We start from the raw sequence: 72,089 nt of genomic DNA on the forward strand, positions 1-72,089 counted from the left end.
ATAGCTTTTTAGTTTTAATTTCAATGCCTTTTAACATGATCCAGTGTGTGAGTGAGATGGGAATAGGGGAGAAAAGAAAAAAGAAGGAGCTTTCTCTAGAGTGACTGTGGAAAATTCAATTAATACTAGGTCTATTCCAAATTCCCTTCCAGTTCCAACATTCTGTACATCTTAGAGATGCCAAAACATGGGTTTGGGGAGAGTAAGGTAAGGAAAAACAGACGTCCTTCTGCTGTATCATATAATACCAAAATAAAAATCAAGGGCCATGATAAACTAGGTATTAAACCAAACTAGCAGAAAATGAGGATGTGAGACACAAAAGTGTCCTTAAGGAATCAAAGAACACAAAGTTAGTCACATATGGCAGATTTCCAGTTTGGGGAACAATGGGGGGGGTTGGGTGGAAATTCCAGTTCTCATTCCAATCTGAGTCCAGTGCACTTTGTACCTGAACCTCATCTATAAACCTATTTCAACTTAAAAAACAATTGTGGGGGGCGGCTAGGTGGCGCAGTGGATAAAGCACCAGCCCTGGATTCAGGAGTACCTGAGTTCAAATCTGGCCTCAGACACTTGATACTTACTAGCTGTGTGACCCTGGGCAAGTCACTTAACCCCCATTGCCCCGCAAAAAACCAAAACAAAACAAAAAACAATTGTGCCGGGGCCCTGTGCCATAATAAATCTTTCCCCCCACCAAACCCCACCCTGAGTTTATATGCAAGGGCAAATAGAGCAAACAGATTGTATATTTGCCCATCTGTTCAATTTCTGATGAAAAGACCTTTAAACCACTTTTTTCCTTCAGCTAAAAAAAGAAGTTATTGTTTTATTTTTTAATTGGAGCTCTTATACTATTTTTCTTTAAACTCTATCCTTGCCCCCCACACCCTTTTTTTTATGCCAAAGTAGAAATGACATCTGTTATACTTAAAACTTCTGTTGTCCCTGTAAACTGACTTGAAGTATAGAAAAAAGAAAAACTGAGGTTCAATTAAAGGCAAGAGAGACTGAGTGGTACAGTGGACAGAGCATGGTAGTGGTCATTCATTTGTAGTTTCAAGTCTGCCATTCTCCAAGTGATCTGGGAAGTTCCCTTTATCTCTTTAGTTCTTGGTTTATTCATCTGTGAAATGAGAAAACTGAGCACTCAAATAGTTGGCTTATACAGTCCCTCCCAATTCTAGGATTTTGTTACAGGTTTGATAATTTCTTGAAAATTTCCAAAAATCAAAAAGGCGTGTTTGGCCAAGTCATGTAGACCACCACCAAAAATTCTCTGCAACTTTTAGTTATTTAAGGATGATCCTATTTTTGGTTGAAGCATACCCAATGGCATTTCTGTCTCTTTATAACTCAAGAAATAATATTTTCATCAGTGTGGATCATTAAGTAGTTCTGCTCCTTAACAAATTTATTATGCAGGTCTTCTATAGGTTTACAGCCTACCTGTAACTTGCCTGACAGTTGCACCAAGGGACTAGTTCTTGTCCTCAGACATTTATCTCTAATCTCTATGTGCAGCTTCAAACCCTGCTTCTACTCAATAAGTTCTAGTTGCTCCCTATAAACTCTTTTTTTTTAGAGGGGGGGGACATGAGGGTTAAGTGACTTGCCCAAGGTCACACAACTAGTAAGTGTCAAGTGTCTGAGGCCAGAATTGAACTCAGGTCCTCCTGAATCTAGGGCCAGTACTTTGTCCACTGTACCACCTAGCTGCCCAACTATAAACTCTCAAAATCAAAAACGATTTCATTGTTTCTCACCTTTTTTTCAATTTCTATTTCTGCATAAATTTTATATTATACACAATGGTTCATATAGGAATACATACATGTATATATACATTTGCAAATGTAATTTATTAAATAATTAATTGGTTGTGTTCTCAGAAGAAGAAAAATTACTAATGAAACATGATAAAAAATTTGGAAATTACTGATTTAGGAGACCCTATCCAGATTTACCAGTTGGTTTGTTTCCAAGGGTTATTAATGTTGGCCCACAGAAATGAAAGGGATAAAAGAGGCAATATGGCATAATGGAAAAAAAAAACTGCACTTAGAATAAAATGAGGTGATTTCAGTGCAACTCTAAATCTATGATCATAGGATTTTATGCTTTGTCATTTAACCAACTTTCTTGAATTTTGGTAAATCTTTTTTCCTTGTAACTTCTGTTTTAGTGGTTTCAGTCACATGGCCATTATAATTTGTTTTTGCTTATTGTTTATGGAAATTCAGTTTACAATTAGCATCTACATGGATGGCAATGAATGGATCTTCAGCAGTGTTGCTAATACTGAAGGAAGCACGACCATCACTAGAAACATAAATTTGATTTCCTGTACAACAGTTATCGATTTTATCTTCAGAAATGACATCACAATAGGTTCCAGCAGGAAGACCAGTTTGCAGAGTTATTGACAATGCCCTGTAAAAGAAAAGGCAAATCATCACTATAAAGCAAGAATATGAAATGTGTTTTGAAAAACATACAAACCTGGTTGTCCTAGATGTTTAGATTATGAGTATGCCTGTGCCATAAGTAAAAACTCTATAAATATAGAGGCTGTAGATTGAGAAATGTCTCTAATGAGTCTAGGAAATCTCTAAGTGAGCTAAAGAAACCGTATGGATAGGACAGAACTCCATAGAATGTTAGAAGATGAAGATTTGAATGACCAGGGTGGACACTTCAGACAATTAGTATTGACAAAAGCCTTTCATTATGATCTTTTCAATAAAAGGAAAGATTTCAAATCTAAGCACAAATTACTTCCATTCAGGAAAGACTGTTGTTTACTTTCAGTAATTTAAATTTAAGTTTTAATCTGTTCCTTGAGGAAGCAAAAATTGTTTTGGACTGTAGGCTAAAAAAGTCAGATGGTGTTACAGTGATCAGGATGTTAAGCCATCCAATGTTGATATACTTTTATGTCACTGATCATGGAAATACAAATTAAAAAGACAAACAGCTATAATTTTTTACAAGACAGTATACTTGGTTGACATTTTTCTATTGTTATTTCAGTAAGTAGAATGGGAGACTAAGTTTTGGAAGTATCAGATTCATTTCCAGGTATGGCAGATTCATGAATACAGGTTTGTGAAAGGTTCTAAAATGCTAAGGTATAACTACATGGCCACAAGATCATAAAATCTTGACATGACCTTTGTAAATTACTGATGTCAAGCTACTCACTCTTAACAAGAGATGTGAGAAGTTAAGTTCGAAGACTTTTTTACTCAGACAATATTTCCCAAAGTTTAAATCAGAAACATGGAACTTTCCAACCCTAACTGGTCTTATCACAACTCCCATGGTAACCATTACAATTTCCCTTTTTTAACCCCTTCCTCCTTATTTTTTACAGTTTGTAAAACTGTTCCCTGTTTTGGTCATTAAGGCTGCTAGTTATTCTTTACTGTGTATTGTGGCTATTGTGGTTGTGGTTGTTATTGATACAAAGGATGGTTCTATGGAATGGCCATATTAGGAAAAGACATGTAAAAATAAGAACCATCAACAAAACTTTTATATAAAAAATAGTGAGTTTAAAGTTTTAAGAAAAAATATGAAGTTCAAAACCTGCTAAAAGTGTATGGGAGTTGTTTTGATAGGGGGAATAGAAGATGGATAGTAACATCTTTATTATCAGTAGTAACATCTTTATTATTCTTTGTTGTTTTCAAATATAATGTGAAGTATTGAGAAAGGCTAAATGAGGGAATTCCTTCAAGGTAGAAATGATCTGAGAATGTATAGGGAATGCCAAAATTTAAGAAGAGGTCTGATGTTTAAAAAACTTTTTGGAAATTATTTTTTCTTTATTTTTTTACTGTTTGCAAGACTTGTTTTTTCCATGTAATGTAAAAGGTAATTTATATTCTATATATGCTGTATATGATGCTATGGTATTATAAATTAAAGACAAAAAATTTAGGAGTTATTAAATAGTCATGACTTTTAACCCAGCCTGTACATCATGTAGTACTGAGTGTAGACATATTTTTTTTTCTCTAGATCTTTTCTTCTTTCCTTTTTTCCTCTTTGTTTTTACTTGGCATAACCTATTTTAATGCCTATCTCTCTATCTTTCTGTCTCTCTATCTCTCTATCATCTCTCTATCATCTATCTATCTCTATCTCTATATCTACATGTATACATACACACACACATATATACATCCTTTTGAATATCAATAAAAGAAATACGCAATAAAAGAAATAAAAGAAAAAAATGAACAATCAAGAATATATTTAAATGAAATGATCGGTCAAGAATATATTGAAAAGAAACAAAAAAATCCCTGCTACTTATCAGTCATTATTGTTAAATATGATGAATCCTTTATTCTCTCTATCAAAAGCCAGTTAGTTATTTCCATTATCCCAACAATTTGTAAAAAAACTGTCCATCAACTATATTACCTTACCTCTTGCCTTAGGGTATGTTCCACTTTCACTGCTCATCTCCTTTCTTCTAACTCCAAGCCCCTTTCACTTTGTTGATCCCCCTGCATCTAATTTTCCTCTCTGTACTTCCACCTCTGAATCCCTGTGTTTCTCTCTCACTGACCTCTCCTTCCATTCTCCTAGTGCTCCAACGTCTTTTTGTTCTCTTAATCTTTACTTTCTCCAACCTGTACCCTGTGCTGACCACTTCTGTGTTCTCTGCTGCCTCCTGTTCTGTCTGTCTGCTCTGTCAGTCTGCCCTTTGCCACCTTTGCCACCCCTCTAATCTTGTCAGCCCCCTTCTCCATCCCTCTAATCTTGTCAGCATCCCTTGCTGTCTAACTCCCAGGTCTATATATATCTTCCTTTTCTCCACTCAAATCTCGGGGCTTCCTGAGACCCCCCCCCCACACCCCAAGCTAATCCGCCAGCCAGGGCTGCGGCTGGGGGGATGGGATGCTCGAGTATCTTGTGTGTACCATACCCAGGGCTCCAGGGGCCCATGCCCCCTGCTGTGTGCCCAGGAACCTCTGCACGGGGTACACCAGAGGCCGGCCTGGATGAGCCTGGGGTCTCTCAGATAGATCCTCTCAGGGTGTAGGGAGCTTGGGCTCCCTTACCCCAGCTGTCTGACCTGGTGTCTCAGCCTATGGGGCTTTTTGGCTCAGCTGAAGCTGGGGGGGGGCACTAGCCCCTCCCACACAGAGAAAACCTTGAGTGTCCAAGGCTTTCTAATCTCAGCCCAAAGGTAGGGTCCCCAAATCAAAATAAATTTCCACACAATCTGAGTCCATTATAACTTTCCTGTCTTATCTCCTAGTACTCCCTACCACATATTTTATGTTTAGCCAAGCTGCAGTAATTGCTATCCCCTGAATACTTCCCAGGTTCTTCCAGTTGGCTACAATCTTTATTCTGCCTCAGACCTCACAAAGAACTCTATTTGGTGCTTGCTATACCTCCCTCCCTTCCTCCCCTTTCCACCCCATCCCCTCACTTGTTGAGTATAATTTAATTTTGTAGTAACCATGGATATACCATTTCTTCCAAATGACTGAGTGCTCAGCAAGGAGAAAGAAGTATGCCTTATTTATATTTTTATATTGCTTCATGTCCCTGGATCCTAGCATAATAGGCATGTAGTAAACAAATACTTGTAGATCAGTTGGTTTTGGATTAATCATATCTTTCCCTGGTGCCTCCCCACAGGACTCTTTATATAGTATATACTCTTTCAATGTTACAATTAAATATACCTTTCCATCTTCAAAGTATCTTGGCCACCTGAAGCTTGACATCACTCTTGTTACTCCACAAGGATGAGCAAGCATCAATCCAACTGCCATTTTGTAGAGTCTGGAAGGTAGAAAGCATGGCCATCACAGAAAAGAAGAACATTTTGGAGAGTATTAGGAGGATTACAAACAAAGGTAGAGGACTCTACCACATACCTGGCATCCCAGAAGGTAAGAATGGAAGCTCCTCCAGCTCCATGGCCCCTTTGGTTGTCATGATTATCCACAAAGACAAGTGCTCTGTTAGAAGGCATGAAGGCCCAACCTTCTCCCCAGTTCCTGTACCAAGAAATAGAGAGTGTTTTGCTTACGGCTTACAGTCTTTTCTTGGGTTTCTCATGCTCTGGGTATTCCCTGTTATAAATAAATAGGAACCTTTCTCCAGAATGCCAGTAGTATACTGGAAAAAGAACTGGATTGAGAGTCAGAACTAAGATAAAATTCTAATTAACTACTTACTAATAGTGTAATATAGAATGAATCACCTAATTATTCTGGATCTTAATTTCCATATCAGTTAAAAGGATTTTGGCTCCCTAAGGATTCTTTCAGCTCTAACATTCCAGGATAAAGATAAAACCCTAGAAGGTCACATATATGGTAGGTACTTATTTCAAGTTTATACTCTGTGTGAGAATCTATAGAGATAAAAACAGAGTATTGTAGAATCTGCATTAAAGCAAGGGGTGTCATAGTGAGGCTCCAACATGTTATTTTTATGTTGTAGTGATTTTTAAACTCTTGTATTCATGTGGTTTAATACATCATAGGAATAAGCATTTGCCAAATATATTTACATTCTATTGTTTGAGTTAAAGCCTAGTGATTCTGCCTTAGATTTCTGAAAATGCATGTTTTCAAATGGACATTTATTTGTAATACAAATGATTAAATGACATCAATGAAGAACTATCCAAGTTAACTTTGGGAACAAAGACTAAAAATTGTTTCACAGTCAGGGGAAAGTTTCATTGAGTACTGGTCTAAAGATGAACACCACTTTTTTATTTACTTCAAATAAGCCATATTTAATCCATTCCACTTGCATATAACTGTGCCCAGTTTTGCACCATATTTGAATTCTGTAACCTGACCATTTCCAAAATATTCACTACTTTGAATTGCCTCACCACCTAGATCAATTACCTAGTAGAAATCAGAAAAGAAGATGATTTTGCATGGAAATTCTAAAAATACTTTAATCATCATATTAGCAGGGAGTATTTGGAAAGAGAATATCATGTATATAGTGAGCAGGTGAAACATCAGTGGGTAAGCATAAGGAATATGTAATAAATTTGGAATGCTAGAATGGAGCCAAATGGGAAAGGGCTTTACATGACAAAAAAAAATGTATTAGATCCAAGATGTAATAGGGAACAACTCAGGCTTCTTAAGCAAAAGAGTGACATGGTCAGACCTGTGATAGAGAAATTTTAATTTGGCAGCTGTATGGAATATGAATAAAATAGTGGAGAGGCTGGAAACAGGGGGACTAATTGAGAGAGATTATTGTAATAGTCCAGAAGAGGAGAGCATTGACATTTATGTATACAAATCATCTAGGCAATAGAGTTTAGGAATATGTGATAATGCAAGTCAGTTAGGGAATGTAGGCTGGGGATAAAAATTGGGTTCAGATAAACCATATGTGGTAAGTTATTAACCATTGAAAATTTACCTGATAGATATCATTGTAGCTTTCAATTTCCCCACTTCTGGTTTTACATTTACCATCATTAAAATCCCAGGCAGAGTATGGAATAGCAGAAAATTCTCTTGATCCAGGATTAAAGTAACTCCCACAAGTGCTATTTGTCCCAGCACTCACACCATTCATATGATTCACTACATCATCCACATAAATGTGCACCTGAAAAAGGAAGGATTGTGTTTGAACTTGGCAGATGGAGAATCAATGAAAGGATTTGAACTCTCATCTTCTGACTCCAAATTCTGCCCTCTTTCTACCTCAGGATGCTACTTCTCATTACCATTCAATGAATTATAGTGAATGTTAATGCAGTTAGACAACCTCTTTCAATTAGTTTCTAAATCTGTCTTCCTAGTGTCATATAATTAAGGCATGAAACATTGTCTTTGTCTTTGGTTTCTGGATCTTAAATAAAGCTGGATTGGCCTGAAAAATCAATGATCACTAAGTACACATAAATGGGATGTGAACAATTCAAGAGTAAAGTAAACAGAAATAAGAGGAGAATGTATATAATAATAACTACAGTGATACCAACAAAAAGAACACTGCAGCAGAGCTAAACACTTATTAGTTGTAATGACCAATCAGCCTGGGTCAGGTACTATGGGTACAAGATGTAGCATGTGCTATCCCACAGGGCCTTTTTGTCAGATGGTTTGGCATAGCTATTTTAAAATTTTATTTTATTAAAACAATGGGAAGGAAGATTCACTGAAAGGGAAAAATGTTTCTCTCTCCCCACATTCTTAGTCATCAACAAGAATTACAATTACATTCACAAGTACTAAGCATTATGGTTTACAATGTCCATTTATTCCTATCATCTCATTTGATCTTTTCAAATACTATGTGAAGCAGGCAGGGTAAACATTATTATCCTAATTTGGAAGACAAAGAAAGTAAAGCCTAAGGAGAATAAGTGATCTGCCTAAGGTCATCTGGTTAGAAGATAGCAGAGCCAGGGCTCAAAAACAAATCTTCTGATTGCAAGTCTAGCATTCTTCCCTTCATACCATATTGTCTCTCATAACAGACCCACCTTTGAACACCAGAAGGATATGACAAAAAGGATGTATACAATGAAATAAAACTAATAGGCTGATAAGAAGTATAAAAATAGAAGTTAACATATTCTGTCAAGCAGCAGTCATCAAAACTATTTGGTACTGGCTAAGAAATAGAGTGGTGGATCAATGGAATAGGTTAGGCACAGGAAACACAGTAATAAATGACTATAGTAATCTACTGTTTGATAAACCCAAAGACTCCAGCTTCTGGCATAGGAATTCAGTATTTGACAAAAACTGCTGGGAAAAATGGAAGATAGTATGGCAGAAACTAGGCATAGACCAACATCTTGTTGTTGTATATGTCACCAACATATACCAAAATAAGGTCAAAATGGGTACAAGATTAAGACATAAAGGGCGATACCATAGATAAATTACGAGAGGAAGGAATAATTCACTTCTCAGATCTATGACGAAGAAAACAATTTATGTCCAAACAATAGACAGAATATTATGAAATGCAAGATGGATGACTTTAATTACGTTAAATTTTTTAAAAAAAGTTTTTTACAAACAGAAACAATGCAGCCAAAATTAGAAGGGAGGCAGAAAGCTGGGAAACAATCTTTATAACCAGTATTTATGATAAAGGTCTCATTTCTAAAATATATAGGGAACTAAATCAAATTTATAAGAATCCAAGTCATTCCCCAATTGAGAAATGGTCAAAGGATATGAACAGGCAGTTTTCTGATGAAGATATCAAAGCTATCTATTGCCATGTGAAAAAAAATGCTCTAAATCACTATTGATTAGAGAAATGCACATTAAAACAACTCTGAGGTACCCCCTGACACCTATCAGATTGGCTAATATGACAAAAAGGAAAATAATAAATTTTGGAGAAACTGGAAAAATTGGAACACTAATGCATTGTTGGTGGAGCTGTGAACTGATCCAACTAATCTGGAGAGCAATTTGGAACTATGCCCAAAGGGTTATGGGACTGTTCATACCCTTTGACCCAGTGGCACCACTGCTAGGTCTGCATCCCAAAGGGATCATAGAAGAGGAAAAGGACCCACATATACAAAAATATTTATAGCAGCTTTCTTTGTGATGGCAAAGAATTGGAAATCAAGGGAATGCCCATCAATTGGGGAATGGCTAAACAAGTTGTGGTATATGAATGCAATGGAATACTATTGTGCTGTAAGAAACGATGAGCAGGAGTATTTCAGAAAAACCTGGAAACACTTACATGAACTGATGCTGATTAAGAGAAGAAGAACTGAGGGCAGCTAGGTGGCACAGTGGATAAAGCACCAGCCCTGGATTCAGGAGGACCTGAGTTCAAATCCAGTCTCAGACACTTGACACTTACTAGCTGTATGACCCTGGGCAAGTCACTTAAACCTCATTGCCCTGAAAAAACAAAAGAGGAGCAGAACCAGGAGAACATTATACACAGTAACAGCAACATTGTATGATGAACAACTGAGACAGACTTGGCTCTTCTTACCAGTGCAATGATCCAAAACAATTTCAAAGAATTCATGATAGAAAACATTCTCCACATCCAGAAAAAAGAACTGTGGATTGTGAATACAGATTGAACCATACTATTTCTACTTTGGGGCTGTTTTTTTTTTCTATTCTTTTTTGAGGTTTTTTCCCTTGTGCTCTGATTCTTCTTTTACAATATGACTAATGCAGAAATATGTTTAATGTGATTGTATATATATATAAAACCTATATCAGATTGCTTTGTCTTGGGGAGGAGGGAGGAAAGGGAGAGAGGGAGAGAAATTTGGAACTAAAAATCCTATGAAAACAATTGTTGAAAACTAGCCTTACATGTAACTGGAAAATAATAAAATACCTTTATTTAAAAAATAAAAATAATTGAAGCTAACAATTATATAGCACTTATTATGCCCTAAGTGCTTTACAATTATCATCTCATCTGATCCTCACAACCCTGGAAGGTTGGGGATATTATTAATACAATTTTACAGATGAGGAAACTGAGGCAGACAGAAGTTAAGTGACCTGCCCAGGGTCACACAATCAGTGAGTATCTGAAACTACAATATTAAATGAGGCAGTGAACCTAATTGAATATATTCTTCCTCCTTCCACTTATGATATAAGAAATATCCCCACAGGCACATTTCAAAGCAAGGCACTGGACATGAAAAGACAAAACCAATCTAATAATTTTGACTTCAAGGTGCTAATCTCCTTTTTTCACTCAATACTTTTTTCCCAGTAGTATTTCCCAAGAGAACAGTTTAGACATATTTTCTTTGTCTTTCAGAAGAATATATTTATACCCCCATAAAACTGATCCATATGTATTAACTGAACTCACAGGTCAATTGAAATAAACTAGTTACTCCATGAAATCAGTTTATCTGAACTGACTAAATTGATTATGTTTGCTATGCACATAGCTTAAGTGGGTTTGCTGCCCATTAGAGAGTACCACTGAAAGGAGCATCTTTAATACATTATTACAGTTCCATAAGCTATCTATCACCAGGTTGGTTAAGAGAGTAAAAGGTTTCAAAGTGGAAAGACTTAGGGAATAAATCTGTTGCTATCTCAACTGTACATGAAACAAGTTGATCACCAAAGGTTAGATTATGGATTCTGGTGAATAATATATCCCTTGTACACAAACACATAATGCTTTCATTAGTATACCACATACATTATAAGAGGTGAATCAAACTTGAAGGATTGATAGGCAACATACAATTTTAGTTGGGAATGGGGGTAAACTTTGAAATTATGCATTTTTTGCTAACTTAATTAACTCTTTTATCTTCAGAAAAGCACAGATCAACTCTATTACCATCATGTTTCTTTGGTTTACAGTCTCTCTGATACCTAATTGAATTCCAAAAGATAATTTAAAAAATATGACTTTTAGATAGGTACTAACTTTGACCTAGCAGGTATGCACCCCCACCTCTCTCTTTCTCTCTCCCTCCCTCCCTCCCTCCCTCCCTCCCTCTGTGTGTGTGTTTGTGTGTATTTTAAATGGGAGGAAGAGTTTCAGGACAGAGACGAGTTTTTTAGGGACACATACGTGAGTTCAGATCTGTTCTATTGGAGTAAATCTGCAATAGCATGAAATCAGAAGCACATCAAAGTACCATCAGAGTAAGCACAATTTAGATGAAGGCAGCATGCATGAGGCAGGAAAAGGTAACAATGTAATCTCCTGAACCATCAAATAGGGGTTCTTAAACTATTTTGTGTCGTTGATCCCTTAGACAGTATGGTGAAATCAATGGACCTTTCTCTGAATGATATTTTTAAGTAATGAAAGGAAATTCTATATTTCAGTCAGATTTTAATGAAAATAAAGATATAATTTTATGACATCCAACTTTAGGGACCCCACTGAAATTTATCCATAGAACTCTTGGGAATTTATGGATCCCAGAATAGGAACCCTTGACTTAAGTATATTATTATTATTATTATTATTATTATTATTATTATTATTATTATTATTTTAGTGAGGCAATTGGGGTTAAGTGAGTTGCCCAGGGTCACACAGCTAGTAAGTGTTAAGTGTCTGAGGCCAGATTTGAACTCAGGTACTCCTGAATCCAGGGCCGGTGCTTTATCCACTGCACCACCTAGCTGCCCCTTAAGTATATTATTATCCACTTATTTCCACATTGTTGCATCTCCTCACCATGTCTCTGACTTGATCTTCATTTCCAGACCTTGTGCATATCTTGTAGCTAATAGGCTGGTATCTTTCCCACCAAGGTCTTGAAGGGTTAGTGATCACTACATTCTCATTTGGAGGTGAGATCTACATTTGGGGAAGGAGAAGAGTTTAGTAACACACAGATCATATTTTGTGTTATATTTTAAAATGTTTCAAAATGCATTGACAGAATGAGTTGTGATGTAGTATTAAAGATTTAAAGAATGGATTTTTGGGTTACTTCTCTGGTTACTTGTTGTTATCCTCTTCCTCTATTAAAAATCTGCAAAATTAATTTGAACAGAACTTTAAATTATTTTGCAAATAACTAGGTCAGATAATGAAACATTTAAGGTGTCATTAAAGGAGACATTTATGATCCCTATGTCTCTATTATTATTAAATGAAATTTGGAAACTTTTAGACTACTTGTCTTCCCAATTTTAGGTGGTCCAATCATTACATATGACACTCAGATCCAAACAGAGAATAAGAACCCAATTTTTATACTTGGCATTATTATTCATTTGCCCATTAGGAGGATGAGATTCCATCAAGGAATCTCAGAATGCTTTTTATTTTTCCTAATACAAAATATGAATTCATGTAAAAGTTTCCAGATTAATTTCATTGGTAACAAAAGTTTCAGGGAAGATATGAAAAATACATTGAAAAGTTATTTTACAACAGTGCATATCAAATAAGTTATTTATAGTAAAACATTTTTAACTTCTAGCCAAGATTAAATGAATAAATCCTAAGAAAATGGAATGATCTCTTTAAGGCAAAATATAGTACAAAACATGCTTATATTACTTTCATTAACATAGAACTAAGATAATTGTGATATTAACCAAATAACAAAATCATATGCTATCTTTACAAATCTTTGCATCATTTTCCTAATTTTCCCCATTCCATTATAAGCATTTAAAATGCCTTATCTTACACATAAATATATAGCTAGTAAGAGATGTCAAGGCTAAACACTTAATTGTTAGTTATTTGGAATATAAAAAGGATCAAAGGTCCAGGCTAAATAGCTCAAATCTTATACCTGAATCTCACTATGTTAACACAGATGTAGTTTAGCATTAATGTAAGAGATAAGGATCCAATATTTTGTTCATCACATGACATCTGACATGAATGTAAGAATTTACCATAAAAGAATGTGGACATAATTACATTGGAAGGGAATAAATTTTCTGTAACTATTCCAATTCCAGGCAAAAGTTATGCACATAGCCAATTGCATTGAGCCAGGCTTAAAGTTAGCCAGGTAGGATATTTTCTACTTCAAGAAATGTTATGTTGGGAAAACTAAGTCAGAAGAATCCTGCCTCAACCAATAGTCAAGATAACAGTTTACAAGGACTACAAAAAATTTGTTCAATATTGTTTTCTTTGTCTTTAATCATTTCTCTAGAAATGAAGAAAACTATTTACATTCCAGAATCCCAGATAAATAGTTAATATGACAGTTCACTTAAACATCTAGGATATGATGGATATATATATATATATATATATATATATATATATATATACCCTCTCAGAGGTATTTTATATTCAACCCTTACAGCAAAATTAATCTTTAAGAGTGGAATTTAAGGCAAAGTTTAAGATGTATATGAAAATTCAAGATATATTTAACCTCAAATATGATTGACAAATGTCCTTAGATGGAATTCACTTTACCTCATAATTAGGCTTTAAAATTTAATTCCCATATTGTGCAAAGATTCCCATTTTTTGTCCCATTTCACAACACAGACAAAATCCTTGTACAGTGTTGATCAGAATTTATAACTAGATGGTCCTTAAAATACTTATAGATTTACAAATGAGATTTTACGAGGTATTTTCTTTGTACACTTACCCATTTTCTCTTCTAAATATTTAAGTAAGTACATGATTAAAATAATAACTTCAAATACCTTAGTTAACAATCTCATTTTTATAAGTGATAAAATAAATTAAATGAACTTCCTTTTTAAATATAGGCAAAACTTTGAATTTTATAAAATCTTAATTACAGTACTTTATACTATGTGTTTTGTACACATGGTCTGATAAAACGACCTTACAGCTTCCTAACCCATTCTCTCTCTCTCTCTCTCTCTCTCTCTCTCTCTCTCTCTCTCTCTCTCTTTCTCTCTCTCTCCTTTTTTAATACTATAATTTTAATCTAATAAAATCTTATTTATAAAAGAAATTGCTTTTCTGACATAAGTGATATAATTGGTTTAACAAATTACACATCATAAGAAAATTTAGAAATATCACAATACCCCACACAATATTAGGTGTTTTAAAACTAGAACCAAACCCAAGTAATTACCAATCAGGGGACCTTAATTTAGTTGAATTTGCTTCCAATTTACCTTACACAGCATTTTATAATCATATGATCCTCATGACAACTCTGGGAGGTAGGTTCCATTATTATCCCCTTACAGCATGGTTAACTGGGACCATACAACTAGTAAATTTCTTACTGCCCAATAACAAATACATTTTTATGAATTTACCATAATAATCCTACTAGGAGAGCACACACTTAAACCATGTTGTTTCCTTTAGGGCAGAAATTGCTTAAATCAAATCAAATCTGGATTTCTAATAGTTAATGGTAACATTTTAATTTTTATAGTTTAATAATTTTACTACCATAAATGAAAAAAAACCCTTTATTATCCTTAAATTCATATGTTTCTTTTTCTAAAAGATATGTTGGAAAAGAGCTGAGATGGCATAGGAAAGGCAATGATTTGCCAGAACTCTCCCCAAGATCCCTCCAAAAATCTTCAAATAATGCCATAATATAATTCCTGAAACAGCAGAAGCCACAAAAAGACAGGGTAAAACAATTTTCCAGCTGAAGACAACCTAGAAGGTCAGCAGGAAAGGTCTGTTGTATTGGGATGAAAGTAGAACACAGCCCAAGTCAGACCTTGCCAACACAGACCAAACCCCAGTGCAGACCCAACCCCAGTCCCAGCAAATCAGAAGAAAGCCTCTGGAACCTCTGAATCAGCAGCAATGGCTACTGCTTCTGCAACTCAGCCCACAGATGATAAGGGGGTCAAACAGTTGGCCAGAAGGAGATTACAGAGATCTCTTTGCTAGTACTTAGGCAGGACTCTGTTGTTTGTCCATACTAGGATCCAGATCACAGATGTGGGTGGCAGTCCCAGGCAGGGGAGGAGGACAAGCACACCAGAGCTTCCAGCCACAGCAGAGCAGGGCATTGTTCATAGTTTCAGAGAAGAAAAGCAGTCCTGTGGTTGCTTGTGACAAGAGTACTGGCACCGAGAATAGTAAATATACCTTTCCTTAAATCATACCACCTCGGAAGATCTAAAAACCTATACATTCCTAGAAATATCTCTGAAAACGTTTGCACAACCCCCCTGAAACTTGAGTCAGTGCACCTTCCACCCTGGAAACAGTGCTCCACTTAAACAAAGATTCAATGGTCAAGAAATAGGCTGGGAAAATGAGAAAAAAATGCTGACCCTAGAAAGTTTCTATTATGACAAGGAAGATAGAAGAAGATAACAAAGACAAAGCTCCTACATCCAAAGCTTCCAAGAAAAATATGAATTGGTCCCAGGCCATAGAGGCAGTCAAAGGATTTTGAAGATAAAGTAAGAGAGGTGGAGGAAAAAATGGAAAAATAAATGAGAGTGAGACAAGAAAATCATGGAAAAAAGGCAACAGCTTGCAAAACCAAATTGGCCAAATGGAAAAAGAGGTATGAAAGCTCTCTGAAGAAAATAATTCCTTAAAAATTAGGATTGAGGAAGTGGAAGCTAATAATTTTATGAGAAATCAAGGCACAATAAAGCAAAACCAAAAGAATGAAAAAAATAGAAGGTGATGTGAAATATCTCCTTGGGGAAAAACAAAACAAAACAAAACAAAACAACAACAACAACAACAACAACAACAACAACTGACCTGGAAAATGGATCCAGGAGAGATAATTTGAAAATTATTGGACTACCTGAAAGCCATGATCAAAAAAAGAGCCTAAACATCATCTTTCAATAAATTGTCAGGGGAAATTGCCTTGATATTCTAGAAGCAGAAAGTAAAATAGAAATCAAAATAATCCACCCATCACCTCCTGAAAGACACCCCAAAAGGAAAACCTCCAGGAATATTATAGCCAAATTCCAGAGCTCCCTGGTTAAGGAGGAAATATTAGAGGTACCTAGAAAGAAACAATTCAAGTATTGTGGAGCCATAAGATAACACAAGATCTAGCAGCTTCCACATTAAAGGATCAGAGGGCTTGTATTATTATATTTCAGAGGGAAAAGGAACTGGCATTACAACCAAGAATCACCTACTCAGAAAAACCTGTATAATCCTTCAGGGGGAAAAATGGGCATTCAATGAAAGAGAGGACTTTCAGGCATTTATGACAAAAAGAGCAGAGGTGAATAGAAAATTTGACTTTCAAATATAAGACCCTAGAGAAGCATAAAAATGGAAACAGAAAAAAGAAATCATAAGGGGTATCAAAAGTTTAACTGTTTACATTTCTAAATGGGAAGGTGATACTTGTAACTCATAAGAACTTTTTCATTATTAGTGCAGCTGAATTGAGTATATTTAGACAGAGGGCACAGGTGTGAGTTGAATATGAAGGGATGATATCTTTTTTTTTTGTGGGGCCATGGGGGTTAAGTGACTTGCCTGGGGTCACACAGCTAGTAAGTGTAAAGTGTCTAAGGCCGGATTTGAACTCAGGTACTCCTGAATCCAGGGCCGGTGCTTTATACTTAGCCATCTAGCTGCCCCTGGGATGATATCTTTTAAAAAAATAAAATTAAGGGATGAGAATAATGTGCTGGGAGAAAGGGAAAGGGAGAGATGGAATGGGGTAAAGTGTCTCACATAAAAGAAGCAAAAGAAAGCTTATAGAGTGGAGGGGAAGATGAAGGAGATACAAGGGAGGGAGGGAACCTCACTATCACCAGAATTGACTCAACGAGAGAATAACATATACATGCAATTGGGTATAGACATCTATCTTACTTTGCAGGAAAGTAGGAGGAGAGGGTGATAAAGTAGGGGGTGAATGAAAGAAAGGAGGGCAGACAGGAGGCCTTCCTTGTAGTAAGAAGCAAAACACTTTTGAGGAGGGATAGGATGAAAGAAGATAGAAAATACAGTAAATATCATGGGGAGGCAGTAGGATGGAGGGAAATTCAATTAGCAATACCTGTGAAAAAATTGAAGCAAGTTTGATAGGCTTCAGTTCTCAAACACATAGAGAACTGAGTCAAATTTGTTAAAATAAGAGCCATACCCCAGTTGATAGATGATTAAAGGATATGAAATTTTCAGATGAAATAATAAAAGCTACCTATAGCCATATAAAAAAAATCTTCTAACTCACTATTGACTGATTGAGAGAAATGCAGGTGAAAACAATTCTGGATACTACCTCATACTTATTGTATTGCATTAATAGGACAGCAGAGAAAAATGACAAATTTTGTAGGGGATGGGGGAAAATGAGACATTAATACACTATTGATAAATTTGTAAAGTGATTCAAACATTCTCTAGAGCAATTTGGAACTATGGCCAAAGGGCTATAAAACCATGCATACTTTTTGACCTAGTAATACCACTACTAGGTTGGTATCCAAAAAGAGATAAACAACAACAATAACAACTAAAAGAAAACCAAAAATTTGAATTCGAAATTGGGAAGATGCCCATCAATCAGGGAATGGCTGAAAAAACTGTGGGATGAGAGTATGATGGAACACTATTGTGTTATGAGAAATGATGAGCAAGATGCTATCAGAAAAACTTATAAAGACTTACATGATCTGTTGCAAAGTGAAATGTACAAAATAACAGCAATATTATAAGATGATCTGCTTTGAATGACTTAGTTATTTTCAGCAATATAATAATCTAAGACAACTCTGAAGGACTTATGAAAAATGCAATCCAATTACAGAGAAAGAACTGGTGGTATCTGAATCCAGATTGAAGCATAATTTTTTTGTTAGTTCCTTTTTCTAAAGTGTTTTTTGTCTGTTTTCTCTCACAACCTGACTAATGTGGAAATGTTTCACATGACTACACATGTATAAATTATATTAATTGCTTGAGTTCTTAAGGGACAGTGGGAAGTGAGGGAGGAAGAAAATTTGGAACGCAAAATTTTTAAATTGATGTTAAAATTTGTTTTTATGTCATTTTGGAAAAAAATTCTAAATATAAAAAAAGTAATTGGGGAAAAATAAAAGCTATGTTATATCAATTCCCAGATCTTTATAAATTTATTTTCTACTTCCTTAATGAGATAGTATCTCTTCCTTCTACCTTTGAGAAATCATATCAGGAGCTGCCTTAAAGATTCAGCTTCTGATTCCTATTCCCTGGGAATTCCAAGTTGGTATGTAGTAGGAAACACATAAAGTATTTTACAAAACACTCTTGTAATCATCAACTTTGCTGAAAATGTAGTTGGCCTGCTCCTTTTTTCCCCTCTGGTCCAGGCAAAGGGACCTAATGAATTTGATTTTAATGCTGACCGGGGGCTGCCTAATCCCACTGCTGCTTCTAGTGACAAGATCTGTTCTGTTCCTGTCTTGTTTACATTCTCTTTGAGATTTTGTATTAATACATTGTTGATGTAGTGGACAGAACACTGGCCATAGAGTCAGTAGTACCTGAAATCAGATCTAGCCCAAAACACTTATTAGTGATGACCCTGGAAAAGTCACTTAATCTTGTTTGCCTCCAAATTAAAAAAAATACTTTATAGGACTTCTTCCCAGACTTTTAGATGATGTAAAGCTGACAAGAGATGGTTAATATGTTAATTTATAATATCAAGATCAGTCTTTACCAAGAAAACCCCAAATGGCATCATGAAGAGTTGAAAACAACTGAAATGACTGAACAATACTACCAAAAGTAGGACAAAGGACAACAATTATATTAAAATACAGTAATTAAAACATTTTTCACATTCAAATTCACATAATCCCTGAAATCTGTCCATAGATTCTAGGTTAAGAACACCCAAAATTTTACAGATGAGGAAATTGAGACCTAGTTGGGTTCAGTGACTTGTCTGACACTACAAAGCTAGTGAATAACAGTTTTGTAAGTAGAACCCAGATTTTCTAATCCCTAATACACTATTCTTGCAGATATACTACATCATTTCTCATTCAGTAGTATTCCTAATGTGAGTCAACATTGTGGAGGTGGTAATCAAATTAGCTAAAAGCATTAAAATGAGCAAAAATAACACTTTGCCAGTATTAGGTACATGTGTATTATTGTCTTTAGTCAGCCAATAAACATGTATTAAGCAACTATTATGTGCCAGGCCCTCTACTGAGTCCTAAGGATACAAAGAAAAGAAAAAGGCAGTCTCTACTCTTGAGGAGTTCACAATATAATAGAGAAGAAGATATGAAAATATAAGTGTACACATCACATGTGTATATATGGATACGTACACATACAGAATTCCATTCATGCATACATATATTTAGAAATACTCAGTGGATAAAAGGCACTAGAATTAAGAGTATCAGAAAAGGCTTTATGTAGAAGATGAAATTTAGTTGAGATTTGAATGAAGCGAGGAGGCCGATGTGAGGGAAAGCATTCAATGAAAGGTGAATGACAGTGAAAATATCTAGAGTTGGAAGATGGAGGGTCTTTGAAAAACAGAAAGGAGGTCAGAGTCAATGGATCATTGACTATGAGGGGAAGGGGGTAAGGTGTAAGAACACTGGAAATGTGGGGGGAAGGGGAAGTTATGGATGGCTTTAAGCTCAATACTCCCCATGTACCAAAACAACAAATAGAAAACTTTATATTTGACCCTGAAGGCACTAGGGAGTCATTGGTGTTTACTCAAGAGGTACATGACATGGTCAGACCTATGCTTTAGTAAGATCATTTTGATAGCTGAGTGGAAGATAAACTGTAATGGAGGAGCCTTTGTGGCAGGCCAACTAACTAGCCAGCTATTTCAATAGTCAAGATCTGAAATAATGAGGATCTATATTTGGATGGCAGTAGCATCAGAGGAGAGAAGGGGTTATATATGAGAGATCTTACAAACGTAAAATTGGTGGGCCTTAGTGACAGATTAGATATGGGGGGGCAATAGAGATTGAGAAGTTAAAAATGACACCTAGGTTGGGAGCCTGTGTGAATGGGAGAGGTTGCTGGTGCACTTGGCAGTAATAGGGAAATTCAGAAATGTAGAGGGTTTGAGGACAATATTTTGAAGCACATCCCTACAAATATGATCAGAATGATTAAGAGGTTTGAAATAATATCACTGAGAAATGATAAAGGTAATTGGGGATATATGAATTAGAACTGGTAAAAAGGAAGACTTATCAGTGATATGATAGCTATCTTTAAATATTTGAAAGGAGATTTTTTTCCCCCATAGAACAAGATAGAAATTACAGGACAAAAAATAAATAAAACACCATTTCCCCCAAACAGTTACAGTTGTCTGAAAATGAAATGAGCTGCCTTACGAAAAATGAGCTTACTATCACAAGAAGTGTTGAAGTAAGAATTGGATATCTATCTTTCAGGGATGTTGCAAAGTAATTACTGAATAGATGGAAGACTAGATGACGTTTGAGAAACCTTTAAAGTTTGACTCTATGATTTTATGAAACAATTACTCCATGTCAAATGATACTCTTAGTAATGTCATGGATACAATTACAAAAAAGAGACTGTTCTAATACAAACCATACCGTTTCCCAGAGCCTCTCCACTGTGAAGCAGTAGAGTGTAATAAATAAAGGATTGCCTTTAAAGACAGGAAGGCTTACATTCATGTAGTGTCTAAGATATATATTATATGTATGGTCCTGGGGAAGTCAATTAACTTCTCAGTCTTCTAGTCAACTTTCCAAGACTGTATACTCCAGAAAGGATGCCACCTTACATTGGTACAGGAGATTTTTCTTTACATAAGAGTTCCCTATATCCTAGTCCCTCATGCATTTTTATACCACACTTTATCATTAACATTATTTCTACTACTTATACTCCTGTTGTTGTTGCTGGTCCTTTGTACTCAAAGAGGACGAATGACATCATGATGTTGGACCCAAGTACATTGTGTTTGACTATGACTGATCAGACAAACACAAGCTTGGTAGGCTCTACCACAGGTTGGACACAAATAGTGTCCATTTGAACATCTGGAATGGAGATGTCTCTAGATTTGTGCATCAAACATTTCCTTTGAGCTACTGTGATTCTCCATTGCTCATAGGGCACAGCATTTTCTTTGATGCAGGCATGCCATGCTGGGTGGTCCTGCGTGAGTATCTCCCCTGTATTACAATTGATAATAATGTTCTTCTGAGAGACTTTGAGTGTCCTTGTACTGCTTCTTCTGATCTCTGTGTGAGCACTTACATTGTGCGAGTTCTCAAAAAAAAATAGTCTTTTAGGCAAAAATCTGTTTGGCATTTGCATAGCTCTCTGTAGTAATTTGAATGTTTGGCAGGTCAGCTGGAGAGAGGACTTCAGTATCTGGTACCTTATGTTGCCAGGTAACCTTCAGACTCTTTCTAAGACATTTCAAATGTAAGTGGTTAAATTTTCTGTCATGGCACTGGTAGACTGTCCAGGTTTTACAGGTATACAACAATGAGGTCAGTACATCTTCTAATGGGAATAATTTGGCATTTGGGAAGTTGAAAAAAGCCTTTGGATACCCATTTTATTGTTCAATCTGACACATTCATTGAGTAATGCTTGGCAAAGTATATCTGCAAACTGACTGAAGGTTAATTTTTTTCCCCCTGCTGTGATAAGTACACTCATTCGAATTAACTTTCAGTAACTTCCTGTAGGCAATCACCTGCAGATGCCCACCTGTAGGAGAGAAGAGCAGCTATGTTCTAATATAAATAGACCAGAATAATGAGACATTTTTCCATTTCTCTTCAAGAAAGGAAGCATCTTGCTCCCGCTGTTCAATACATTTTTCAGAGCATGTGACGATCAAAAAAAGTTCTTTAAAAAGAGAAAAAAGCTATGAACAAGGTTAAAAAAGATGAGTAGGAAATTAAAGAAAATTCATCCTGCAGTGGTGCAAGTTAGTACCATGCACCTGGCAAATCAGCTCCTAAGTGAAGTGATTCTATGTGAGAGAAATGCTTGCTAAGCAGCAGAGCCAAAAAAGACAAGTGGGTGACAGTGTATTGAAAATTAGATAGAAGGTTGCAATGTGATACTGTGGTAAAAACTGGAGATGTAATGAGATGAGACAGAGCAAAGGAAAAACTAGATTGAATAACAGGAAAGAAATTCTAAGTGTGAGGTCGATTACACTGCCAAATAGCTTTCCAAGAAGTGGTGGGAACTCTATCTCCTGCTTCATTTCAAAGGATACTGGGAAATCAAATTGAGGGTATAAAGCTGGGGTCATAGATGTATTTCAGCTATTGGTTAGCAGGATGATTAAATAAGTTTTTATCTCAAACAAAGAGAATTTTGCCCTTTTTCTAATTTCATGGCTTCCATTCTCAGTAGAAAATAAGCAACAATTAATAGCTGATCTTGATGCTAGCCTTTTGTGAAAACTACTCATCCTGGCCACTTGTTAAGTTGGTTTAAAAACAAATATGTCTTTTCTGGCCTGGTGCATACTTCTTTTATATACAAGCTCAAATTTCCTGTTATTTGGTCTAGTTTGCTTTTAGCTCTGTATCATCTTCATTGTTTCTCTATTTCTCACTATAATATCATACTGTAACATTCTATCTAAATCAGAGGGAGAACCTGAAGCACTGACTAGAAGTTGCAAAATAATCACTTTAAGCTTGACAGGAAACTCTTCCAAACAATTAGAACTGTCTGAGAGTGGAGGCTGCCTCAAGATTAGGTGGGTCTCCCTTCCTTATCATACTGAGTTTGGGCCACCATTTGTCCAGTATGTTAAAGAAGGTTTTTTTGTTTTGGTTTTATTTCATGTATGCCTTGGATTAGATGTGTGAAGTAGAAAAAGTTTAAGGGACATAATTTTGGGATAAATGATCATTTCTTAAATTATGCTAATGAGTAATTAATAAAAGGGGTCAGTGACACTCTTGAATGCCAAAGACCCCTCATAGAACCCATTCAAAGTGTATGTGCCCTTGGAAGAAATGGTGTTCCTGATAGGTGGCAATAAACCCTACTGGTTAACAATCAATAAAAGAATGAATATTATAATGAGAAGTGGTCTTATTCTAATGAGGGTCTGGGGAACATGATTCTGATCAGTTAGTTTTACACAAAGATACTCATCTCTTATCCAGACTACCCCTGCTTAGGGCAATCTAGACAAAAGGGGTTCCATATCTACTCAGACCTGGTTGACTAAAACAAAATGACTGGACTAGAATCTCTTCATCAGGTTTTTCTAGTTGAGTGGGGCAACAATTCCACCTAGATAGGTGTGGTAAATTTTTGGACAAGGTCAAAGATCTCCTTGAAAGTCTGGTCTTTGAAATAGGACAAAGGGGAAAAAACCCCCTTTCATCTTCCTAATAATTATAACAATATAGGACAGAAATAATTATTTCTCCCAGATGGCTGTTGACTCCATTATATATATAATATATTATACATATATAATATATATTATATGTATATATATATATATATATTTCTGTCATCCTTTGTGATGAAATTCAGTCAAGGAGGCAGTTACAACAAACAATAGCAACATAAACCAACAAAAAGATAAAAAATAAAAAAAAAACACTTTATTACTGGATTACAACAGTGAGAGTATAAGTACTCAAACATATATAATGAGAACCTTAGTTTTCTGGGTCTGTCCCCTCATTGGTACCTATTGAAGTTCACAACATCAGTCTGTATAGGAATGAAAAGTCTGTCATTCTGAAGTACTACAACCCCACATTGGAGCTGACAGCTATAGGATTTCTCATGTGACCAAAAGTGAGCCTTAGTTCATTTAGACAATCAAGTAAGGACTAATATCATGGGCTATCTGTAACCTATTTCTGGATCTCTATAACTGAGGATTATGCATTGACCTTAAATTGCTAATGTCATGTGGCCTACTCAGCCCCATAGGGTTTGGGCAGAATGTATGGAACCCATAACAGATGTGGAGACAGAAATCAATCTGTATTCAATGGCTGATGGCAGGAGGTACACTAATGTGATGTACTTAGGACATTCTGATATGGGTTCATGTTGAGGCAGTAATGATGTGTGTTTGTTCTTTTAATGGCTCAAAAGTCTGATTTGCTCTGACCCCTATTGCCCAAGTGTTTGGTGTGTTATTCCCCTAATTCCCAAGGATTCTCTGGTACTTTTCATGGGTTTGAAGGTATTTAATCTCAGATATTTTGCCTACTAATCTCTAAGCCTCTACTAATTGACACTGCTCTACTAATTGTATTTCCTCAATTTTAGGGATCAATCCAACACCTGGATGGTATCATTACCCCTTATGCCAACTCAGTCACTGGGGAGATAGATTATGTTCACAGATTAATTCAACTCCTATAGACTATTGATCCCACCAAGTTGTAAGTCCAAAACCTCTTGGGATTGATTGTGGGACCCTGTCTTTTTTGTTTTTTTCTTTTTTAGTAAGGCTTAAGGGGGTTAAGTGACTTGCCCAGGGTCACACAGCTAGTAAGTGTTATGTGTCTGAGGTCGGATTTGAACTCAGGTCCTCCTGAATCCAGGGCCAGTGCTCTATCCACTTTGCCACCTACCGGTCCTGGACCCTGTCTTTCAATGTCTTCCTAATGGTTGTTGGCAAGATCTGACCTGGAACTTGGGTTCTGTTTTTCTGTCTTTCTGTCTCTCTGTTTCTGTACTTCCCTGCTTCTTTTCTTAAAGAAATATTGTATTTGCAACAGATAAGGCTGTGACTCTGTGAACTGAAAAAAATTAAAAGAATGTGCTGCCAGGCGTCTAGGCCATGCCAGAATTCTTATCCAGGCAAGCCTGGTGAAGAAAAATGCTCAAGAAATCAGCCATCTTTGATACTGTTATCACTCTCCTTGTTACTCTCTTCTCTCTAGTTTTCGGAGCACTTTTCTCTTCTATTTCTCTTCCTACCTATCTGACCACTCTTCCTCTGTCTCCTTACTGGACCCTCCTCCAGATCACTGTCTAAGCATAAGTGTCCCTCAGGGTTCTGTCCTGCACCCTCTTCTCTTTTCCCTCAATACTACTTCACTTGGTGATCTTATTAGCTCTTGTGGATTTAATTACCAGTTCTGATGATTCTCAAATCTACCTATCCTGCATGAAACTCTCTGCTAACCTTCAATATCATATCTATAATTGCCTTTCAGACATCTAGGACCACATGTCCAGTAGTCTTAAATTAAATTCATCTTAAATTCAATATGTCCAAAAGAGAACTCTTATCTTTTCCTTTCCAATCCCCTACCTTTCCTATTACTGTAGAGCATAATACAATCCTCTAAGCCCTCATGATTGCAACTTGGGAGTTATCCTTGATTCCTCTTTATTTCTGACAATCCTTTTACCCCGCCCATACCTATTCTATTGTCAAGTCCTGTCAATTTTACTTTTGCAATATCCCTCCAATACACTATCTCTCCCCTGATGTTGCCACTACTGTTGTTCAGGCCCTCATCACCTCACACCTCAATTATTGTAATAGCCAACTGGTGGCTCAGCTTGCCTCAAGTCTTTCCCTTCCATTCAGTTTCTAAAGTGATTTTCTTAAAGAATATGTTGGCCCACTTACTCCTCTACTCAATAAACTCTCATGACTTCCTAATGTCTCTACTATTAAATACAAAATACTCTTTGACATTCAAAAATTTTTATATCCTCTCTCTCTCCAAACTTTCTAGTCTTTATTCACCTTATCCCCTGTCACATATTCTTGTTTGATCCAGTGACACTCACCTCCAGGCTAATCTATGAATAAGACACTCCATTTTCATCTCTGGACATTTTGTTTGGCTATCCCTCATGCCTATAACAGTCTCCCTTCTATGTTTTTATTACTGAACTCCTTTAAATCCCAACTAAAACCCCACCTTCTAGAAAAAAGCTTCTTCTAACCTCTCTTAATTCTAATGACTTCCTCTCTTAATCATCTCCTATTTATCCTGTATACAGCTTGCTTTGTGTGTGTGTGTATATACATATACATATACATATAAATATATAATAACTTAGAAAGTTATTAGTTAAAGGTGAAAGCAGGTAAAGATAAATAAAAATAGAAAATCCACAAAAATGAAACTTTAACATGATCTTATCCCCTGTTTGCCTGATTAACCAGACTAAAGTTAGAGAAAAGCAGGTACTTAGGAGGTACTTAGCAAATAGAAGAAACCCAATTGAAAATTTAAAGGGACAGGCACATAAAATCAATGAAAATAGGAGAAACATACAAACATAAAATTTCTTACCCAACATGAAGATAAGAAGATTGAGGTTCGGCTTTCCTCTTCATGGTCAGCCAAACTGTGTTTTTTAAAATCTAAATTGTGAATTCTAATCTGCCACCCTACACCCCCCTCCTCCCCCCCCCCCCCCCCCCCCCCCGCGCCCCCTCCCCTCATCTTGGGCAGGGAGAAGCTGGCTAAAATCACTGATAAATTCAGCAAGAATTTAGGCTTTTAAAGGTTTATTAAAGCTTGGATCTATTCAGTATAGCCCGATAGACAGAAACCTTTCCTTTCCTAGAAGCCCATGTGAAATTCTGCCACCAAGTCGATATCCTGAACAATAAGGAGGACTCCTGTTCTCCCTCTGCTGCCATACTACTTTCTCCTCACCAAAAAGATATTTCTTCTATGAGAGAATTCCTCTCTCCCTTCCCCAAAGGGGAGGTCCTTCAAGCTAGTTGGTTGAGAGTGGTCTCTTGCTGACATCAGTAGTACACCAACACATCACATCACTCAGGTCAGCCAGGTGTGGCCTCCATCAATCATCCTTAAGTAGGTACTTAGTCAGTTTCTCATTCTCACCCAATTCAAACAGTACTAAATCAATCAGGTGGAGCCCCTGGGAATCTGCCAAATTCCATTATTTTATCACAATACCATCATATCATCTGCAAAGAGTGATAGTTTTGTTTCCTTCTTGCCTATTCTAATTTCTTTAATTCCTTTTTCTTCTCTTATTGCTAAAACTAACATTTCTAGTACAATATTAAATAATAGAGGTGATAATGAACATCCCTGTTATACCTCTGATCTTACTGGGATGTCTCTAACTTATTCCCATTACATATAATGTTTGCTGATGGTTTTAGGTAGATACTGCTTATCATTTTAAGAAATGCTCCATCTATTCCTATTCTCTAGTTTTTTAATAGGAATGAGTGTTGTATTTTGTCAAAAGCTTTCTCTGCATTTAGTGAGATAATCATATGATTTTAGTTAGTTTTGTTATTGATGTGGTTGATTATATTGATAGTTTTCCTAATGTTACACCAGCACCGCATTCCTGGTATAAATTCCACCTGGCCATAGTCTCATTTGATCCTGTCAAATATCCTATGAAGCAGGCAGGGCAAACATTATTATCCTAATTTGGCAGACAAGGAAACTAAAGCTTAGGGAGGATAAGTGATCTGCCTAAGATCATCTTGTTTGAAGACAACAGAGTCAGGACTCTAAAACAAATCTCCTGATTTCAAGCCCAGGGTTCTTTCCATCATACTATATTGTCTCTCAAAGTAGACCCACCTTTGAACACCAGAAGGATGGTCAATTGAAATAAGCCAGTAACTTCATGAAATCAGTTTAGCTAAAGTGACTAAATTTATTATGTGTGCTGTGGACATAGCTTAAGTGGGTTTGCTGCCAGTTGGAGAATCCCACTCCAAGGAGCATCTTTAACACATTATTATAGTCCCATAAGCTGTCTGTCACCAGGTTAGTTAAGAGAGTAAAGGTATTCAAAGTGGAAAAACGTAGGTCTGTAAAGAATTAATTGTTATTTGAGGTTTTTATGCCCCAGTGCACACTGGCCTGGGGCTCCGCAAACTGCACAGTGCTCCACCCACTGGTTGTAGCCATTGCCATGGCGCTGGCACCTCATGTCATCATCACTCACCTACGTCTACATGGGCCTGGCAAAATTATAATGATTGGAAGCCTAGTGAGGGCAGTCATGTGACTGTCAGAGCGGCCATCCCATTGACTGGGGTTGGTGTGGGGTTTTTCTAGGATTAGGGGAGGAAAATTGAGCATTCTAGCTGGATGCTGGAACATATTCTCAGCTGATTCCTGGGCAGTGGTACCTTTTGAGGTTGCATAATTTCCCTTTCCCCATTTTATTTCCTTTCCCTTGATCCTACTGATCCTGTTTGTGTTTTTTTTTTTTAAGTTCATTCTTGTTAAAATAAATCCTGTTCTGTTTTGAGGGAGGCTGCCAGTCTCCTTCCTTGCCCCAATATTGTGGCGAGCCGCTTAGCTAACACTCCCCAATTAAAAATTGGTCCCCACAGGGCACAATCCCTTTGCTACCTCAACTGTACATGAAATGCAAGTTGATCACCATTGGTTAGATTACGAATTCTGGTGAATAATACATCACTTGTACAAAAACACATATTGCATTCATTACTGTATTTCAGACATTATTAGAATGGGTGAATTAAACTTCAAATATTGATAGGTATCATTTAGTTTTATTGGATAATGTGTGTAGTCTTTGAAATTAGGCTTTTTTTTCTTGCTTTAACTTATTTTCTCAGAAAAATACAGGTAAACTCTATTACAATCAGGTTTCTTTGGTTTATGGTCTCTCTGGTATATAAATGAATTCTAAAAGATGATTCAGAAAAGATGAGTTTAGGCAGCTACTATCTTTGAACTAACACACCAGTGAGCCCTTTATCTGAATAATATACTCTCTCTCTCTCTCTCTCTCTCTCTCTCTCTCTCTCTCTCTCTCTCTCTCTCTCTCTCTCTCTCTTTCTCTCTCTCTCTCTTTACAAGGTCTGTCTGAATCCAGGGCTGGTACTTTATCTACAGTGCCACCTTGCTGCCCCTCTGAATGTTATTCTTAAGTAATCAAAGTAAACTGTATATTTCAGTTAGAGTTCAGTGAAAATAAATATATAATTTTATGGCATACATGTTCATGGAACCCCCTGAAATGTATCCATTTATCCTCTTGGGCATTTGTGGACCCCAGAATAAGAACCCTTGACTTAAGGATCTTGTTATCCACTTAGTCCCACATTGTTGCATCTATTCACCATGTCTCTGAATTGATCTTCATTTCCAGACAATGTGCATATCTTGTAGCTAACAGGCTGGTGTCTTTCCCACCAAGTTCTTGAAGGGTTATTGATCACTGACTGCATTGTCATTTGGAGGTGAGCTCTACATTTTGGGAAGGAGAAGGTCTTAGGAACATCTAAATCATATTTTGTGATATATTTAAAAATGTTTCAAAATCTATTGACAGAATGAGTAGTAATAAAGATATAAAGAAGGTATTGATGAATTACTTTGGTAGAAACCCTTATTTGCATAGCACCAAAGCTGTTCTTAAAGGTCCTTTCACATATCTTAACTCATAGAATCATAGATTTATAGCTAGAAGGGAGTAAAAAGTTCATCCTGTCCAACCACCTATAGATGAAGAACATGAAAAACAAAATTTTAAGGTGGCTTGTCCAAAGTTATAAAAATAGTAAGTGGCAGAATCAGGATTTGAACTTAGATCCAGTGGTTTTAGAACATCTAGGTGGCATAATAGATAGACCATTGGGCCTGAAGTCTCATACCCCTGAGTACAATCTAGCCTCAAGCATTACTAGCTATATGACCACGGGAAGTCACTTAACCTTTTTTGCCTCAGTTCCTCATCCTCAACTAGATGGAGAATAAAATGAAAAACCACCCTAGGATCTTCCCCCCATCCCCTATAAAAACAAAACAAAACAAAAATATAAATGGGGTCATGAAAACTTAGACATAATTGAAGAACAACAGCCAGTGATTTAGCATATGTGTTACACTGCTTGTTAAGATAAGAATTAATAATTATAGCTAGCATTTATATAGCATTTTAAAGTTTGCAAATCACTTCACAAATATGCTCATTTTATGCTCACAACAACTCTGGGAGATAGAAAATAATAATAAAGTGACTTTTATTATCCCCATGCTATAGATGAGTAAACTAAGGCAAACAAGTTAAAGAATTTACCTGTACTTATATAACTTTTCATAGTTTGCACTTCTTCTTTTGAAAACTATTCATAGGGGCATCTAGGTGGCACAGTGGATAGAGCACCAGCCCTGGATTCAGGAGGACCTGAGTTCAAATCTGGCCTCAGACACTTGACACTTACTAGCTGTGTGACCCTGGGCAAGTCACTTAATCCCCATTGCCCCACAAAATAATAATAATAATAACAACAAGAACAACAACAATAATAATAAGTGGACAATAGATGTTCAACCATATTGGGTATTGAGATCATACTGTGCCCAGCATGCCCCAAGCCACAACAAGAGCCTCATTTTGCTTTGAAGTGGTTAGCACTCTTTTTAGTTACCATTTATATTCCTATAAGAAACAATCATGGTAAATAAATATTAGTTTAAAAGAATGCTTGCTTGGAGCACAGAAATATTTGTATTTTGAAAAAATCATTTCAAGTAATGTAAAACTCCACAGGTGAAAAAAGTCTGTAAAATTTCCCGTGATTATAATCACAGATAACCTTTAAAGCTTTATTATTTTTCTTATTCAGAGAATATTAAATGAATCAAGCTTTTAGAACTTAATATTTATGCTGAAAATATTAATACAGCAGTTGTTTAATTACAAACAGACTTTATTTCTAAAATAATTCACTCACAGAGGAAAGATAATAGTCAATGTAAATTGAGAATATTACACATTTATTAATAAATGCTGAAGTCATGATACTTCCATTGAGAGAATGTTTATTCTATTCTATATTTTTTACAAAAAAACTTTTCACTTTTATTAACTCTATTCAATGTTCTTCATCCTAATTTCTAAAACTTTCCATAGTTGTACAGATGACTAGGTTGAAAAGATTATATGTTTTCTTATTTCTAATTCCTAACCCAGATAATTATCTAAGTAGTTCCTTTTAATCTTCTTAAAAATCTCAGAATGCATCTGGTCATCCATTTCAATCTGTACCTACAAAGATATAGTTTGTTGTGGGATTTCAGGAACACCTCTATAAAATTTACTCTTGTAGGTAGAAAAGTGGTTTAATAGACATGAGTGAACATTTCTGAAAAGACCAATTGTAAACTATTATCATTCCTGGGGGCAGGTAGGTGGCACAGTGGATGAAGCACCAGTGCTGGATTCAGGAGGATCTGAGTTTGTATCCACCCTCAAACACTTGACACTTACTGGCTGTGTGACCCTGGGCAAGTCACTTAACCCTCATTGCCCTGCCCTCCCCCCCAAAAAATTATCATTCCCCTGAAAGATTTTTTCAAATCACTAATTAGAGAAACGAATCACAGTGACTCTAAAGTTTCACATCACATCTGACAAATTCACCAAGATGATAAAAGATGGAAACAGTCAATGATGAAAGAGATACCTAGAGACAGGTACACTAACACACTGCTTGATGCAACTGTGAATTGGTTTAACTATTCCAAAAAGAATGTTAAAAAAATGTGACTAGGGGCAGCTGGGTGGTGCAGTGGATGGAGCTCCGGCCCTGGAGTCAGGGGTACCTGGGTTCGGATCTGGCCTCAGACACTTGGCACTTGCTGGCTGTGCGACCCTGGGTAAGTCACTTAACCCCAATTGCCTCACCAAAAAAACAAACAAACAAAAAAACAATAAAAAAAAATGTGACTAGAACATTCATACCATTTATCCCAAAGATTTCCATTGCTAGACATACACCTTAGCGAATGTCAAAGTTCTGGCTTCATCACTTAGTAACTATCTTGTACTAGTCAAGATACTACCTCTCTGATTCTAAGTTTTATTACCTATAAATCAGGGCTAATGTTCTACAAATATCACATGATTGTTAGGAGGAAAGTGCTTTGTAATCCTAAAGGCACTAAGTTGTAACTATGGAAGGATGATCACAATCTTCTTATTTAAAGGAAATGGTACTTTGATCATGAGGTATCCTTGGTGACCATTTAGCACAATCTTATTTAACAGGTGAGGAAACTGAGGCTTAGTGTGGTTAAGTAATTTGCCAGATGTCCCACATTGAGACAAAATTTTTAGTAAAATATGATCATGTTCATCAATCGTGACTGGTAAGAGATTGACAAAGATGGCTTGTTAGCCTCTTGTAGTTATAAAGAAAAAAAAAGGGCACCAAGTGGTTACTTCTTCAGGTTTTCTTACTTTTTGAGCAAGAGGAGGTCCATTAAGCAGCAATCAAATCTGATTGGTCAACTTGATGTGGAGTTGGGCTATACTAAAATAAAGGGCTACACCAGACCACCTTCACCCTTGGACTACTTATTCAAAGAATGCACATCCTTTTCAAAAGGTAGGCTCAATAGTATCTCATTAGAGGACAGGTCTTTCTATCTAGAGAAAAGATTTGCCTCCTTATCCTGACACAGTGCTTCTTTCCACTCCAGACCACATTCCTAGAAGTTTATGGCCCTGACCAGGATTAAGGAGAGCCAATTATATCTTATCAAGAAAGACTTATCTTATCAAGTCAGGATTGTGAAAGAATGGTGGGAGGGAAATTAGGTCAGAACCTACAAGATATTTATTCAAATAATAATTTCTCAAAATTCTCCATTTGATTCTCAAGGGCATGGTCCCTAACTGATGAATCACTAACTATTACAAATACTTCAACTATGGGGCTGATGATGGGTAACAAAGTGAGGAGGAAATGGAGAAATATTGGGTGACACTTGAGAAAACCATAGAGGAAGGTCCCCTTTATTAAGTAGACCTTACAGATAAAGTTCACAAATGGAAAAAGGAAACAGCAAATTGAGATTCAAGGATGTTTCTCCTGTTCTTCTGGAAATACCTGATGCAGTTTTGTGGTTTGGGTTTGGTCTCAGAGTAGTTCTTCCCCAGTTCACTGTCTTTTTGGACACAGTCAGTCACTTATTGAAATCTTCCTATTAAAAATCTCTTGCAAAATAGATCTAAACAGAACTTTAAATTACTTTGTCAATAAACCAGGTCAGATAATGAAACATTTAAGGAGTCATTAAAGGAAAAATTTATGATCCCTATGTCTCTATTATTATAAAATGAAATTCAGAACCTTTTAGACTAGTTGTCTGCACAATTTGAGGTTGTCCAATCATTACATATGACATTCAGATACAAGCAGAAAATAGGAACCCAATTTTTATACTTGGCATTATTCAATACCCCATTAGGAGGATGAGATTCCACTAAGGAATCTCAAAATCTTTTTTTTTTTTTTTTTTTTTTTTTTTGGGGGGCAATGGGGGTTAAGTGACTTGCCCAGAGTCACACAGCTAGTAAGTGTCAAGTGTCTGAGGCCGGATTTGAACTCAGGTACTCCTGAATCCAGGGCCGGTGCTTTATCCACTGCGCCACCTAACTGCCCCCTCAAAATCCTTTTTATAAAATAGTGGATCCTAATAATAAAATGAATTCATGTAAAAGTTACCAGATTAACTTCATTGGCAACAAAAGTTTCAGGGAATATATACAAAAATAGATTGAGCATGTTATTTATTTATTTATTTGTTTATTTGTTTATTTATTTATTTATTCATTCATTCATTCATTCATTTATTTATTTGTTTGTTTGTTTGTTTGTTTGTTTGTTTATTTTTTTAGTGAGGCAATTGGGGTTAAGTGACTTGCCCAGGGTCACACAGCTAGTAAGTGTTAAGTGTCCGAGGCCGGATTTGAACTCAGGTACTCCTGACTCCAGGGCCGGTGCTCCACTGTGCCACCTAGCTGCCCTGAGCATGTTATTTTACAAGAGTACATATCAAATAAGGTATTTACATTAAAATATTTTAAACTTCTAGCCATGATTAAATGAATAACCCCAAGAAAAGTGAATCTCTTAGACCACAAGATAGACCACAAGCCATACTGACATAGCTTTCCTTAGCACAGAACTCAGACAATTGTAATAACTAAATAACAAAATCATATCATGTTTTCTCAAATCTTTGCATTCTTTGCCTAATTATCTTCATACAATTATAAGAAATTATGATGCCTTAATTTACACATAAATATATAGCTAGTAGCAGATGTCAAGGCTAAATACTTAATTGCTCAGTGTTTGGAATTTAGAAAGCCTGAAAATTCCAGGCCAAATAGTTCAAATCTTATACCTGCATTTCACTATATTAACACAGATGTAGTTCAGCATTAATCGAAGAGATAAGGGTCTAATATTGTGTTGTCATGAGACATCTGACATGATTATAGTAATTTACCTTTAAAGAATATGGATATAATTATACTGGAAGGGAATAAATTTCCCATAACTTTATGCCAATTCCAGGTAAAAGTTATGCATATGGCCAATTGCATCCAGACAGGGTTAAAGTTATCCAGGTGATATATTTTCCATTCCAAGAAATGTCATTTTGGGGAAATTAAGTCAGGAGATTCATACCTTAGCCTTTGCCAATAGTAAAGATAACGAAGTTTATCAGGACTACAAAAATTTATTCAATATTCTTTTCTTTCCTTTGTTTTTAACTGTATCACTAGAAATTAAGAAAACTACATTATAGAATCCCACATAGAGAATGATTATGTGACAGTTTACTTAAATACTTAGAATCTAATAAGCACACACACACACACACACACACACATATATACATATGTCTTATTCACACCTTACAGCAAAATTAAATTCCACTCAAAGGATTAATTTTGTTCTAAGGGGCAAATATGAAATACCTTTAGAGAGGCATATATGTATATATGTATGTCACATGTTTCATCTAAGGGTGCCTATCATTTATGCAGGTTTCATATGTCATGAATATCTTTATATATATATGTATATATATATGTGAGGAATAAAATAATTATGAGAGACAAAACCATATACATATTTGTGTGTATATATATATATATATATGTAAGGAATAAAATAATTATGAGAGACAAATTACATATGTATATATCTATATGTGTGTATATATCCATGTCTATACCAATGTCTATAACTATCACTATGTCTATAGCATCTATGTCTATCTACATCTATATCTATCTATCTCTATCTCTCTATCTCAAATCTCTTCATGATTTATGTAACCTCCAGAAATGATAGACACCCTTAGATGAAATTCAGTTTACCTTATAAGTAGGCTTGAAAACTTCATTTTCATTTGGTACAAGGATTCACATTTTATATCCCATTTCACAATGTAGAAAAATTCTTGTACAGGGTTGATAAGAATTCAGGGCTAGATGGTCCTAAGAATACTTGTAGATTTACAAAGGACATTTTACAAGGTAAAATTTCCAAGTTTTTTTTCATAATATTTTTGTAAATACTTGATTAAAAATCTATGTAAATTGGGGCAGCTAGGTGGTACAGTGGATAGAGCACCGGCCCTGGATTCAGGAGGACCTGAGTTCAAATCTGGCCTCAGACACTTAACATTTACTAACTGTGTGACCCTGGGAAAGTCACAACCCCAATTGCCTCACCAAAAAAATTAAAAAATAAAATAAAAAATCTATGTAAATCCTTCACTAAAAAGTAACTACAGGGGCAGCTAGGTGGCACAGTAGATAAAGCACTGGCCCTGGATTCAGGAGGACCTGAGTTCAAATCTGGCCTCAGACACTAGACACTTATTAGCTATGTGACCCTGGGCAAGTCGCTTAACCTTCATTGCCCCACAATAAAAAGTAACTACAAATAGCTTAGTTAACAATCTCATAATTTTATTTTTTTTATTTAGCCATTTATTTTTCCCCAATTACATGTAAAAACAATTTTAATGTCCATTTTTAAACCTTTGTCTTCCAAATTCACTTCCTCCGTCCCTCCCCCCCTTAAGACCACAAGCAATTCAATATAAATTATACATTTGTAGTCATTTCCACCTTAGGTTGTGAAAGAAAAAAGTCCCCCCCCAAAAGAAAAAACTTAAGAAAAAGAAAGTAAAAAAAAATATGCATCAATCTGTATTCAGTTACCATTAGTTCTTTCTCTGGAGATGAATTGCATTTTTCATACATTCTTTAGAGTTGTCTTGAATCATTGCATTGCTGAGAATAACCAAGTCATTCATAGCTGATCATCTTACAATATAGCCATTATTTTGTATATAGTACCTCTCACTTTGCATCAGCTCATTTAATCTTTTTTTTCTTTCCAGGTTTTTCTGAGAAAGTCCTACTCATTGTTTCATATAGCACAACCCTGTTCCATCATAATCTCATCCCACAATTCATTCAGCCCCTCTCCAATTTATGGGCATCTCTTCAATTCTGAATTCTTTGCACTAGAAAAGGGCTGTCATAACTATTTTTTGTATATATAAGTCCTTTAACTTTTTGTTTTTTGTCTTTCTGGATACTGACCTAGTACTGGTATTACTAGGTAAAAGAGTATGCATGGTTTCATAGCCCTCTGGCCATAGTTCCAAAATGCTCTACAGAATGTTTGAAACAGTTTAAAACTCCACCAACAGTGCATCAATGTCTCATTTCCCCCATATGGCCTACAACATTTTTTATTTTCCTTTGCTTTCCTATTATTCAGTCAAATAAATATGAGGTAGTACCCCAGAATTATTTTGACTTGCATCTTTCTAATAAATACTGAGTTAGAGCATTTTTCATTATATATGTGTGTGTGTGTGTATGTGTGTGTGTGTATGAAATATATATATATATATATATATAGAGAGAGAGAGAGAGAGAGAGAGAGAGAGAGATAGCTTTGATTATTTCATCTGAAAGCTGTTCATATCTTTTGATCATTTATTAATTGGGGAATGGCTCTTATTTTAACAACTTTGATTCAGTTCTTATGTGTTTGAGAAATGAGGCCTTTATCAGACAAAATTGCTTCAAAATTTAATCACAGTTGGGGCGGCTAGGTGGCACAGTGGATTAAGCACTGGCCCTGAATTCAGGAGTACCTGAGTTCAAATCCGGCCTCAGACACTTGACACTTACTAGCTGTGTGACCCTGGGCAAGTCACTTAACCCCCATTGCCCCACAAAAAAACAAACAAACAAAAATTTAATCACAGTTACTATTGTTAACTGAATTTTCATTTACCCTACCCGTTCTCTATGTCATTTACTCTATTATCTATTTCCTTTCACCCTTTCCCTCCTCAAAGGTGTTTTGCTTCTGACTGCTCCCTCCCCCAACCTACCATCCTTTCTATCAACTTCCCCCTCTTATCCCCTTCCCCTTCTACTTTCCTGCAAGGTAAAATAGATTACCATACTCAATAAAGTGTGTATGTTATTTCCTCTTTGAGCCAATTCTGATGATAGTAAGGTTCATTCACTCCCCATCACCACCTTCTTCCCCTTGTGGTGAATAAAATTATATGTTGGATCACCCTATTATTGTCCCAAATTTAGGGAATATAGCTCGGGTTTATTATATATTTATTACTTAGAAATTAGAGGCTACTGCACCAGTTTTGGGGCATTAAGCATTTATTACAGCATATTAAATATTAGCAAAGAGAACACATGGCTCAGAAAATTAGGAAAGCTAGGCAAGAGGAGAGATAGTGGGGAAGCATAGTGGGTTGCATCGGCTCTCACCAAGTTCCAAGGCCAAAAGAGTCACTGTGTGAGCTTGCTGCAGGCAGGAGGAGAGCCTCTCTTACACATTGCTCAAAGCTAATTGGCTAACATAATTCAAATCTATTGGTTTACTGGATTTGAGGGTGGTCTGACTGATGTCAGAGTATGGAGCCCTCCAAGGGGAAAAAGCCTTCAGGTAGGTATGGTTTTAGTCCCTATTCAAGGTCCAACCACATTTCCTTTGAAATTCTCCTGACTCTGGGCTGTCTCCAAGAAAGGTTTGGCCAGGCTCTCTGGGTCTCATAGAACTCCCAAACACTCTATTAGTAATAACACCCTCCACTGCATAAGCTTTTTTACCCTATTCCACCTTTACCCTTTACCCTATTCCACCTCTCCCTTTCCCTTTCTTCCAGTATATTCCTTTCTTACCCCTTAATTTTATTTTTTAAAGATGTTATCCCTTAATATTCAACTCATACCTGTGTCTTCTGTTTAACTGTATTACATACAACTGCCCTGATAATGAGAAAGTTCTTATAAATTACAGGTTTCATCTTCCCATGTAGTAATGTAAACAGTTTAAGCTTTTAATATCCCTTATGGCTTCTTTTTCCTGTTTACCTTTTTATGCTTCTCTAGAGTCTTATATTTGAAAGTCTGATTTTCTATTCAGCTCAGGTCTTTTCATCAAGAATGCCTGATAGTCCTCTCTTTTATTGAGTTCCCATTTCTTCCCCTGAAGGATCATGCTCAGTTTTCTATCATTTAAAATACTGGGCTTTCTGTGATACTGCTACTTATAAATTAGAGGCTATTTCAGTAGTTATGGCAGCAAGCATTTATTATTAATTTTACCACATGTCTGAAAATCTTCCCCACTAGTAATACACCCAAGATGGAGTCCCAGGAAAAGGGGATGGGGAGAACCAGCCCTGGGGTCAGAGAAGCATGTAGGAACATAAGCAAGTAGGAGAGGCAAGCACAGCAAGAGAGGCCAGAGAGTAAAAACACATGACCTCAAGTCCTACATTACCAAAAGAGGGAAGAGATAGTCCTAGGAAAGGTGCTGGAGAGAAAGAGAGAGAGAGAGAGAGAGAGAGAGAGAGAGAGGGCTCACGGCAAGGTTCAAGCATTCCTGGTGGCAGAGAGAAAGAAGAGAAACTTGGCTTGGGCAGATCCCAGGTGCAAGAGAGCATAGGCCTCTTGAGGACCTTTCCTCCTTTGATAGAGGTGGCTCTTACACCCTGCTCAAACCTAGTTGGCTAGCACCATTTAATTTCATTGGTTGACATGCCTTGGGGGGGTGGTCCATATTAAAATGAGTTGTACTGTGCTGAACTCAGGGACCAGTGAAAAGACAGACCCCCCTGAGGGCAATGGCCCTTTTTGGTGGGTGTGGTATTAATCTCTACTGAGTTAGTTTGATTTTCATTTCTATTGACTCTGGGTTGACCTTGAAAGAGATCAGGTAAGGTTCCTGAGCTAAGTCCTCAAGTGGGGGGGGGGGAGGGAGTCCCTGTGTCCCCCAAAAGTCCATTATTAATAATTTTCTCACAGTTTTGCTGTGTAGGTGATTCTTGGTTGTAAGCTCTGTTCCTTTGCCCTATGGAATATAATGTTACAAGCTCTCTGATCCTTTCATGTAGAATCTGCTTAATCTTGTGTTATCTTGACTGTTGATACACAATACTTGAATTATTTCCTTCTGGCCCCTTGAAATATTTTCTCCTTAACAAGAGAGCTCTAGAATTTAGCTATAATATTCATGGGAGTTTTCATTTTAGGATCTCTTTCAGGAGGTGATTGGTGGATTTTTTCAATTTCTTTTTTGCCTTTTGGTTCTAGAATATCAGGGCAATTTTCCTGAAAATTTCTTGGAAGGTGATATCTAGATTCTTTTTATGATCATGGCTTTCAGGTAGTCTAATCATTTTTCATATTATCTCTCCTGGATCTATTTTCCAAGTCAGTTATTTTTCCAGTGAGGTATTTTACATTGTCTTCTATTTTTTCATTCTTCTGGTTTTGCTTTACTGTGTCTTGATTTGTCACAAAGTCATTAACTTCCATTTGTTCAATCCTATTTTTTAAGGAGTTATTTTCTTCAGAGGGCTTTTGTACCTCCTTTTCCATTTGGCTAATTAACCTTTTGAAGATATTCTTTTCTTCATTGTATTTTTGTACCTCTTTTACCATTTGACCTATTCTCTTTTTTAAGGTGTTATTTTCTTCAGCATTTTTTGTGTCTCCTTCAACAAATTGTTCATTTTTTTCAATGATTTTCTTGCATCACTCTCATTTCTCTTTCCATTTTTCCCCCTACCTCTTTTAATTAATTTTCAAAGCCCTTTTTGATATCTTCCATGACCTGAGACAACTTTATACTTTTCTTGGAAGTTTTGACTTTATGTTCTTCTGAATGTGTATTTTTTTTTTTTTGCAGGGCAATGGGGGTTAAGTGACTTGCTCATGGTCACACAGCAAATAAGTGTCAAGTGTCTGAGGCTGGATTTGAACTTAGATCCTCCTGAATCCAGGGCTGGTGCTTTATCCACTGTGCCACCTAGCTGCCCTTGAGTGTGTATTTTGATCTTCCTTGTCACCATAGAAACTTTCTAGGGTAAGCATTTATTTTTTTCTGTTTGCTCATGTTCCCAGGCTATTTATTGACTTTAAACTCTTTGCTGAAGTGGGGCACTGCTTCCAGGGTGAAGGGCACACTGTCCCAAGCTTCAGGGGATTTCTGTAGCTGTTTTCAGAAATACTTCTAGGTATTTGTAAGTTTTTAGTTCTTTCAAAGTGGCATGATTTAAGGAGAGGTATGGTTACTCCTCTCCTGGCCTGTGCTCTGGTCTGCAAGCAATCACAGGCCTCCTTTTCTTCATTGGAAATATGAACAGAGTCCTGTTCCACAGTGGCTCTGGTAAGCTCTGGTGTGCTTGTGCTCATTTCCCACCTGGGACCACCAGCAAAGACTGTGATTTGACAGAGTCCTGCCTCAGTGCTATCAAAGAGATCCATGTAAGCACCTTTTGGCCAATAGTTTGACCCCGTTACAATCTATGGGGTGAGTTCCAGAAGCAATTGCTGCTGATGCTGATTCAAAGGCTCCCAAATCCTGCTTTTTGTTTGCTGTGGCTATGGCTGGTTCTTCCTTGAGGTATAAAAGAAAAAGAAGAAGCAGCATGATAGAATATCTAGTGTTACCTAAATGGGAACCCTCAAATTTATTTTGATTTATTATTACCACCTGGATATAGAACAGATCTTAAAAGGAAAATATGTTTTATTATAAATAACTTCTTTGCGGGGCAGCTAGATGACGCAGTGGTAAAGCACCAGCCCTGGATTCAGGAGTACCTGAGTTCAAATCCACCTCAGACACTTGACACTGGGCAAGTCACTTAACCCTCATTGCCCTGCAAAAAAAATAATAATTTATTTGCTTTACACTATTTTGAAGGTGACTACTCAGTGTATTTGTAAATCTCATCCCGGAACTTTTTTCTGATAATTACAGCTGTTTTGGCAATTTGTAAATGAATTCAGTTGTGTATCAGGGGTCATCTTAAAAAAATGTTCTGTTAATAGTTCCATAACAAAGTCTAGTAAAAATATTTCAGAATGTTTTAATAAATAGTTGTAAAGAGTTAGATAATTATTTAGGCCAAATATAAATTTTGGATATATTTTTAAAAATTCTTCAGTTGTTATATGAATTTGCCAATCTAAAAATGTAAATTCCCTGTTCTAGTGATGATCATATTAGCACTATTAACATAAAGACTTGAGCTTGTTATCACTACCTGACCTAAGTATTATAATAGCAAACTGGAATTGTATTAAGAACTATTTTGTCAGAGATTTTGACATAGGACTGAAACAGAGGATGTTTCAGACTGGACAGCAATACAAAATCACAGGAGAAACCACAACACCTTTGTCATCATCCACCCCTTCTTGAGCCTGCAGTGATTGAAACCTCGAATGCTCCTTTTCAGTCTCCTATCTCAGGTTTTGCTCCCCCACCAATAACAATGAATGAGAATCCCTTGGGTTTTGTTTCTCTGTCTCTGCCTCTCTATTTCATTGCCTCTCTGCTTCTGGTCTCAAAGAAATACTAGATTTGGAAAAGATAAAGCAGTGACTCTGTGGCCTTTAAAAATTCAAAAGAATGTGCTGCCAGAGGTCTCTGTCATGCCAGACTTCTTATCCAGGAATGCCTGGTGAAGAAAAAACCTGGAGCAACTCTCTTTCCTATTTCTCTTCCTACCTATGTGACCCCTCCTATGTTTCCTTTGCTGTTTCTTCCTCCAGATCACCCTCTAAGCATACATATCTCTAAGTGTTCTGCCCTTCACCCTCTTCTTTTTTCCCTCTGTACGACTTCATTTGGTGATCTCATCAGCTCTTATGGATTTAATTACCAGTTCTGTTGATTATCAAATCTACCTATCCTACACCACATTCTATGCTGACCTCCAATCTCATGTCTAGAACTGCCTTGCAAACAACTAGAAGTGGACGTCCAGTAGACACCTTAAAATCAGTATGTCCAAAAGAGAACTCTACCTTTCCCTTCCCCATCACCTACCTTCCCTATTGCTGTAGTGGACAATACCATCTTCTAGTCCCTCATGATTGCAATCTGGGGGTCATCCTTGATTCCTCATTATCTCTCACCCTACACATTTTCCTTTCCCCCATACCTAATCTGTTGCCAAGTCTTGTTAATTTCACTCTTGCTATTGTAAAGTTGCTATTTGTACGGGGCAAAAATTCTAGCCAGACTGTCTAAAAATCTAATGAGTAGTCACCATAAATTATAAGCTTTAGCAAGAGTTTAGACTTTTAATTATTTATTAAGGAGCATAAGAATTTGGTGATGAGAGAGAACGAGGTCAAGATTCCTTCCTTTATCTATTTCAGGGAGCCAGCATCTAAGCTCCATTCAAACTGAGGTGTTGGGTGAAAGAGAGCCTGCTCTCCCCTTCTTTCTCCCAAAAGCCTCTTGTGAAACAGGAAGCAGGGTCATACACACACACACACACACACACACACACACACACACACACACACACACACACACACACACCTCCAAGCTAATTGGCTGGTAGCTCTGATCAACAGTACCCATGAGCAAACATCACTTCCTGACAGCAAGGCCACATGGCTATGTCCTCAGTCCAGAGATCACAAAATGTTCCTCCCACCAGGGGGCATTATTCCAACTCTCACACTATTTCCTTCCAATAAACTTCTCTCCCCTGATGCTGCCACCACTGTAGTGCAGGCCCTCATCACCTCACATGTCAACTACTGTAATAACCAGATGGTGGGTCTACGTCTACTTTCCACAAGTCTTTCCCTTCTACTATTCATACTCCATTAAGCCATTAAAGAGATTTTTTTTGTTTTTTTGTTTTTTTTTTTTTAGTGAGGCAATTGGGGTTAAGTGACTTGCCCAGGGTCACACAGCTGGTAAGTGTTAAGTGTCTGAGGTCGGATTTGAACTCAGGTACTCCTGGTTCCAGGGCCGGTGCTCTATCCACTGCGCCACCTAGCTGCCCCTAAAGAGATTTTTTTTTGAAGCACATGTTGGTCCATCTTACTCCAGTATTCTATAAATTCATATGGCTTCCTATTGCCTCTAGAATCAAATACAAAATACTCAGTTTGGCATTCAATGATCTTTATACCCTCAATCCCCACTAGCTTTCTAGTCTTTTTTCATCTTATTTCCTGTCATATACTTTTCTTTGATCCAAGAATAAGACACTCCATTTTCATCTCTGAGCATTCTGTCTGGCTATCTCTCATGTCTAGAGACTGTTCTTACTACTGAACTTCTTTAAGACCCAACTAAAGTCCAGTCTTCTAGAAAAAGCTTCCTCTAACCTCTCTAAATTTAGTAACTTCCTCTTTTAATCATCTCCCATTTATCCTGTTAACTGCTTGCTTTCTATATATTTGTCTGTATATATGTTTGCCTCCTCCATTATAAGCTCCTTAAGTATGGGGACAATCTTTTCCCTTTTTTTATCCCAAGCTCTTACCACAGTGCCTAGCATATAGTAGGCACCTAATAATTATAGATTGATTTATTGAATTCACCTATTTTAAATATCAAAGTAAATTTCTGGTTTATAATCAAGGCTAGTACTGGAACAAAAGATTATTTATTAAATTTGTGTTTATTCTCCAATTTGATAAATATAGATTTATATGTGTAAAAATTAATTATTAATAAATATATCTAATCTGGAACATTATACAATTGGATTTATTAAAAATTATAGGTTATATGAAAAATGATAAGTTTAGAAAAATTATAATTGGGCCATAATTCCTGCCACGGTCGCCATTCAAATGTAGAAATATTTTAAATTGACTAGCCTAATTTGGGGGGCTAAAGCTGACTGGGGTACTTATACTGGGACTGTTGACTAGCTATCTATCTGACTGCGTTTAATTTAATATGGGCTGTTTATCAAGTTCCACCACACTGCTCCCAAATTGATAAACTAAAGATTAAGAGGCCTCTTAACTAAATAATCAAAGCAGAGTTTATTTATGAGATACTATTTAAAAACAAGAATACAGGGAAATAAAATGTACAACTTTACTTTGTTGGGGCAAGTCTCTTTCCACTGTGTCTCTTTCCCACCTGCTGAGCCTCGAATTTTTTTAATACATTAAGGGCCTTAGGCACCTCTCGCCTTGGGGTATTTTCAATTGCTCAGCTACTTTCACTAACTCCCCCTGTACCCTCTCACTTTGTAAATCCCCCTGTTTCTAACTTTCCTCTCCTTACTGCCACCTCTGAAGCCCTGTGTTTCTCTGTCACCGACCTTCGGTCTGTCTGCTCCATCAGTCTGTCCTCTGCCGCCTTTGCCGCCCCTCTAATCTTGTCCGCCAGCCTTTCCTCCTTGCTCCTAGTCCTGCGGTACTGTTCGTCTCATCCCCCTGCTCAGCTTGTCTGAACCTCTTCTTAGCCTCTCTTGTCTGTCCTTCTCCACCCGGCTGAGTCTAACCCCCAGGTCTATATATATCTTTTCTTCTCTCCACTCAAATCTCGGGGCTTCCTGCACCCACACAGACCAAGCTAATCCGCCAGCCAGGGCTGCGGCTGGTGGGGGCGGGGCAGGGGGGGGCGCTCTAGCTTCACGTGCCACAGTATAGGCTAGGCCAGAGCCCAGCATCTCTCAGATACCTCTGCTCAGGTTGGAGGGAGCTGGGGGCTTTTTCCCCCCCAGCTGTCTGACCTGGCCTCTTGTACAGCCCATGGGTCTTTTTGGCTCAGCTGAAGCAGAGGGGGAGGGGAAGAGACCCTGAGGGCCTAAGGCTTTCTAATCTCAGCCTAAAGGTAAGGTCCCCAAATCAAAATAAATTTCCACATATGGAAGAATGGAAAAATTAGCCAAAATCTTTTGAGCTCAGTAAAAAGTGATTACCGCAGAGGAGGTTGTGCTGCAAGTTTTTTTTTTTAAAGATATGGAGATTTGTATTGTTTGTTGAATGAGACTAAATTTATTATTTATATTTTTTCCTCAACTAATCTCCTACATTTGAAAGTGATTCCTGAACAAGAGAATTTAAGATAATAATATTTGCCTTTGCATAAATCAGAGAGCAGATTTGAGATACCATTAGGAAAGGACATTCTGAGGTGATTAAAAATAATGGAACTATCAAAAGTAATCTGACTATTAATTCTAGTTAAAATTTTGTTTTATAAATAACTGTTTTACTTTTCTTAGAGAAGAATAAACCTTTATGAATATCTAGTCCCTGGGGGAAGCAGATTTAAAAAGCAAAAGAATGAATACCCATCACAAATGAACCAATTGTTTCTTGTTCTTTAATCCTTATTGTTAAGTAGTCTTTTCCTTCCTTTCCTTTCCTCTTACTTCCATTATTATATTACCATCTTAAATATAATGATGCTTAAAAAACACTAAAAGCTCTTATTAAGGCTCCAGAAAAATGATCAATCTCTGTCATGGTGTTGCAAATAAATGCCGTAAGGTAATTTGGTTCCTCTCTGTTGAACTATTGGTCAATTCAACTTAAGGATTTTCCCTATCTCCATAAAGAAGATCTGTTTCAACTTCATTTCTAGCTGTCCTTCCTTTCTCTCTCTCTCTTCCTTCCTTCCCCCCTTCCTCCCTGCATCCTTCCCTCTCTCTTTTCTTTCCTTCTCTCCCTCTCTCTCTTCCTTTCAGTCCTCCCTCCCTTCCTTCCTTCCTTCCTTCCTTCCTTCCTTCCTTCCTTCCTTCCTTCCTTCCTTCCTTCCTTCCTTCCTTCCTTCCTTCTTTCCTTCCTTCCTTCTTTTCTTAATATAGATTACTTAACCTGTGTTATCTTTTTCATACTTACAACAAACCTCTAGAGGCATATATTATTATCCCAATTTTATATATTACACTCAAAGAAGTTAAATGACAATTCAGAGTTTCACAAGTAAGAAGTATGTGAGACTGGATTTGAATTAAGTTTTTGTGACTTCCGGTTCAACACTTTATGCATTGTACTATCTAGCTGCCTGGTTATCTTTATATAGATTGTTTTAGGGCTCATTATGGCCAATGAATTCAATACAGGGTGTCCACCCCACTTGGTGGCTGGACTTTGGAATGTAGATGCAGTGCATAGCAAGGGCCATTTTCACAGTCTTTCCAGCAGAGTAGAACTTCTTAGGACTTTTAACCATTCAGGCAGCACTTCCATAGTATATTATACTATGTTGCATTATATTTCAAAATTTAGGGTTTTTTTTTTACAATTCAATATTATGATAATGATTATATCAATGTACCAAAAGAAAAGAAAACCCTTGAGGGTAGGGGCTGTATGGCAGGTTTCTCTTGTACCCTCAGCAAAGTGCAATGCTTTGAACATAAGAAGAGCTAGATATATGTTTAACATAAATGAATAATTATGGACAAATATGACTTATTTATTGTTGCTGACTTTAGAGTATTATGGGAATCTACATTTCTCTTTTTACTTTTAGCTTGACTTTATAGCATGAAGAGAAACTTATTTTTAGAATATAGCCCAGGAACTGATTAAAAAGAAGAAAGGGCAATTTTAATTTTTTAAAGGCCTTTATAAATAGATTTATAAATTTCAAAGTAAACCAAATAGAAAATATTTGAAAATCTTTTCACCCCTGATATTATTGGCAAGGCATCAAGTTTATGACCATTACACTGTGCTCAGTGCTGGAGATTCAAATAAAAAGTAAACAGTTGCTGCCCTCAAGGATATTATGTTCTAAAGGTCAGGATCTTTGAATTCATAGATGTAGCCCAAAACTGTGCAGATTAGAAACTTTTCTATACCTGTTTTAGACAGTCCACAGACATTTATTGAGTCTATTATTTGACAGGCATAATGTTTAGCATTGGGATTACAAAGAAAGAACACCTGTAAAAACAAAGAAACAAACCAACCACCAGTAGTACCAGCAGTTGCAAAAATGAGGCAATCCAAATTCTTGGAGGGCTTGATGTGGGATGGCATTAAGGTTATCAAACTGATAATCAGGTGTCCTAAAGGAATTACAATACACAGTGACTCAAATTTCCCAAGTTTTATTGAAGGACTATTGACCATACAGAGAGTACCATAGAAAAGAAGAAAGACATCTCTTGGATAGAGAAAGAGAAGATATTTATAGTACGGATAAATTGATTATCAATCTCATTATAATAATCTCCACTTTAGGGAAGTAAATGGTGCATTCCTATACTAATTTGGACTTCCTGAGGTTCTAAGCCAACCCCCAAGGTGGGTACCTTTTTCTGTGGAGGTGTGTTTGGGGAGTTTACACATCATAAGGTGCATCTGGGGACAAATTTGGTCTCTGATGTGCATATTTCTAAAGGCATATTTCAAATTACCAAGGTCAGAGTGTTTTTTATCTCTTTTTTTTCTTAGGCCTGGTAAACATTTACCAGTCAGGGTCTCTGTGACCTGTCTCCTTATGCTTATGTTTTGGGTGGTAATTAATGGAAACTTGACTTCCAGGTAATAATTAACAAGAACCTAAGCCCTGGCTTATTGATGAGAGTTCAAGTCTTCAGTTATCTATTAATCCCTTTCAGAACTGGGGTCTGCAAGGTATCTATTAGCCCCTCTTGGATCTTAGATCTAAATTAGAGCTCAGGTATTAGATTTGTCTGTTAACCCCTTATTTACCTCCTCCATCAGGCTCACAGCTTGTTTTAATTTAAATCTGGAGCTCTGAGATATTGTCACTTGGCCAGGGTCATAGAGGTAATGATTAAATAAAAATTCTCATCTTTTCTTTAGTATTTTATTTTTTCTTATTACATGTAAAGATAGTTTTCAACATTCATTTTTGTAAGTTTTCGAGTTCCAAATTTTTCTCCCCTCTTCCTTTCCCTCCCCACTCTGAAAACCATCAAGTAATCTAACATAAGTTAGATGTTATAATCATGTTAAACATCTTTCCACATTAGTCATGTTGTAAGAGATGGGTCTCAACAAAAGGGAAAAAAGAGAAGAAATAATAATAAAAAGAAAACAATGAGGAAAAGGGAAAAATGTAAGCTTCAGTCTGGCATCAGATTCCATATGTCTTTACTGGACGTTATGAGCATTTTCGATCATGAGCCTTTTGGCATTGTCTTGGATGATTGTATTACCAAGAAGAGTTGATCAAAGATGATCATCACACAATGTTGCTGTTTCTGTGTACAATGTTATTTTGGTTCATCTCATTGCACTCAGCAGCAGTTAATGTAAGTCTTTCCAGGATTTTCTGAAATCTGCCTACTCTCTATTTCTTACAGCACAATAGTATTCAATTGCATTCATATACCACAACTTGTTTAGCCATTCCCTGTTTGATGGGCATCCCTTCAACTTCCAATTTTTTGCCACTACAAAAAAGAGTAGCATCAAATATTTTTGCTCATGTGGGTCCTTTTCTCTTTTGTATGGTTTCTTTGGAATGTTGACCTAGTAGGTATTATCACTGGGTCAAAGGGTATGTACAGCTTCATAGACTTTTGGGCATGGGTCCAAATTTCTCTCCAGAATGGTTTTATCAGTTTAAAACTACACCAACAATGCATTAGTGTTTCAATTTCCCCACATCCTCTCTAATGTTTATCATTTTCCCTTATATATAATACATATGTACATATATCTAGATATCTAGATATATAAATTAGCTAATTGAATAGGTGTGAGTTGGTATTTTAGAGAAGTTTCAATTTGCAATTTTCTAATCAGTTGTGACTGAGAACATTTTTTCATATGACTAGTAGGTTGCTTTAATCTCTTCTTCTGAAGACCCCTTGACCATTTCTCAATTAGAGAATGACTTGTATTCTTAAAATAATTATTCAGTTCTCTATATATTTTAGAAATGAAACATTTATTAGAAAACTGCAAAAACTGCTGCCTTCGTTTCTGCTTTCCTTCTAATCTTGTTTGCAATGGTTTTGTTTGTGAAAAAAAAAACACAACCTTTTTAATTTAATGTCATCAAAACGATCCATTTTGCATTTCATAATGTTCTCTATTTCTTCTTTGTTCATAAATTATTCCTCTCTATAGATCCAACAAGTAAACTATTTCTTTCTTTTCTAATTTGCCTATGTATCCCATTTTATGTCTAGACCATGTACCCATTTTGACTTTGCTTTGGTATATGGTGTAAGATGTTTCTTTATGCCTACATTCTGCCACATATTTTCCCCAATTTTCCCAAATGTTTTTTTTTTAATCAAAATGCCACTTCTTATGCCAGAGACTGAAGTCTTTGAGTTTAGAAAACAGGAGATCGCTTATAAACATTCATGACTGAGTTTTGTTTGACTAACTTGTTAAACTTATCCTTCACTCTATTTATTCACCTGTACCAAATAATTTTTACCGTTTGTCACTTTATAATATAGTCTTAGATCTTGTATGGCTAGCCCACCTTTCTTTGTATTTCTTTTTTCATTAATTCCCTTGATATTCTTTGTTTGTTTGTTTTTTGCAGGGCAATGGGGGTTAAGTGACTTGTGAAAGGTCACACAGCTAGTAAGTGTCAAGTGTCTGAGGGCAGATTTGAACTCAGGTCCTCCTGAATCCAGGGCCAGTGCTTTATCCACTGCTCCACCTAGCTGCCCCCAATTCCCTTGATATTCTTGATCTTTTGTTCTTCCAAATGAATTTTGTTATTATTTTTCTAGCTCTAGAAAATAATTTCTTGGTGGTTGGATTGCTATGGCACTGAATAAGTAACTAAATTGAGGTATAATTGTCAATTTTCTTATATTACCTGGGCCTACCCATGAATAATTGATATTTTTCCATTTCTTTAGAGCTGATTTCATTTGTGTGAAGTGTTTTGTAACTGTGTTCATGTAGCTCCTGGATTTATTTTGGCAGGCAAATTCCCCAATAATTTATATTGTCTATAGTTATTTTAAATGGAATTTCTTGTTCTATCTCTTGCTTCTGAAATTTTTTGGTCATATATAGAAATGCTGATGATTTATGTGGGTTTATTTTATATCCTGTAACTTTACTAAAGTTGTTAATTGTTTGATGTAGTTTTTAGTTGGTTTTTTAAGGATTCTCTAAGTATGCCATCATATCATCTGAAAAGAGTGGTAATTTTCTTCCTCAGTTTTTTAATTGGTTTATCATATTAAAATTTTTCTAAAATTCTATTTACCTCCTTAAATTATTTTTTATTAATTTTGTGACTAGATTTATCTATTTAGGTGAGGGGGAGGTTGAGGTCCCCAATGAGTATTGTTTTGCTATTTCTTCTTGTAATTCATTTAATTTATTTTCTAAGAATTTAGATATATTACCACTTGAGGCATATATATTTAGTATTAATATGATTCCATTATCTATGGGACCTTTTAGCAAGATGTTGTTTCCTTCCTTACCTCTTAATTAGGGCTATTTTTGTTCTTGCTTTGTCTGAGGTAAAGATCGCTAATGCTGTTTTTTGTTCTTTTTTTTTCTTTTTTTCGTTGTTACTTCAGCTGAAACATAAGATGTTATACTCCAAGCCTTTACTGGTGTGTATTTCTCTGCTTCAATTCTGTTTCTTGTAAACAAAATATTGTAGGATTCATTTATTTTAATCTCATCTGAGATCCATTTCCATTTTATGGGAAACTTCATCCCAATCACATTTACTGTTATAATTGCTAACTGTGTCTTTCCCTCCATCCTATTTTTACCTTTGTTTATGCTTTTTTGTTTCCTTTTCCCTGGTCCCTTTTCTGAAATTTATTTAAATTATTTTTGGGAGTTTTCATTTTGGGATCTGTTTCAGTATTATTTGGTGGATTATTTTGATGTATCTTTTACATTCTGGTTCTAAGATATCAGAGCAGCTTTCTCTAAATTATGAAGTCTGTGGTTTTTTGATAACTTTTAGATAGTCTAACAATTTTTATATTATCTCACTCCTATTTTCTAGGTCAGTTGTTTTTACAAAGTGGGAGTTTACATGTTCTTTTTTTTATTCTTTTGACTTTGTTATATTGTTTATTGTTGTTTCATGTGGTCATTACCTTTCACACTTACCTAATTCTAATTTTTAAGGAAGGATTTTCTTCAGTGAGCTTTTATGAAACATTTTCCACTTGGCAAATTCTATTTTTAAGGTGTTGTTTGGTATTTTTTGTGCCTCTTTTATCCCCATTTGATGTCATTTCTTTGCCTATTTTTCCCTTTATAATTTTAATTTGATTTTGAAAGCAATTTTTTAACCTCTTCTAGGAATTCTTGTCAGGTCTCTGCCCAACTTACATCTTATCTTTGAGGCTTTGCTTATAGCTGTTTTGACTTCATTGTCTTCTTCTGAGTTTCTGTCTTTGTCTTCCTTTTCACCATAGAAGCTTTGTATTCAGGTCATTTTTTTTTTTGCTCATTTCATCAACTTATTTCTTGATTTAGAATTTAGTTTTAAGTGTCTGTTCCACATGTGTGGTGAGGGTGAGAACTGCATCAAGCTTCAGGCTTTTTTTTTCACTCTGTTGTTTCCTTACCTAGTTCTGAGGAGTTGGACATTTTGGTACTTTGGAGGTGTTGTGATCTAGGTAGTGGTGTGGTCACTGTTCTCTTGGTTTCCACTCTGGTCCTTAATCATGAAAAGCCCATGATTCCTTGGGATGGCAATGAAAATTGCTCCTCAGGGTCTCTGCTACCTTGGTAATAGAAATAATATTATTCCTCAGGATCTTTGAATCCCTATGACCAAAAGGAATACTCTTCTTTTGGCCTTCTGTCTTTTGTTGGAAAATATTCCTCCTATCTGCCCTTGAATTACATCCTAGAAGTATGCATAGACAATGGATTTGCCTAATAGCATCTGAATCTAGGCCAATGCTGATCTCTCTCTGATCAGTTGCTAGCTCCTCTTACTGTCTCTGACTTAAAAACTCCTAAAGGTGCTGCTTTTTCTGTGATCATCCCCTAGACAGGAAGTAAATTTCAAATCACTTTTCTACACAAAAATTACAATGGTTCCCTAGAAACTTTTAAGATCAAATATGATTTCATCTCTTTCTCATCATTTTGGAATTTCAATTTGTGCATAACTTTTACATTATATAAAATTGTTTACATAGGTAAATATACATGTATACACATATAATATACATATATAAATTTATTAAATATGTAGTGACATAATAGGTTTTGTTCTTAGGGGGCAAATATTACTACCACAACATGATAAAATCTTTGGAAACTACTAATTTTGGAGATCTGGTCTAAATTTACCAATGAGGTTTTTTCCAAGGGTTATTAATTGTGGCCCACAGAAAGGAAGGGCAATAGAAGGAATACTTTGAGAGGCAGTATGGCTAAAGGAAAAAGAATTATATTTGGAATCAAATGAGCTGGTTTCAGACTAAATAACTGCTGACATGTCTTCCAACTCTAAATCTATGATAATGGGATTCTCTGTTCTGTCATGTAATGAACATTGCTCAATTTGGGTGAATTTTTCCCTTGCAACTTCTTTTAGTGGTTTCAGTCACCTGTCTGACTAATTTTCACCCCATTTGGAATATTTTTGTCAAAGATTCTGGAGTGAGTTGTCATTTCCTTCTCCAACTCATTTTACACAGGAGGAAACTAAGGCAAGTGACTTGCCTAGGATCACACAGATTTTAAGTGTGAGGCTGGATTGGAACTCAGGAATATGGGTCTTCCTGACTCTAGTCCTGACACTCCATTCCTTTTGCAACTTAGCTGACCTTCTTTGTAACTAGATTGCCTTTAAAAAACATTACTTACCTCCTTTGTAAAATAAAGGAGATAATATCTGTTCTACTATCTACCACATTGGCTTGTGAGTAAAAAATTAAATAATGTACTAGTATCCATACGCATATAAGCTATTATTATCTCTACCTATATCTATTTGCCATCTATAGAGCATGCATCCTGAGTACCTTACTGTATGTCAGCGAAACATGGACTACATACACTAGACAAGAGAAGAAACTTAACAGCTTCATGCGCTGCCTTCATCATATCCTTGATATATCTTGGTCAGATAGGATCACCAACACAGAAGTGCTCCAACGGGCGCAACTTGTGAGCCTCTACATGCTACTGAAACAAAGACGGCTGTGCTGGCTCGGTCATGTGCACCGCATGCAAGACAGGCACATTCCTAAAGACCTACTCTATGGCTAGTTAGCCCCAGGCCAAAGACCTGCTGGATGCCCCCAGTTTCCCTACAGAGATGTATGCAAGGGAGACTTGAGGGGTCTGGGAATAGACACTGGCAGCTGGGAGGAGATGGCCAAGGACCATGCCCAATGGAGTTCAGTACTCAGGAGCAGCTTGCACACAGCTGAGATGGGCCTCCAAGCTCTGGAGGAAGAAAACAAATGAGACTCAGGAACCGATGGGCAACAGAGAGCGCAGTTTTCTGATGTCCTCGTTGTGGCAGGAGCTGCAGCTCCTGTATCGGAGTGCACAGTCGCACTGTGGCCTGTGGCTCTTCAAGGCGCTGATCCATGGTCATCCTACTCTATATACCTCTAAAATGTATGGCTATATATAATACTGAGCAGTGGTTCTCAAATTGTTCTTTTAGAATTGACCTTTTATACTCTTGGATGATTATTTATAATAGAGAAATTATTGTGAATCTGGTGTGAATTTATAATTTGCTTGTGAAAACCTTGGAGACAGGATAGCTAAGTATAAGCTACATGAGAGACTGAATAGATACATGTATACATGCAATTAAATATTGGGCCCTAGAAATAAATATTTTTAACATTTGATGCATAATAGACCATTAATAAGTGTTGGTTGATTGATTGCTGATATCACACTTGAGGGATATATTTTATATTTTTTTACCTCCTTTCTACCATGTCCTACCTAATAATATGGATTAGACAGTTAGGTGGCAAAATAGATGGAGCCCTGGACTTAAAGTCAAGAAGAAATAAGTTCATATTTGATTTGAGATAATTACTGGCTCGTGACTAACTTTTACTTGTATCAGTTTCTTTATCTGTAAAATGTGGTCCATATGACTCAAGGGTTGTTGTGAGGATAAAATTTGCATACTGTTTCTAAACCTTAAAGGATTAAATAAATTTTAGCTATTATAAATGAAGCAAAAGTAGATATGAAAGGCATTACATTTACATGTGACTCAGTTCTGGAAGTGAGATCTAATATACCACTGAATGAAATATCTAGAGGCTAAAAGACCAATTGAGAAAAACACATGTGTTGTGAAGGGATTTGGATTAGATAACATTTACAGTCCCATTTGAGATGCCATTTATAAGTCAATATAACGTTTCATCAAAAGCATAATCATTCTTATTGCTAAATGTAGTAATGTTCCTTTAGTAGAGGAAAATGGGAACAAGTCTGTGGAATTTTGCCCCCATTAAATTGGTCCATGGAATAAAAGAAAAAAGTAAAATCCTATGTTTTCCATTAATGAGGAAAAAAAGAATGTATGATTCATAAAAAGGACACACATACTTTTTCTATTCTTGCCATATCACTTTTAATTGGATCTAATAGAGGCTGTAATAATCACATTCTAATTATTGCAGAAAGATGTACTTTAAATGTTAAGCTTTTAGGCTTATTTTGACAGTTTTTTATATCATATAGCAGATAATTTCTTGATTTTTAGTACAACTGCATATCTATGAAGAGGGATTTGGCCATTATAAATATTTTTTGCTTACTGCTTCCGGAAATGTTATTTACAATTTAGCATTTACATGGATGGCAATGAATGGATCTTCAGCAGTGTTGCTAATACTGAAGGAAGCACGACCATCGCTAGAAACGTAGATCTGAGTTCCTGTACAACTGTTATTGTTTTTGTCTCCGGAAATCACATCACAGTACGTTCCAGCAGGAAGACCAGTTTGCAGAGTCACTGACAATGCCCTGAAAAACAAAAGGCAAATCATCACTATAAAGCAAGAATATGAAATGGGTTTTGAAAACCATACAAAAATGGCTGCCCAAGATGTTTAGATTATGAGTATGTCTGTGCCTTAAGTATAAATCCTATAAGTACAGGGCTCTAGACTGAGAAATGTCTCTAATAATCTAGGGAATCTCCAAGTGAGTTAAAGAAACCATAAGGGTAGGACAGAACTCCTTAGAATGTTAGAAGATGAATTGAATGAGAAGGGTGGACACTTCAGAAAATTAGTATCTAAAAATTGTTTAAATTATGAATTTTTTGATAAAGGGAAATATTTCAAAACTAAGCACTGGTTACTTCCATTCAGGAAAGACTGATTACTTCCAATAATTTGAATTTGATCATTTTTAATGTTTTCCTTGAGGAAGCAAAACCTGTTTTAAAGTGAAGCCTAAAAACAATCTTCTGTTGCTTCAGTGATTGAGTTGTAAAGCCATCCTATGTCAATGTACTCTGATGTCACTGCACACGGAAGACATGATTTAAAAAGACAAACCATTGTGATTTTTGACATGGTAGTATAGTTGCTTGATTTGTTTTTCTTCTCTTATTTCATTAAGTAGACTGGCAGGCTAAGACTTGGAGGTAGAAGACATTTCCACATATGGAAGAGTCATGAATATAGGTCTGTTAAAGGCTCGAATATGCTAAGGCATAACCACCTGGCCACATGATTAGAAAACCTTTACATGACTTTTCTAAATTCTTCTTAGCAAGAGGTGTGAGAAGTTGGAAGGCAAGTTGGCAGTTCTTGTTATTTAAGCAATATTTCCCAAATGTTCAACCAGAAAGACAATAATTCCCAACTCTAACTGGTATTATCATAATTCCTATAGTAACTATTAACATTTTCTATTTTTTACCCCTCCATCCTCATTTTCTGTTCTCCGTAAGAACACATTCACTGTATTGTTCTCAGAGGCAGTTTGATTTTATTAACTGTACGTTATGGCTGTTGTGATTGTGGTCATCATTGATACAAGGGGAGCTTTCTACTGAATGGCCATATTAAGAAATGACTGATGTCAAAATAAGAGGCATCAATAAAACATATTCAAAAGAAAAATAATTAATGAGTTTAGAAGTTTTAAGAATAAATATGAACTTCAAAACCTGATAAAAGCTATGACATTCTTTTGTTAGGGGCAGTAGAAGATAGACAGCAACATCTTCCTCATTAATACTCCCTTAGTTGTTTTCAAATATAGTATGAAGTATGTAGAATGGATAAAAGAGGGAATTCCTTTAAGTTAGAAGTGACCTCAGAATATACAGGGCGTGCCAAATGTTATGAAGGTATCTAATGTTTTTGTAACACTTTCAAAATTATTTTCCTTTATTTTTCACCATTTAAAAATCTGCTTTTTCACACACAATATATAATCGACGCCTCTATATACTGTATATGATGCCATGGTATGGTAACTCAAAAACAAAACAAAAAAGAGCTATTTAATAGGGGTGACCTATGCCTCACCCTGTACTTCATGAAATCTTGATTTTAGAAATTTTTTCCCCTTCCCCTTTCAATCTCCTTTCCTTTCCTTTCACCTTTCTTTATACCATCTACCACCTATTCTAATTCATTCAGATATACTTTGGATTATCAATAAAAGCATTAGGGATGAGAAAAAAAATGATCAGTCAAGCATATATTGAAAAGAAACAAAAAAAAATCACTGCTACTTACCAGTCATCATTGTTAAATATGATGAATCCTTTATTCCCTCTACCAAAAGCCACTTGGTTACTTCCATTATCCCACCAATTGGTAAAAGACTGACCATCAACTACATTACGGAAAATAACCATATTCCTAGAAACAAAATATACAAAATATTGCTAAATACATCTGATTTGCATATCCCCCTTTCTCCCCTCTTTTTGAATGTGTTGTTGTTGTTTGTGTTTGTGTATATAGTTTCATACAGAGCACAATTCTTAGAACAGTTTTAAGATATTAAAGATAATAATACTAGACTAAAAGTTTGGGATACCTTTAATATCAGTTGTTAAGAGAAAGGTGTCAGGAAGGTGCAACCAAGCTTTTTTACCTTATTTGACGCCATCTGTGTTCACAAACCCAGCCATTGCCACAAGTAGTGTCTGCATTGATAGTTACTCTTTTAATGACTCCATTATCATTGGGAGGTCCAACCCAATCATTAGCATCCTTAAATTTTCAAAACATAGACATGAGTATCAGTGATTCCATTTGTTTGGGTCTTCCCTCTCCCTTATCTTGTTTCTGGATTTGAGTTCAGCTTCTGATCTTTCTCCTCAGGTAAATTGGACAAATTACTCTGGGACACACTTTCTTCATGACCTGTAAAGACTTTTCTGGGATTAAATCTATGATCCTATTCACAAATTGTGTCACTCTTCTGCTTACAATTCCTCACTAACTCCATATTGCCTTTTGAACAAATGTAAATTCCTCAGCCTGACTTTCAGAACCCTTACAATCTGAGACCATTATATCTTTCCATTCTTATCTCTTACTACTCTATTCCACATACTTAATGACTTAGCCAAGCTACACTAATTGCCACCCCCTGAATACTTTCAATATGTTTACCTTAGGGAGAGAATTCAATGGTAATCACTGTAGCTAGAATCCAGTCCTGTCTCCAACCAACTTTGAAGCCCAGGTCTAATGTCATCCTCATCATGAACCTTCCTTGGTTCTTTCAGGCTGTTAAACTCTTTCTTCTACCCCGTTTTTGCTTTGTTCTCTCTCTCTCTGTGTCTCTCTCTGTGTGTCTCTCCCTCTGTCTCTCTCTCACTTGATGAGTACAATTTCATTTTGTACTTGTCCCTGGACATATCATACCTTCCAAAGTGATTGTGAGCTCAGTAACCGGAAGAACCATGCCTGTTTAGATTTTATATTGCTTCATGTCCCTGGATACTGGCATGGTAGGCATATCTTTAAAAAACTGATTTTTGATCAGGTATTATTTCTTCCTTCAGTGCCTCCCCACAGGGCTCATTATCTAGTACATACTTTCTAATTGTTGAAATCAAAAATACCTGTCCATTCTGAATATTTCTTGTCCACCTGTAGCTTGACATCACTCTGGTTACTCCATATGGATGAGCAAGCATAAATCCAACTGCCATTTTGTAGAGTCTAGAAGGTATAAAAAGTGGGCATCACACAAAAGAAGAACATTTTTGGAGACTATTAGGAAGATTACCAACACAGGTAGAGGACTCTACCACATACCTGGCATCCCAGAAGGTAAGAATGGAAGCTCCACCGGCTCCATGGCCCCTCTGGTTGTCATGATTATCCACAAAGACAAGTGCTCTGTTAGAGGGCATGAGGGACCAACCTTCTCCCCAGTTCCTGTACAAAGAAATATGGAGTGTTTTTCTCGTGACCAACTTTTTTTTTTGGTCTTCTCTCCCTTTAGGGCATTCCTTATCACAAACAAACAGATTCCTTTATGCAGAATGCCCATAACATGATTGAAAGAGAAGAAGACTGAGAGTCAGAAGAACTGGGATCAAATTCTGACAACCACTTACTAACAATTTAACCTCAAATGAGTCACCTCACTATTCTGGGTCTTAATTTCCATATCAGTAAAAATGAGTTTGACTCCCTAAAGTTTCTTTCAACTCTAACACTCTGGAGTTAAGTTAAAACCTTAGAGAGTCATATATATGTTAGGTAATTCTATCATGTTTGTGTTGTAGAATCTGTATTAAAGAAGGGTGTCATGCTGAGTCTGCAACATATTATTTTTATATTGTTATGATTTTTAAATTCTTGTGTTCATGTTGTGGTGTACATTATAAAAAATAAGCATTTACCAAATACATTTTCATTCTATCCTGTTCAAAATAAAGCCTAATGATTCTGTCTTAGCTTTCTGAAAAGGCATGTTTTCAAATTGACCTCTATGAGTAAAACCAATGATTAATTAATATCCAAGCAGAACTCTCCCAATTAATATTGGGAACAAATTCCTACAACTGTTGCACACTGAGGTGAAGATTTCCTTGAGCAGTAGTCTGAAGGGGAACCCCCTTTTTCATTTACTTCAAGTAAGACATCTTTTCTCCATTCCACTTGCGTAGAACTGTGCCCAGTTTTGCACCATATTTGAATTCTGTAACCCGACCATTTCCGAAGTAGTCACTGTTTTTAATTGCTTCACCACCAAGATCGATTACCTAGGAGAAATCAGGAAAAAAATATGATTTTCCATCGAAACTCTAAAAATACTTTTTATCATCATTTTAACATGTTGTGTCAACCATTTTAATGCTATATGCTATTTAAATATTCAAATTAATTTTCTTCTTTGAAGAGATGACTTGAATTTTTCCAATCTTGACGGATAATATTAAAAAGCATCAATTTTTATCTAGGCAATTTTAATTTTTATCCTGTGAAAATGCTGACCCAATGCAGGCCCACATAACCAGGATTAATTCATAATTGGCATGCCTATATAAAACATATTTAATCAAAATTTTCATTTTTCAACAATAAATAAAATCATTGCATGCATATTCTTCTGTCACTCAGCCTCTGTCCCCAGCCTTTACAACACATTTTATCTTAGTACCTCCTGGTAAATGAATGGTCTGGATCCTTCAGGGAAAAAGTTTGTATTTAAATTGTTGAGTTTATCCAGAAATGCCTTCATGTCTCCAGGCCACATATGTTTGGAAGCATCAATTCTGAAGCCAGCCACACCAATGCCAATCAGGTGGTTCATATAATCAGCAACCTTGGTTCGCACATAATCTTTCTCCAGGGCAAGATCAAGAAGACCAGACAAACGGCAGTCTCTAACCTGTTCAAACAATATTGGCATGTGTGATACAGGGGCAAGATCATCTTTTTCCTTCCCATTTTGAAGTGTTCATTTTAAACAACTAAGGCACAGAGCACTTTGGCATTTTGGCTAGGGAAGGGCTTCTTAAATGTTTCTATTCACAAACACTTTTCCCATAGGAAATATTGATGCGATAGTTATGTAAATTACATATAAAAATCCCACCTTTACTGATAATTTTTCCTGACCCAAGCATTCAATTAGGTGACCCAACACAGGGTCCCAAACCACATTTAAAGAAGTCTGGGCTAGGGGAAGCTTTACATTTCCCTTTAGTGTGATATAAGGAAAAGTGACCCCTGACTCTGGAGTCAGGAACTGGGTCTTCATTTCCAGATTTGTAAAATGAGGACTTTTATTTCCATGGTTCAACTGCTTCTCTCCATATCTAAATCTTATAATCCTCTAATTTCTTGTGTGTCTATAAGGCACCTTGGTAGTGTTCATGGAATTGTGGGTTGGTAATCATTTAGAACTTTTTCAAATTCTGCTGCTAAGCAAGTCATACAAGGTCTCTGTCCTTTATGGAACTCCTTTAAGTGATAGATCATGGCAATTCTTCTAGAGAATTTTCTACATTGATGAAGTTCAATTCAGTAAGCATTTCCTTTTTCTGTCTGCTTCTTTTCACAGCAATTGGGATTAAGTGATTTGTCCAAGGTCACAGGGGTAGTATGTATATGAGGCTGGTTTGATCTTCAGTCCTCCTGATTCCAGCACCAGTACTTTATCCACTGTCCCACCTAGCTGTCACCAATGAGCATGTCTTAGGGGCCTATGTGGGAGACATTGTGCTGTCAGCCCAAGATACAAAGAGAAAACATTCCTGAACAGCCTTGACTTTTATCCTGGTAGTAAAACATGTACATACATAACTTGCACATATATGAGTAAATGCACATTCATTGTGGGGAAGGAAGGAAGTGTGAAAACACTATAAGCTGGAAGGGCCAGGACAGAATTTATGTAAGATTCTGGAAGGGAACTCCAAGATGTGGAAATGAGAGGGAGAACATTCCAAACAAAGGCAGTGTTTAGAAAGAGTATGTCATGTACAAGGTATGTAATTAGCAGATGAGTATTGGTGAAACATAGGGTGGTTGAGGGTAAGGAATATGTAATCAATTTGAAATGCCAGACAGAGCCCAAATGGGAAAGGGCTTTACTTGATAAAAGAAAGATTTGTATTAGGTCCAGGAGGTACTAGGGAGCCAATGAGTCTTCTTATTATTTTTTTTTTTTTTTGTTTGTTTGTTTGTTTGTTTTTTTAAGTGAGGCAATTGAGGTTAAGTGACTTGCCCAGGGTCACACAGCTAGTAAGTGTTAAGTGTCTGAGGCCGGATTTGAACTCAGGTCCTCCTGAATCCAGGGCCAGTGCTCTATCCACTGTGCCACCTAGCTGCCCCAACCAATGAGTCTTCTTAAGCAAGTAAGTGACATGGTCAGACTTCTGATATAGACATATCAATTTTTCAGCTGTATGTAATATGGATACAATAGTGGAGAGACTGGAAGCAGGGCAACGAAATAAGAAGTTATTGCAATAGTCCAGGAGAGGAGGAGATTGACATTCAGGTACACAAATGATGAATGCAATAGTGGTCAGGATCATGTGATTATGGAAGTCAAGTAAGGAAGTCAGGCTCCAGATAAAAATTGGGTTCAGATAAACCTTAAGTGGTTAGTTAATTACCAATAAAAATTTACCTGATATTCATCATTGTAGCTTTCTATTTCCCCACTACTGGTTTTACATTTCCCATCATTAAAATCCCAGGCAGAATATGGCACAGCAGAAAATTCCCTGGATCCAGGATTGAAGTAACTTCCACAGGTGCTACTTGTCCCAGCACTCACACCACTCCCACACATATGATTCACTACAGCATCCACATAAATGCGCACCTGGAAAAGCAAGGATTGTGTTTGACTTTAGAAGATGGAGCATCAATGGAATGAGTTGAACCCTCATCTTCTGACACTAAGTTCTGCACTCCTTCTACCTCAGGTTGTTAATTATCATCATCATTTAATGAATTTTACTGTATGTTAATGAAGTTAGACAGCATCTGTTCACTTAATTCATAAATCTCTCTTTCTGCTATTAGATAATTCATTTTTGAGTTTTGTCTTTGGTTTCTGGATCTGAAAGAAATCAGGCTGGGCCTGAAAATCAATGATCACTAAGTGCATAGAAATAGGGTGTGCACAATGCGAGAGCAAAGGGAAGAGAAATAAGAGGGGTATGTATATAATGAGTACATTGAGACCAACAAACAGAGCACTGCAACACAGCAAGTCACTGATTAATTGTAATGACCAATCTTGGTCAGGGTGGGGTACTACAGGGACAAGATTTGGCATGTGCTGTCACACAGGGCCATTTTGTCATATCGTTTTCAATAGCTATTTTAAAATTTTATGGCATTAAAACAACAGGAAGGAGTGCTCACTGAAGGGGAAAAACTCTCTCCCTACATTCTTAGTCATCCACAAGAATTACAAATTATATTTGTATTAGGCATTGCAGTATACACATTCCATTCACACTTCTTGTCTTATTTGATCCTTTCAAATGCCCTGTGAAGCAGGCAGGGCAAACATTATGATCCTAATTTACCAGACTAGGAAAGTAAAGCCTAGGAAGTGTCAGTGATCTGCCTAAGGTCATCTGGATAGAAGATAGCAGAGTCAGGGCTCAAAAACAAATCTTCTGATTGCAAGTCCAGGGTTCTTCCCATTATTTCCTGTTGTCTCTCACAGTAGACTCACCTTTGAAGACCAGAAGTGTAGCACAAACAGGAGGTGTACAATGAAATAAAATGAGAGGGCTGATAATGATTATAAAAACAGAAGCTAACAATTATGTAGCTCTTATTATGGCTTGGAAACAGGTTTAAGTGGTTACAATTATTATCTCATCTGATCCTCACAACTAGCCTGGATGGCTAATGCTATTATTAGTCCCATTTTATAGATGTGGAAACTCAGGCAGACAGGGGTTAAGTGACTTGCCCAAGATCACATAGTAGTAGTTGTTTGAGGTCAGAACATTAAATGAGGCAGTGAACCTAAATTAATATATTCTTCCTCCTTCTACTTATACTATAATGAATGCCCCTGCAGGACCCACTTCAGGGCAAGGAACTGGAAATGTAAAGACAAAACCAAATCCTACAATCCTAACTTGAAGGTGCTAATATTCTCCTTTTTTCACTCACTACTTTTCCCCTAACCCCCAGTATTACTACCCAATAGAAGACATGAAACATATTTTGATAATTTTTAATAAGAATGCTTATACTCACATAAAACGGATTCATCTGTTTTGACTGAACTCACAGTTCAATTGAAAGAAGCCTGCTACTTCCTATGTGTGCTTGTGGACATGGCTTACGTGGGTTTGCTGTCCATTGGAGAGTCCCACTCCAAGGAGCATCTTTAACATATCATTACAGTGCCATAACTTGTTTCTCTCCAGGTAAGTTAAGAGAGTAAAAGGATTCTATTTTAAAGATTAAGGACCCAATCCCTTTGCAACCTCATCAGTACATGGACCACCATTTGATCACCGTAGGCTAGGTTATGAATTGTGGTGAAACATATATCATTCGTACATAAAATAATAATGCATTCATTACTATATTTGATACATTATAAAATGCTCAATTAAACTTAAAGTATTGAACATCCAGTTTTCTTGGGGAATGTGTGTAGTCTTTGAATTTATGCATTTTTTCTTGCTTTAAGTTACTGTAATTTCCTTAGAAAAACACAGCCAACTCTACAACCATCAGGTTTCTCACTGGTACCTAATGAATTCCAAAAGATGATTTAGAATAGATGACTTTTAGGTAGCTACTAACTTTGAACTAGAATTTATGTACAAATAGCCCAATGGACCATTTTCTGGAGTGATAAATTTATATAACCAAAGGAAATTGTATCTAGATTTCAGTGACAATAAATATATAATTTTATAGTATACATGTAATGGATCCCCCCTGAAATTTATTCATAGGACTCTTGGGGATTTGTGGACCAGAGTATAACAATATTTAATTAAAGTATCTTGTTATCCACTTACTCCCACATTGTTGCATCTCTCCACCATATCTCTAAATTGATCTTCATTCCCAGACCGTGTGCATATCTTGTAGCTAATAGGCTGGTATCTTTCCCACCAAGGTCTTGAAGGGTTACTGATTACTACATTCTCATTTGGAGGTGAGATCTGCATTTTGGGAAGGAGAAGGTTTTAGGAACACATAAATCATATGCTGCATTATAATATTTTAAAATGCTTGAAAATCCATTGACAGAATGAGTTGTGATATAGTGTTAAAGATTTAAAAATGGATTGATGAGTTACTTTGTTAGAAACCCTTATTTGCATAGCACCATAAGTGTTCTTAAAGGTCCTTTCACACACATTAATGTGTAGAATGACAGTTTTAGAGCTAAAAGTGAACAGAAATATCATCCTGTTCAACCACCTAGATGAAGAACTGGAGGTATAAAGCTTTAAGGTGACTTGGCCAAAGTTATAAATATAGTAAGTGGCAGAACCAGGATTTGAACTCAGATCCAGTGCTTTTAGGATATGGAGTGGCATAGTAGATTATCACTGGGCCTCAAGTCTGGAACATACATCTCCTTGAGTACAATCTAGCCTCAAACACTTACTAGCTATTTGACCCTGTAGTTTCACTGAGCCTTTTTTTTTTTGCCTAAAATGGTCATGGAGAAGAAAATGGCAAACCACTCTAGTACTTTTACCAAAACAAACAAACAAATGAACAAACAAAAAAACACACAGTAAACAAATGGGTTTTTGTATAGTTACACCTGACTGAAGAGCAACAACCAGTGATTTTGCCTAGGTACAACACTGCTTGTTAAGATAAGATTTAATAGTTACAGCTAGCATTTATATAGCATTTTAAAGTTTGCAAATCACTTCGCAAATTTTAATTCATTTCATTCTCACAGCCCTAGGTCATAGGTAATGATGAAAGCTGTTATTAGTATTCCCATTCCATAGATGAGGAAAGTAATAATATAAAAGTTTAATGAATTTTCCTATACATATATACCTAGTGTTTGATGCTGGATTTAAACCCAGGTCTTCTTGACTCCATCTACCAGACTGTATACATCAAACTGCCTAGTTCTTACAAGTAAAGGGATTTCTTGAGATCATCTGGTTCAACCCCTTCAATTAATCCACTTTTCTTTGCAGTTACATGCTTAAACTAAAAATAATCGTTGTGTCTAGAACATGAATATCAGTTGAATTTTGAAGTACACATACCTGAACACCCCCATATCCATTGGGAGCTAGGTAACGCTCACATTCAAGAGCAATGTCATCCCAGCGCCATTCAAATAAGTGGACAATAGATGTTCGACCATATTGGGTATGGGGATCATACTGTGCCCAGCATCCCCCAAGGACTGAAAGCAACAGCAAGAGCCTCATTTTGCTTTGAAGTGGTTAGCACTCTTTTCAGGTACGATTTATACTCCTGTAAAAGAAAAAAAAAAAACACACAGCAAATATTAGTTTGAATGCATGCCTGCTTGGACCACAGCTTTATTTGTATTCTGAAAAAGGTTACAAGTAATGCAATACTCAACAGGTGAAAATAGTCTGTAAGTTTTCCCTGGATCATAATCACAGATAACCTTTAAGAACTTAGAGTTTTTCTTATTCAGAGAATATTAGCTGTATCATGCTTTTCAAACTTAATATTTATGTGGAAATACTGATACAGCAGTTGTGTAATTAGGAACAAGACTTATTTCTAAGATAATTCACTCACAGAGGAAAAATAACAGTCAATGTATATTGAGAATATTAAACATTTATTAATGAATGATGGTCATGACTCTTCCACTGAGAGAATAAACCGTTCATTTCTTTATTTTAGAGAAAAATTTCACTTTTATTAACTTTATTCCTGGTTCTTCTTCCAAATCTTTGAAAACTTCCCAGAGTTGTACATATGAATAGGATGGAAAGGGCATATGTTTTCTTATTTTAAATTCCTTACACAGATATTTATCTAAGTATTTCCTTTTAATCTTCCTAGATATATTAGAAGCTATCTGGTCATTCAGTTCAACCTCTATATTACAAAATATAGATTGTTGCATGATTTCTTGAAAAACTCTCAAGGTTTACTCATATATGTGTAGACATGAACAAACATTTCTCAAAACTCTAATTGAAAACTATTAACATCACAATGAAAGATTTTTCCAAATCACTAACAAGAGAAACATGAATCACAACGACTTGAAGGTTTCACATTCCATCCAACAAATTCACCAAGATGAGAAAAGATGGAACAGTTAATGATCAAAGTTCTGCCTAAAGACAGGCACACTAACATACTGCTTAATGCAACAGTGAACTGATGCAACTATTCCAAAAATTATGTTAAAAAAGCTTACTGGGGCAGCTAGGTGGTGCAGTGGATAGAACACCGGGCCTGGATTCAGGAGGACCTGAGTTCCAATCCATCATCAGACACTTGACCCTTACTAGCTGCGAGACCCTAGGCAAGCCACTTAACCCCAATTGACTCACCAAAAAAGAAAATAGTCACTAAAACGTCCATGACCTTTCTCCCAAAGATTCACATTGCTAGACATACTCCTGAGGAAGGTCAAAGTTCTGGCTACATCGTTTAATAAATATCTGATCCTTGTTTATTTACCATCTAACTGATTTTAAATTTTATCTCTTGTTAATCAGGCATAATATTCTACACACATGATATGATTCTTTGATGAAATCACTTTGTAATACTAAAGGCGCTAAAAAAAGTAACAACTATAGAAGGATGATCACAGTCATCTCATTTTCCTTGCATATTTCTTGACTCTTAGCTCCTTAAAGTGGGACGCTGCATTCAGGACACACTGTGTGAAGCGTCAAGTGGTCCAAGGTCTTAGGATTTAAGGAGAGGCATGTTCACCACCCCCCTGGCCTGTGTTCTGGTCTCAGTTGATATAATTTTTAACCAAATTACACAGTATAAGAATATTTAGAAACATCAAAATACCCCAAACAATATTAGGTGTTTTAGAACTAGAACCAAAATAAAATAATTATGGTGACAATAATTTATTTGAAACTGCTTTCAATTTACCTTACACAGCACTTTATCCTCATGTGATACTCACCCCAATGCTAGGAGGTAGGTTCTATTATTTTCCTCTTACAGGACAATAACCTGAGGTAAAGAAAAATTTCTTTGGGCCATACAGAGAGTTAATTGCTTACTGCCCAATAATGAATAATTTTTTATGTTAGGTCATATTTTATCATAGTAATTCTCATAGGAAAGCACATACACAGACAAATTTATGTCTTTTAGGACAGACTTTGGCTTAAACCAAATCAAATCTTGATTGATAACAGCTAAGAGCAACATTAAAATTTCTATGGGCTAATAGTACATTAGTACTTTAAAAGAAAAAAAGTTTGTTATTCATATGTTTCTGTTTTTTTTTTTAATGTGGTAACAATTCCAAGCTCTTTATAAATTTATTTTCTACTTTCTTAATGAGCTAGTGTCTGCTGCCTTTACCACGGAGACATCAGATAAGGATTTACCTTAAGAATTCAGCTTCCAATTCCTATTTCCTGGGCATCCCATGCTGGCATATACTAGGAAATCCACAGAAAATTTAACAAAATATTTAAAATCAGACTTGTACTGGGCAACTGAAATGCCAATCTACCTGACCTGCCACTCTTATTTTTCCTCTGGGCCAGACAAAGGGATCTAATGAATTTGCTTTAATGCTGGCTGACAGCGTTGCTTAATTCCATGGCTGCTTTTAGTTGGAGGATGACCCTATGTCCTGGGCTGTCTCTGTGCAGGGTTGTGACTTCATCTCCCAGAGTATCTGCACCTACTGTTTCATCACTTGTGTGTCAGCACAGCACTTTGATATAGGTAAAATGATATGGGTGATGTCTTTTTCTTTGTACACAAATCGGATTTACATGAGGCTGAGTTGCATGAAGTCATCAGACTCATTCTCTCTTTCATAGTCATCTCAGTCCAGTGGCAGGACACAGTCAAGATGACTTGTGATGGCTCAGGTTGCAGTGCATAGACTTGGTATCTTCAATGCCAAGCCAAGCTCTAAGTACTCCACAGTACCTGCTTCAGCCAGCTTCATGGCCACTGGAAAAAATTGTTCTGTTGTCTCCATTCTACTAGGGAAGTATTTACATGATTGGGGTAGAAACCCCATTACTCACTAAAGGATTTGATGATACCTGTCAGTTACCCTCAAACTGATTTAGCATGTCTGCTCAAAGTGTTTACCTAGGTTTGGGTGCTGAGTGTGCTACAGCTTTTTGGAGTACTAGGTGAGAGTTGGATGGATGAGGTAGATACCAAAGGTAGAAAGCAGCCCTGAAATAGGATTAGTAGCCCTTACCCTAGAAGTATTAGTCTTCCCTGAACACATGCTATATTCTGAGCATAGTGGTAGCAGAAGTATAATGGCCTGAAACTGGGAGTTGGGGAGATGGACGCTCTCCACAGGGTGCTTTCAATGGAGACACAGCTTGAGGGGGTTATGCACTTAGAATTTTTCTTACCACTTTGCCTGTTGAAACTCTCAGAAAAGGGATATATCTGGAAAAGACTGAACATGCCAAGAATTTTGACTTTAACTTCATGCTAGGCACTACATAAACTGCTTTGACTAGCATGAAAATTCCAGGAGCAATAAGATATATTACTTTCTATGAAGTGATAAGTATGAAAGGTATTTATCTAAATTATTGTGACCTGATTGGTCATGTTTTAAATGTAAGAAGGCTAAAAGAAGCTTTCAAAACAGGTTTATTCCTCTTTTCAATCTGAATACAGTTTTATTAAAATTATATTTGTTGGGGCAGCTAGGTGGCGCAGTGGATAGAGCACCGGCCCTGGAGTCAGGAGTACCTGAGTTCAAATCCGGCCTCAGACACTTAACACTTACTAGCTGTGTGACTCTAGGCAAGTCACCTAACCCCAATTGCCTCACTTAAAAAAAATTATATTTGTTAAATGATTATTAGAGGATATTTTCTATAAAAATAATCCGAGAAAACAAAAATAGTAAATGACACATTGTTGGGACAAAAATGTGGTAAAATCCTCTTGGGAGATCTTTCCCTATGCGGTTTCTTGGCAAGAAGCCTGCTGAGAGGGTATTTTGAAACTCTGGAGCATTTCCCTTTGAGGAGTTTGGGCCTGTGCCACCCAAAGTGGAGAAAGAAACTTTTGAATAGTAAGTGGGTGTTCTTTGGGTCATTTAACAACTCATGTAATTGCATTTTTAAAGGTATTATTTTGAACCAACTATTCACTGTGCATGAATTTGTGCTGAAGAATTAGAAAGAGCAATAAAAGGAAAACAGGTCCCTTGGGTCTGGGTGACTGAGGAAGGGAAGCTACTCCTCCCCAAACATACTTTTTGAGTTCATAATGCAGCTGTCATTGTGGCACACAAGGGATAATAGATTCAATTAAGCAATGGAGAGTTACTCCAGACACCACTTCACTGACAACTTGCATGGCAGTCACTTGTCCAAAGAGTGTAGCTTTGAAACACTTTCCCTTTCAAGTTCCATTCAGTGGTGTCTATCTGGTAACTTGTACCCCTCTTTGAATACTTATGAAATAGATTATTATGATACCCGAGTCAACCACTGATCAAGGTTGAACTATTCTCTAGTTGTAAAGCCACAGCTGTGTCTAATAGCATAGATTTTACCAAAGAAGTTATTCCCAGGTGCGACCCAAATGTCTACAGGGAGTCTGATGGACATCTCCTGTTATAGTATTCTAGAAATGGTCAATCTTCTCCGTTGGCTTTATCTGCATTCTAAGTGGGGGTGCAGAAGGTAGTTTTAAATAGATAGAATTTATGGATAGATATGATTCTAGATGCGTTTTTGAGGATGATATATGAAGAAAAATACTGAAACAACAATTATCTAGCCCTAAGCTGTAGGCAGTGAGATTTTGCTGTTTGAGGAAGACCCTCTTGGAATTTAAATTGTTGTTGTTCTAAGTTTTGAAACCAGGTCTAAGTGTCTGATCCAGCTCAAGCCTGCTGGTTCATAATGCAAAGGAAATATCATGTGTCCCTGCAGTCTTAGCACTTCCACTAGTGGACGTTTGTCCCTGGGAAAATCAAGAACATGACCTTGCCAAGGTGAAGGTAGAATTCTCTTGACCTATCCCTATCTGGATAAATAAGAAATTTTCCCACCTGGTTAATTCTGATCTTGGCTTTGAGGTCTTGCCTTACTATGGGCTGGCAATGACTCATACCTGTAATTAAAGAGAACTGATCTGGTCATGTCCCTGCCTTTCTCCTCACATAGGAAATTCTATTAATGAGGACAAGTATAAAAGAAAAAGAAGCATGATAGACTATCGAATGTAACCCAAATGGGAAAATTCTATTTAATTTGGATTTATTATCACCACCTGGACATTGAGCACATCTAGAAAGGCAAATATGTTTTATTATATATCAAAAAATACTATTTGCCTTACACTATCTTGAAGTTATAGTATATTTGTACATTTGTACATCCCATCCCAGAACTTTTTCTGAAATTGCACCTGTTTTGGTGGCTTTTAAATGAATTCAGTTGTGTATCAGGGGTCATCTTATTAAAAAATATTCTGTTAACATTTGCATAGCAAAATCTCATCAAATATTTGCTTTTAAAAAAATAAATGATTGTAAAAGGTTAGGTAATTATTTATGCCAAATATAAACTTTAGGTTCAGAATTTTTTTATTTATTTTTCAGTTGTTATTTGAATTTGCCAATCTAAAAATGTAAATTTGCTTTTCTAGTGAGGATCATATTAGGGCTATTAATACTAAGACTTGAGCTTGTTATCATAACCTGACCTAGGTATTGTAATAGCAAACTGTAATTGTATTAAGATCTGTTCTATCAGAGATTTTGATGGAGAAGGGGATCTCTGCAAATGACTTGAACTGGAGAAGTAAATCTACTAGAAGTTGCTCTGAATTCCCACTCATTCTAGTCTTCCTAAAGGGAGAGTTCTCCAGAGGATCATAGGACTGAATCAGAAGATATATCAGAGACTGGACAACAATAGGAAATAGCAGGAGAAAGCACAATACCTTCATCATCATCCACCCCTTCTTGAGCCAGTACTGATTGGAACCTTGAATGCTCCTTTTTAGTTTCCTACTTCAGCTTTTTCTCACCCACCAATAACAATGAATGAGAATTCCTTTTTTTAAAAGTATTTTATTATTTTCCAGTTACATGTAGAAATAGTTTTCAACATTTGTTTATTTAAGATTTCCAATATCGAATTTTTCTCCCTCCCTAACTTCCCTCCCCCCCCTGACAGCAGGTAATCTGATATAGGTTATATATATACATAATAACATTAAACATATTTCTGCATTAGTCATATTATAAGAAAAGAATCAGAGCAAAAAGGAAAAATCTCAAAACAGAAAACCAACAAACAAAAGAAATAGTATGGTCCAATCAGCATCCATATTCCAGAGTTCCTTTTTTTTTTATGGATTTGGAGAGCCTTTTTCATCATGAGTCCTTTGGAACTTTCTAGTACCATTGTATTGGTGAGAAGAATCTAGTCTATCACAGTTGATCAGCACATAATGTTGATACTTTGTATAATGTTCTTCTGGTTCTGCTCATAGCACTCATCATCAGTT

General features: G+C 36.4%; 1 protein-coding gene and 1 pseudogene across 1 annotated transcript; both read right to left on the minus strand.

Annotated features, from left to right (window-relative positions):
* Positions 1-2,225: 2,225 nt before the first annotated feature.
* LOC122755200 lies at positions 2,226-30,767 on the minus strand (annotated as a pseudogene).
* Positions 30,768-55,241: 24,474 nt separating this feature from the next.
* LOC122755820 (pancreatic alpha-amylase-like) lies at positions 55,242-65,812 on the minus strand. Its single transcript, XM_044004665.1, has 10 exons — positions 65,645-65,812; positions 64,418-64,564; positions 62,038-62,235; positions 60,058-60,288; positions 59,526-59,659; positions 58,704-58,826; positions 58,508-58,607; positions 57,529-57,647; positions 57,165-57,290; positions 55,242-55,431 (listed from the first exon to the last, which is right to left on the minus strand). The coding sequence occupies exons 1-10, from the start codon at positions 65,810-65,812 to the stop codon at positions 55,242-55,244; spliced, it is 1,536 nt and encodes a 511-aa protein (XP_043860600.1).
* Between the last annotated feature and the right edge of the window lie 6,277 nt (positions 65,813-72,089).

This window comes from Dromiciops gliroides, chromosome 4, assembly GCF_019393635.1.
Source record: "Dromiciops gliroides isolate mDroGli1 chromosome 4, mDroGli1.pri, whole genome shotgun sequence".
Classification (NCBI taxonomy): Eukaryota; Metazoa; Chordata; class Mammalia; order Microbiotheria; family Microbiotheriidae; genus Dromiciops; species Dromiciops gliroides.

Coding starts and splice junctions, on each gene's coding strand:
- LOC122755820 (XM_044004665.1), bottom strand. CDS start 65,812: ATGAGGCTCTTGCTGTTGCTTTCAGTCCTTGGGGGATGCTGGGCACAG. Junction 62,236..64,417: donor AGAGATGCAACAATGTGGGA/GTAAGTGGATAA, acceptor TTGCTTTTCCAG/GTGCGCATTTATGTGGATGC. Junction 57,291..57,528: donor CACAGATGGCGTCAAATAAG/GTAAAAAAGCTT, acceptor TTTTGTTTCTAG/GAATATGGTTATTTTCCGTA.